This window comes from Oncorhynchus keta, chromosome 25 (assembly GCF_023373465.1).
Source record: "Oncorhynchus keta strain PuntledgeMale-10-30-2019 chromosome 25, Oket_V2, whole genome shotgun sequence".
Classification (NCBI taxonomy): domain Eukaryota; kingdom Metazoa; phylum Chordata; class Actinopteri; order Salmoniformes; family Salmonidae; genus Oncorhynchus; species Oncorhynchus keta.
This window is the reverse complement of record NC_068445.1, coordinates 15,727,379-15,799,467: the sequence shown is the minus strand read 5'-3', so window position 1 is coordinate 15,799,467 and position 72,089 is coordinate 15,727,379. Positions and strand designations below refer to the sequence as shown.

General features: G+C 41.2%; 1 protein-coding gene across 2 annotated transcripts; it reads left to right on the top strand.

Moving 5' to 3' along the window:
* The first annotated feature begins 18,683 nt into the window (after positions 1-18,683).
* Positions 18,684-58,278, top strand: LOC118358281 (multivesicular body subunit 12B-like). Of its 2 annotated transcripts, none has more exons than XM_035735907.2 (10): positions 18,684-18,841; positions 21,663-21,784; positions 31,364-31,459; positions 34,996-35,092; positions 35,995-36,124; positions 36,594-36,686; positions 42,530-42,618; positions 53,328-53,383; positions 53,813-53,872; positions 57,337-58,278. In XM_035735907.2, the coding sequence occupies exons 2-10, from the start codon at positions 21,671-21,673 to the stop codon at positions 57,409-57,411; spliced, it is 810 nt and encodes a 269-aa protein (XP_035591800.1). In that variant the 5' UTR covers positions 18,684-18,841; positions 21,663-21,670; the 3' UTR covers positions 57,412-58,278. The 2 variants fall into 2 exon arrangements, with proteins under 2 accessions (XP_035591800.1, XP_035591798.1); XM_035735905.2 differs by having other exon boundaries at positions 18,822-18,945.
* Positions 58,279-72,089: the final 13,811 nt, after the last annotated feature.

The window sequence follows — 72,089 nt, the reverse complement described above, 5'->3', positions numbered from 1 at the left end:
TTTTCTACCATCATCAACAAAACACCCAATGAGGGAATTTCCGTACTTGTTTTATGACAATCATTATTTTCCAATGACTTATTGGTTGGGCGAGCTAAGGGAAGTAGAAGGTTTGAATATGTCACTGATATTAATGGGAAATTCATACATTTATAATCCAAGGTAGACTGGCATCAGATTTGAACTTTGCTTTGTTAAAAAAAATCCCTGTTCAGCAAAACTGACACTAGACAATATTTGTCAGATCAATACTACTAATAAAACAGAAACCCTTGAAGGACAGAATGTCTCTGTGGGTCAAATGTCTGTTATAGTCTTTATTAATCACATAACAGGGCGTTATAACTTAACATAGCATTGCTATGTATGAGTGAACTGTTGTGTGTATGTACCTACCTTTTCATGTTGGCTGCATGATCATATTTCATAAACAGTACATTTGAATTTGTATGTACAGAGTCTACAATATTCATGATAACCTGAATATGTAAATATGTAACCTTTATTTATGAGCCCTGTACCAGGCTCTTACATTTAAGTATTAGTTTGGATGATAAGATGGATAGATACAAATGCTTTTTAGGAGGCCATTTGTGTGGGCTCTACATGATTGATAATTAACATCTTAATCTATACGCTGCAGAGGTAATAACTCTATGTCCTGCAGGTTTTTATTTTCACTGACAGAAATGTAGAAATTCTGTTTTCCAATGTGGCTGAAACCATACAGTATATCAATATGTTTGGTAAACTGAACATTGCAAATCCCCCTAAAATTTACACTCAGCCACTGCAGTCAAATGTGTGGTGCAAAAGGGAAATGACATGTACAGTAGGCTTTATATAGACAGGATCTTAATTTGAGTCCGTTCGCTACAGCAGGAGAATAACCCCGCAGCAACAGGAAATTGTTATGTGGTTTAAAATGATTGAAATATGAGAGGGAAAAAAATGACATTTTTGTAGGGGTTGACACTGTACATTTTTCGTAAGGAAAAGTGGACATTGCAATCTTCAGAAGCCTTTTTTAACCTCAAAATTTAATGTATTTGAGGTCTACAAAGGCTTTTCCGTAAGAAAAGTTCTCCTACAATAGGGTGATCAAACTAAAATCTGACATCTGTACTGCTCCTGGCCTGTCTCGGATATGCTACTACTGTGTAAGGCTATGGAAATCTGCACATGTACTCTAATGATTTAGTGGGGAAGGGGCCCAGAAGTAGTTAAGTCTGGATCTTTTAGTCACACATTTAATCCTAATGCTATATTCCGTTACATTCATTACATTTCTACCGCATAAGTGCAGATGAATGTCCAGTCTCATCCTGAAGCAGTCCTTTTTTGCTTATTGTTTAGAGAGTGATTAGCATGCCGGGGATGCTCCAAATACAATTTTACATCCACTTATGGAAATCTATTGTTCCTTGAACATTTCGCCCATACAAACCAATATATGCTTTTGTAAAAGGTCTAAGACCTCAATTACATCAAAGGCAGTTTGTCCCAGCGCTAGGCTGCAACCTAAAGGCCTTGAACAACTGTGTCAATGCTACCCCCTTGTGACCAGACGGCAGCAGAAACAGCTTGCGCTGCAACACAGAAGACAAGGGGATGGAAATAGAAGTACAGGGAGAATATAAGAATGACAAGCAGTCTTTGTCACTGTACAGGGGAATGGGAGAACCACTTGCTATTGGCAATGTGAATATTACAGTACAGTAGGTCTGTTTAGCATTATTTTCAAATCCATAATATTAAATAATGTGTAGCTCTGTGTGAGCATGCCAGTAATCACTGTAAAAAAAGAATAAATCATCCAACAACATATTTCAACATGAATATCCAAACATTGATTCACGGTCACTAGTCTTACTATCCTACGTTTACAATTCACTAAGGACATGCCATATTTCTATGAAAACAGAATTGCAAATATGGTTGTACTGTATCTTGTATTGTTCTCAAAGAAAATGACTAGAAATGCTCAAATGTGGCATACAGTTGAGGAGTAGAGATAAAAAGATGAAAGGAAAGAGAAAGAAAGAGACTTCATTTGCACTCTGCTATTGAAACACAACATCTCTTTCATTAAATCGTCGGATGTCTAGAAAGTTGCTATGTTGACATGCAGACAGATGTGCGGAAAATTTGGAGGGCACTTCTCCTTCCGTCCTAGTCCTTGCAAGTGGAAGGCATGCAGTATTGTATTGTCAGGAGTTGAAAAGAAATAATTAGACACACAGATATAATTCTGTGCAGCAGGAATAGCGCGATTGTCAGAGTGAAAAGCTGCAGAACTCTCTGAAGTACAGTATGCCCAAGGCTGCTGCTTTTACTTCCCAGGTTTTGTCTACCTTCAAAGCACCAGTGAGGGATTGAAAAGTTGCAGCACCTGGGTTCATTCTATTGTTACTGCAGTACATTGTACGGGTTGGGTTTGCTAGATATAGAAACAATTGAAAATTAAATACAATTAGACTGTTGAGCTACAAAGGAAATCTGAGGTTCATGTTTCCACACTGATGGAGAAGGAGATATGTAAAACAAGCCACAGTGTGAAGCTGGTCAGCAGATCTATGTCCATAACTCACACTGGCCCTGTATGGTGACGTCGCTGAAGGCCATACTAGGGGGCTGCACTATGTTGACACCCTAGAAAGCCCCTCAGGTTAAGACGTGTCAATCAAAAAGCATACAGTATGATTGCAGGAGCCCCCTGTCCGCCTTCTCATTGACACCTCCCATTGACTTTCCTTCAAGCGCATCAGTGGGCCTAAACCATTTCATTAAGAGGGTGACCTGCACAGCCCCCCGCAATGGACGGGTTGATTTGTGTCTCGTTGGCAGGTTTCAATACATCCATGACTTTTATCCACTTCAGTATGTATATTTTACGTGCCTGTCCAGTTTCATCTCTCATTAATAGGCTGTGTGCGTACCTCGATCACTCTGGAAGGTATGACTCCTTTCTACTATATTCTTCACACTCCACCCCAAATGGGAAGAAGTAGTGTGACTTTTCGCCATGGAAATATATGTAAACACGTGACCTAATGTCCTGCTACTGCACTTTTATTTATGTCCTATAATCATTCCAACCCCCTCTGGATGCAGCCTGCATACAAAAATGACCAAAATACATATTTAGATGTATCTGTCTGCAACTGTCCAATAAAACATATCCTTTGCATCTCCATCTCTGGGCCTCAGTCCCAGAGGGAGCAGGTGGCTGGAAAATGGTGTGCTTTCAAGCTTTAGGGAACAGAGACGTGAACAATGCTCAGTGTTGAAAAAAAGAGTGGTATATGCTGCCTAATAGAAGAAGTGAGTTTTCATATTCCAAAAGCCTCCGAGGGTTTTATCTCTAGTGCTACATATACTGTACGGAGCCAACATCATTGTATGCTTACTCGGTGGAGAATAGGGCTCTCACTCACTCACTCACTCACTCACTCACTCACTCACTCACTCACTCACTCACTCACTCACTCACTCACTCACTCACTCACTCACTCACTCACTCACTCTCTCTCTCTCTGTCTCACTCTTTTGTCTTTTCGTTTCCCACTAACTTTTTTGGGGTTTCACTAGCTTTTTATGGCTCTCTTTTCATCAGTGTCTCAACCGTCACTCCCGCTTTTACTGTGAGAAAAACAAAATACTCTTTTGACATTTGGATTGAGTGCACATGTTTAATAATAATAAAAAAAAAACATTTGAATGCCAAAATAGATCTGGTTTTATCATTCCAATAAAAGGTTTAAAGTACAACTTCCTAATGAAACAAGTTCATGATACGTGTGATTTCATAACTTTTATGATGTGCTTATGAAGAAAATAGAGCCAGAATGAATGAGAGCTGAGACCTTCCATGAGAATAAAACACAGCTTATTGTGGAATGTATCCTCATAACGAGCATGCACGTTGTAGGGTGTTAGTGGCTAGAGTGGCATCTCCTATGTGACCAAACTCATAAATGAATTTCTACAAAGAGGGTTACTCAAGGGTTTGATGGCTTTTACATTATTGTGTGATGAAAGGGGGTAAGGATCTCCTCATAAGGTTTTAATAAATTGTGCATTTTCTCAATGACTTGTTGGCAGGGCTGAAGTAGTGAAACTGGACGAGGAGTAAGAGCAAGTGCTGGCAAAAGTAATGCCCACCACAAGCTTCCTTTGGAAATTCCCAACGGTGACAGACAGACGACGAGATAAAAAGACAATACAACCATGTCAACTTTTCCTCACCAATATCAATGAAACTGAAATTTCATAAGAAGTCAAACAAGGACAAAGTCCTGCTAGTGTTTAATCTCTTGCAGTTGTTGTTGTAAAGCATGTACCTAAAGTCGAATTGAAGACAGTCAATTCAGGAAGTGTTTTTACATTTTTTTTAAATGTTTTAAATAAATATCTTCAACTCCTCAGTTTATTTAGAAGTCACTGAAAATATAATGTTTTTTGACATTTTGAATTGTTATTTAAGTTTACTTCCTGAATTGACTGCCTTTAATCCAAATGTTCTAAATCAATAATGACCGTAAAAATAATGAAAGGAACATTGAAACAACCAGACCTTGAATTAAAATTACTAACATGTATTTTCTTCACATGAGCATGCTCAACATAGATGGTGATTTCCCTTTGACAGAAACTCAAAACCTCCCCATAGAGAGACAACCAGAACCTGTTTTAAAATGGAGCAGGCGAAGTGGTGTTCATACAAAAACAGAAGTCAGGTTGACAAGACACTGTCACAATCTCACAACAACTCTAAGAAACATCATGCTTCTTCAGTTTCTATTTCAAGTTGTCGAATTTTATGTCACTTTACAAACCGTCTCATTTCCTTCGTAGACTATCCTACCTCGCCATCATCTCAATTGGCTGGCTTCTTCCTACCATCAGTGTAGTGCCGGGATATTGGTTTCTCCCACTATGCGTAATTAGCAATGATCAAGAGGGATTATAAGCAGTGGATAACGACAGTGGACTCCTCAATGACCCTGATAGATGGTCAATTATAATGATCAGGTCGTGGCGTTTATGGGATTTAAAGCAGCAGTGATGGGCCCTTTTGGCCTAGCCCTGGTAATTATCACATTCATGCATGATTTAAGGCGACAGCGTGCAACGGGAAAGCCTTTAATTTAATAATTTTGTTATCTATGTATTTATGCAAGAGTTAACAATGGATGTCCAGAGTGTAATAAAGAAATGAGACTAGGATTAGTGTGACAAACATGTGTACGGTCTGCACAGGCGCTATGCCAAGCATGTCATATCCAACACAGGATAGGACTGAATCTGTGGCAGCACTGTTCCCATCACAATGTACAGGATTAGGTCAAATCAGCCCACAACTATAATAGAAGTAAGTGGGATTGATGCATGCTGGGAGGAAAAACTGAAAGATAAATATTATTGTTGCTGCAGCATGCACAATAATGAAATACAATATGTAGTGTTTGCTATATCTATTTCTGTTTGCATGGGAACCATGCCAATAGAGAGTTGATCCGTTGATCAAAGTTGTCAATACATTCATAACTTCCTCCCCTTCATCCATGATTCTGCTTCTACACTACTGGAGACGTTTCCTCTTAGCTAGCCTGTCTTCCAGGTCCTCACAGTTGATTTCCACAATGCAGACACCTGAATGTGATCAATTCAAAGGCTGCTCAGCTCCTCTGGTGACAGAGAGAATATATCAGTGCTGTGTTTGTTTACTTTTTCTGCATGCCAGAAAAGGTCAGAGTGGGAAGATTATGCTGCACGTCCCCAGTAGAACCTAATAAAACCCAACAATGACCACAATATCATCCATATTTTAAACAGCTGCTGCCTAACAGAGGGAGCCTTACACTGGGGTGCCAATTATTCAACTTCTCAGGGCTTCGGAGCAAACCGAACCACAGCACAGCAGCTCAGGTATTGTTCTTTTAAATAAGGCTCTTTTTCCATTGCTATTGCAGCAGATGACACCTGAAAAGAGTGGTGAGAAATTACCTCGATCAAGAACATTTAGAATAGTATTTTTTTTACCATACTCAATTAATAGCTTATTCTTTCTATGAAGAAAAACACAGAAACAGCTCTGGGTTGGGTCCCACAGAGCCCGCGTGCCCCCCCTAGCACTGCGGGGGCTGTGGGGGTGTGTGCTATGCCAATGCTAAGTGCATGTTCCTGGTCTGGTGTTGTTTTCCCTCCATGGGCTTATTAAAGTCGGAACTGCACAGTCTGTGCTCTATAATCCTGTTGTATTATTAATCATGTCTTCCTATGCTCCTCGGCACAACTCCTAAAAACTTACCTCTTGATTTTTAACCAGAAAATACACTAAATTTGAAGGAACCAAGTCTAGTGGGACAGCCATCTTTCTTTACTTTCAAAAGCAAAATACTGTGTAAAATGGGTTTATAACATAAGATGTTTGGACTAACTTCCAATAGTCATGTTTATACAAGTCAAATGGCTCTACAAGCCAGCAGTTGAAAGGTCCTCACAATTAGTAAAATACTGGCATGACATGACTGGCATAATGTATCAAATGTGATTTTGACAGTGATAAGTAGATTTCATCCAGAAATGGATTTCTCCACAACCTATTCTTTTGAGTGACATTGATTTTGTTGAGAGAAGAAAATACATTTAATTAACAGGATACCTGCAAAAACAATGCTTGGTTGTCATACCCGAGCTCTGACAAACTCTTTATCTTTTCACAACCCCATACCCATTCCTTGTCTATCCCGTAAAGTGGTCCAAAGATGTGGATTGTCTAGCATGTTACTTGTAATTTCATGTTACAGTATAATGCTTTGGGAGGATTTTAAACATCATTCAAATTCACATAGGCTTAATAATACTTTGTAGTATTGCAGAAATATAAGATGCAGCTGTGATTCAAATGGTATAACCTACATCATCAACAGTCCCACCAACATGTGTGTCTCTATGCCATCACCACATTATAACAGGTGCTCATGGTATTTTCTCCTCTCTTTGCCTCGGTTGGGGAAAATGATAACCCAAGCCTAGCCCACTGACAGACTGCAACATGATTCACTTGGACAGTGACTGACTGCATATCCAATTTGTATCAACTCCGGAGCAGCGGCTTATTATCTGAAATGCATGAGATGTCTGTGCGTGAGAGGCGTGATCAGCTGACGCATGCGCCAGGTCTGCTGGGAAAGTAATCAATAAGGGATTGTCTCTTGCAGTTTAGGCCGCCACATTATGACAGAGTCGAAAATTAAAAAGGCAGATATTAATGGGAATGAGAGACTGTGTGTGTGTGTGTGTGTGTGTGTGTGTGTGTGTGTGTGTGTGTGTGTGTGTGTGTGTGTGTGTGTGTGTGTGTGTGTGTGTGCGTGTGCGTGTGTGTGTGTGTGTGTGTGTGTGTGTGTGTGGATAATATTTTGACACAACGCAAGTAGATATATATCACCTCTTGTATTCCAACGTCCCACTGTTATCCATGATGACTACCAGATAAACAAAAGCAATGGTTTAATTTAAGTGCATCAAACCTAATTTACAACACAAAGTGCAACATTAAAATAATTTCAGCTGAATTCCTGGTGATTTACAGTCTTCTTTTTACCAACAACTGAAAAATCCCTCACGTGTTTTGGTTCGTGGGCCACCTGTTGCCGACCCCTGTTTAGATCTTGTTTTTTAAAATTGAGACGTGTTCCCACTTGTCAAACCTCTTGCTTGATAGGACAGTGCTGATGTGGGAAAGTCACATGTCTCAAAGTAAAAAAAATACATAAATTACACTCAATCAGAAAATAATGCAAATTATAATCCAATATAGCTGAATGTAAAATAGCTGACATTGTCAAAATTTGAAGAGCAGGAGAGGCAATAACAGAAATGAAAGGCAAAGTGAAAGATATCTCTCCTTTCAGTCACTAGTGAATATCTCTTTCTATTGTTTGTACTGCGAACAACATACCATTCTGGTGGGAGGTTAAACAAACAGCATTACAGGCCAATTACAGATGCAGTGTCATTGATTATTTATACCCTTATAAAACAGTGGGCACCCCAGTGGAGTTTGTGTGCCTGAGCTCTGATAAAAGGTTCATGCTAAATCACCCGACCAGGGCCAACAGCACATGCAAATACATGAGAGAGTTGAGTGACAAAGTCCTGGGTGTATTTCATAGCTATGTATATCAGTGAATCAAAACATGACAGGGGAGGCAACTCTGGCTTTGTGATACTATTGTGGTTTCTTATTAAACTAATAACTCTTTATATTCACCCTTTACTCTTTGTTTCTGTTCCTATGAGTGATTATGATAATTCACTATTCCAATTCCACAGAGAAAGCTGTGAATGGACTGGATGGATGATCAGAGAGTTCCGAGAGAGGGAGGGGAGCCATGTGATTTCTAAGATTTTCAAGATGTTAAAGGTAGACTCCGCAAAATAACGTTGCCATGAGCAACCCCGCCCATATTGAGATGAGCGAGATGCAAGACGTCGCTCTCACACACAGTATCTGAACACGTGCACGAGTTTGCTTCGCGCTGTTACAGCGTGGTAGCCACGGGACCAAAACAGTGGAGAAGTTGAGCCTCATGCTTTAACGCTCTTAGTTGTCAGTGATGTAAGGTACTTAAGTAAAAATACTAGTACTACTTAAGTAGTTTTTTGAGTTATCAGTACTTTACTTTACTATTCATATTTTGGGCAACTTGTACTTCACTACATTCCTAAAGCAAATAATGTACTTTTTACTCCATACATTTTCCCTGACACCCAAAAGTACCCGTCACATTTAGAAAGCTTAGCAGGACAGGAAAATGGTCCAATTCACACACTTATCAAGAGAACATCATTGGTCATCCCTACTGCCTCTGATCTGGCGGACTTACTAAACACAAATGTAAGTCTACCTTTAAAGTTATAGCTATTACAAGCTACAGCTAACAGCCAATTATAAGTTACAATTGTAAGACAGATATCTTAAGTGAGGATCCATCAAGCTGTAGGCAGTACAACTACTAAATAATCCTCTTAGATGTAAATTCCCTTGTTTTGGGGACCTGCATGGTTCTGGAACTGGTTCTGACCGACACTTTCTTTTATAAAGTGATATGTGGACACCATAGATCGAAATGGCTTGCAGTGAGCGGAAGCCCTGATTCTCACTGAGACAGGAGTTTGTCTTTTCTGCCTGTGTGAAGAAGGATGTGAAATCTGACCGCTTAATGCTGGGATGTGCCAACTCTTGCCAACAACTTTGCACCCCCCGTAGCTACTTGCCTGAGCCGCCCCAGCTTCTCCTTCACCCAAATCCAGATAGCAGATGTTCTGAAAGAGCTGCAAAATCTGGACTCGTACAAATCAGCTGGGCTAGACAATCTGGACGCTCTCTTTCTAAAATTACCCACCCGCATTGTTGCAACCCATATTACCAGTCTTTTCGACTTCTCTTTCGTATTGTCCGAGATCCCTGAAGATTGGAAAGCAGCCACAGTCATCCCCCTCTTCAAAGGGGGTGACACTCTAGACGCAAACTGTTATAGACCTATATCCATCCTGCCCTACCTTTCTAAAGTCTTCGAAAGCCAAGTTAATAAACAGATCACTGACCATTTCGAATCCCACCGCACCTTCTCTGCTGTGCAATCCGGTTTCCGAGCTGGTCATGGGTGCACCTCAGCCACGCTCAAGGTACTAAACGATATCATAACCGTCATCAATAAAAGACTGTACTGTGCAGCCGTCTTCATCGACCTGGCCAAGGCTTTCGACTCTGTCAATCACCGTATTCTTATCGGCAGACTCAACAGCCTTGGTTTCTCAAATGAGTACCTCGCCTGGTTCACCAACTACTTCGCAGACAGAGTTCAGTGTGTCAAATCGGAGGGCCTGCTGTCCAGACCTCTGGCAGTCTCTATGGGGGTACCACAGGGTTAAATTCTCGGGCCGACTCTTTTCTCTGTATACATCAATGATGTCGCTCTTGCTGCTGGTGATTCTCTGATCCACCTCTACGCAGACGACACCATTCTGTATACATCTGGCCCTTCTTTGGACACTGTGTTAACTAACCTCCAAATGAGCTTCAATGCCATACAACACTCCTTCCGTGGCCTCCAAATGCTCTTAAACACTAGTAAAACTGAATGCATGCTTTTCAACTATTCGCTGCCTGCACCCACCCGCCCGACTAGCAACACTACTTTGGACAGTTCTGACCTAGAATATGTGGACAACTACAAATACCTAGGTGTCTGGCTAGACTGTAAACTCTCCTTCCAGACTCATATCAAACATCTCCAATCCAAAATCAAATCTAGAATCGGCTTTCTATTTTGTAACAAAGCCTCCTTCTCTCACGCCGCCAAACTTACCCTTGTAAAACGGACTATCCTACTGATCCTCGACTTCGGCGATGTCATCTACAAAATAGCTTCCAATACTCTTCTCAGCAAACTGTATGCAGTCTATCACAGTGCCATCTGTTTTGTTACCAAAGCCCCTTATACCACCCACCATTGCGACCTGTATGCTCTAGTCGGCTGGCCCTCGCTACGTATTCGTTGCCAGACCCACTGGCTCCAGGTCATCTATAAGTCTATGCTAGGTAAAGTTCCGCCTTTTCTCAGCTCACTGGTCACGATAACAACACCCACCCCACATGCGCTCCAGCAGGTATATCTCACTGGTCATCCCCAAAGCCAACACCTACCTTGGCTGCCTTTCCTTCCAGTTCTCTGCTGCCAGTGACTGGAACAAACTGCAAAAATCGCTGAAGCTGGAGACTTTCCTCACTGACTATTAACATCAGCTATCTGAGCAGCTAACCAATTGCTGCAGCTGTACATAGTCCAGCTGTAAATACCCCACCCAATCTACCTACCTCATCCCCATATTGTTTTTCTTTTCTTTTCTGTATCTGCTCATCTATCTCATCTATCACTCCAGTGTTAATCTGCTAAATTGTAATTACTTCACAACTATGGCCTATTTATTGCCTTACCCCCTCACGCCATTTGCACACACTGTATATAGACTTTCTTTTTTTTCTATTGTGTTATTGACTGTACGCTTGTTTTTTCCATGTGTAACTCTGTGTTGTTGTTTGTGTCGCACTGCTTTGCTTTATCTTGGCCAGGTCGCAGTTGTAAATGAGAACTTGTTCTCAACTAGTTTACCTGGTTAAATAAAGGTGAAATAAAAAGAAAAAAATGTCCCTCCTACCATTTCATTCACTCTTCCAACTGTCCATCAACTCCTGGCTGAACCCTATGTCATAGCCACTAAGAACGCATATGCCTGGAATTGTTACAACGTAACGCAGCAGGACAGAGTGGTTTTGTTGCTGTAGCACATTCAGATATCGATTTATATGGGATGAAAGGAGAGTTTCTAATGAGTTCAGGAAGCCAAACCAGAGCTCTGTGAGACATTCACAGCGATGGGGGCAGATGTTTTGATCAAGAGAGACCTTTTGAAAATATGCACATTTTCTCTAACACTAAATATACAAATATGTATTTGACAGTTATAAGGAAGGTGAAATCTTATAGTCAGTCATTTTATAATTTGATTATACTACATTTAGAAAGCACATAAGTCATTTCAAGCCTTATTCATACTGTTCTGTTGAATAGGAAATACATTATTTAAAATATTTCATATTTTTATATTTGTAACATATTCATACTGTGTACTTGAGATTGTGTCCCCAAAAATGACTACACCTCAGAAATGTGTAACTATTCTTACCAGAAAGGTGAGATTTGAACCTTTCTTGGAGTATGCAGTGTTACCAGTTATTGTTTATGGCCCTCTCATGATAAATAATAACTTTGGGGGATTATGTAGATTGCATATTCGATTATATTTAGTTACATTTAAGAGTTAACATTAATCAAATGCCGTTGTCCAATGATGTGTGCTGTGTGTTTTCTTCACTGTGATTTAAAAAAAATACTAAATATGCTTAACAACACACATAGACTAAAGTAGAGAGAGAGCAGATGGTTGGGTCCATCCAGGTTTATGAGTAAGTCAGCTCTTTTTTGAACTTTGTGCTCATAGGTGTCGATGCTACACTGCAGAGCGGGACCTTTTCCTACGAGTCACCTCACCATGGGAATATAACCACTGAGATATTAATGGCTGCCCTTGTGGAGCAGGCCACCTCAGCAGAATGCCCACCAGGCATCGCAAATGCCACACCCTTCAAAGTCTCACTCCTTAATGACCACCTACAGTAGGCAACATTGTAGCTTCATAGACACAACCTCCAACGGTACTGCCTTTTTACATATTCTTGTGTGAGTTTAAAAACAGCTTCTAATGTTATGGCTTCAATGAATATGAAACTGGGAAGTTCTATTCACACTTAAAAAAGTCACTGCAAGTTGCCTTCTCCGAACAAGACAAACTCAAGGTCTGTGTCAGCTATAGACACACGAATATGCATTTGCATTAATATCCTACAGGGTTGGGGAAATTACATTTCACCGAGACAGTCAATTCAGAAAGTAAACCAAGAAGAAATGCGTAATTGTAATTACAGTGTACTTCCTGAATTGACTGGAATTAAAATGGTATTGACCCCAACCTAGCCCAAAGGCTGGCAGATGGCGATATTGAGTTGTTTTATCTTACCGGCCAAAAGGAGTCCATGCAGCCGGTTATACACTCGTATCGCCCAGTGGACCGGTTCGTACATAAAACATTCCCCACTCAGGCTGCCAAGGCATCAATTTCCTCCTTAACTTGATTTAATAGTGACAAGGCACAAAAGAACGGGGAAAATATGAATAATGTTTTTATGAAACACCATTTTCCACCACCATTCTAGTGACTAAATGCTAGTCCAGGACGTTTTTGCCTATCACATTCAGCCAATCAGGATGCAGCAGTCGGTTGTTTACCCTTTGTCTGAATGCTGTACACAATGTCCAGAAGTAGCATTAGTCACTGTTTCCTAAAGAAACCATTAAATCACGTTAAGGAAGAAATCAACACCTTCGTAGCCTGAATGGAGACTGTACGAACCGGTCCACGGGGAGACAAGTCTATAGCCGGCTGCATGGTTTCCCTTTGGACGGTATAATGAAATGACTCAATATCGCCATCTGCCAGCCTTTGGACTAACCCCAACCCTGATATCCTAGTATTGACAAGTCACAAATATTTCTTATTTGGTTGCATAGGCCACCAAGTGAAAATCTTACTCTGAAAAGTAGAAGTAAAAATATATATATATGTAAAAACAGACTGAAGTGCAAACATTGTTACGAAACACATACTAGAGAATAGTAAAATAGTAAAACAATTCCCTATTCGGACACACTCACAGAGCAGAGAGAGTGTGAAAGACAAGACAACATCTTGTGTCATCTATCTTCCTTAAATACGGAAACTGCGACAAAGTGGATGGAGAAATTATGATAAATGATAAGATATTTACCTGTAATTATCTTTTTTCAACTCACTCTGTTTTATTCTCACAAGGGTTGGCTTAAATAGAAACAAATTAAATGACACCTTTTCATTGAAATAAAGTTCATTGAAGGCCATGTTATGATAAAACGATAATGGACATCTGATAGGTCAATATCAATAACTCTTTCAAGGAGACAAATCACCAAAGGGGTCTTTTTTGCAAATGTTGTATCTCATTTACATGTTTAAGAAACCCCATCTAGAAATCACAGTCTGCTCTAGTGCCTGTTTATAAACACAGGGGCATCATTTATTTTACTGCCTCATTTGAATATGATGAATGCCGCAGCCGTTTACGTTTTCAAAACAACCAAATGATTGCGACTCTGAAGACTCGGATACAATGAATGACTCTATTCATTGTCTCAGTTTTAGTTTTCAGTAAAGGTTACATTTAAGTAACTGGGGATTTACATACATTATTATTTCTTTATTGATCCCATCCACACAGTCAAATGGAACTATATGCAATAATATAGTTTGAATCGGTGAGCAACTATTGAAATTTGGGGATTCAAACTATGTAGTTAATTTATGGTCTAACACAAAAAGAATGTCACTGTCATTGTGTGGTCATTTGGAGATATGGATCCGCTCTGGGGTGACAATGGACTTTGTGAGATATGTTTCGCTATGAGCTGTCCCCAGGACAGGGGAGATGGCTGGAAGACGAGTGAGAGGTGTTTCGCTATGAGCTGTCCCCAGGACAGGGGAGATGGCTGGAAGACGAGTGAGAGGTGTTTCGCTATGAGCTGTCCCCAGGACAGGGGAGATGGCTGGAAGACGAGTGAGAGGTGTTTCGCTATGAGCTGTTCCCAGGACAGGGGAGATGGCTGGAAGACGAGTGAGAGGTGTTTCGCTATGAGCTGTTCCCAGGACAGGGGAGATGGCTGGAAGTCGAGTGAGAGGTGTTTTGCTATGAGCTGTCCCCAGGACAAGGGAGATGGCTGGAAGACGAGTGAGAGGTGTTTTGCTATGAGCTGTCCCCAGGACAGGGGAGATGGCTGGAAGACGAGTGAGAGGTGCTATCTGACACAACCAACGTTCCCTTCAATGCAACCAGAGACATGATAGCATTAGCTAATAATGTGCACAGCCCATTCAATTTCAACACAGACAGACACCCACATAAACAGACAGGCCAGCCTCACACACTAACTAGATAATAATAAACACAACCATTTATAATCATGCATTTCCAGAGCAAACGATTCAAGAATGAATGGAGCGAGGGATCAAAAGGCTTTGAAAGGGACTGTGAGACCAAACGTGTGCGTCACAGACTTTGGGCACTGTGCTATTCAATATTGAAGAGAACTACTGCAGCAACAGGTACGGCAGTGTGAATGGATACTAAACACTCCTTGGGTTTTATCACACAGAGGCAGGCTCGCCAACACCCCATGACTAAATAGAGATGAGCAGAGCAAAGGGTAAAAAGATGACACTGTCCAAAAAACATTTGCAGAGACGATATTGAACACTGTTGTCGAGGTTACTATTTATCTCATGCCAGCCAAGTTGGCACGCACATCTGGTGCCGGGTACTTAGTGCAATTATTTATGATTTCCTCCAAGATTTAAAAGCTCTTCGCCCGGCCTTGTAATGCAGTAACTGATTGCGCTGCTAATGTAATTAAGGAGAGATTATGATGTCCACGTGGCACACCAGATGGTGGCATTCACAGCGATGGGGGAAGGCACAACTGGCACACCACTGCACGAGGGCAGTGAGGCGCAGTCAGTCGGAGCAGGCCAGACTCCCCACCAGACGGGAGTAAGAGTCTGAGTGTGTGTGTGTGTGTGTGTGTGTGTGTGTGTGTGTATGTTTTGTGTGTGTGTGGTGTAGGGAGATGAAGTATAAGGTGATGGTGAATCATAAGTGAGGCACCCAGTATGTCCCCTAAGGGTTTTGTTGAGTTTGACAACTCTGCAATGGGATGAGAACACAGCCAGTGTGGATTGAGTTGGTCAAGAGATGTCATGACAATGAGATGAGAGTTGATCTAATCCCCAATGGAAACATCATCTGAAAAATGTACTCACAGTGAAAGTCTTCTGTCAGACCTCAACATGTAAACAAACAAAATACTACTCGGCCTCCAAAACATGTAATTGGTGAATTTCATTCATCTTCTATTGTACCTCTGAATAGCTACTGTGAACAACCACATTACTGATGAGACATGTTAGTGTACTGGTAAGAGGTATACTTTCTTTTTATGCATTTTAGTGCCAAGAAAACAGATGGCGCCAAAAGAGATTTAAGCGCATTTGGCAAAGGCAATGGAGGAGAATGAAAGCATGGGAGATTTGTTATTCAGGGCAACACAGGGATAGCCCACACAAACCTTTACACTATTAGAAAAGCAAGGATATTATACAGTACAGCAAACAGTTAAGTGCAATTCTGGATTCTTTGGGGGCACTAAGGGTGGTCTTCTTTAAACATAAGCTATTCAAGAGACATGGGGGTTCTTTATGGGCAGACTGAAGATGGGGAAATGTAATTATATTTGATATGAGACCTGCAGATTTCAACACATCAGTCAGTAATGGGTTCAAACGGGTGATGAGGGCATTGGGGCACTGTAGATTTCCCAGGTCAAAATAGGGATATTATTACCCTTCGTGGTAACAAAGGAATCTCCATCTTTAAAGTCCCCAGACTAGTGCCACCAAATTAGAAAACACAGCAGATGACCTTTACACACAAGGAGGAAAAGCAGTGAAACTACGAGGGCGGTTTAACAAAGGACATACTTTTGGCTTTGCCATTTTTTTCACTGACCAATTACAGTTCACAGAGTAGTACTTCATAACCATTGAGCGATTTAGCTGATTTAAAGAGATAGCTATCAATAGTGGTGATATCTTAATGCGAAGGCATTGTTGATCACTCAATCCCAGCTACTGCCAAAATGGGGACCAAGAGGACAGTTTGATTTGGCAATGAAATTATATTTAGCATGGACCAGAGGAATAGTAGTGCCTTAAATAAAGATCATGAACAAAGGGGCCTGGGTTTAACCCCTGCCTCATGCCATCTGTAAGGCTCTGCATACTTTCTATTTGTGCACTGCTCCCCCACAGAATCAGCCATAGCCATTATTCATCTTATCCCACAATCCTCAGCGTGTGACGTGGCGCACACCAAAAACACAGTAACAGCTGATGGCTTTCACAGTTAGCTTGTGTTGCTGATATCTTGAGACTTTCGCACTGAGCATTTCATCACCTTTTCCATAACTAGACCATCACTTTAACAGGTGCACCTCTCTTCCTCAGACTGCAAATGCATTTTTCTCTAATACCTGAGATTTTATTTGAGAAAATTAGTCTGGCTGCAAAATCTAGCTGAAATGAGAATGCCTGTTTCTTGGGGGCTGTCGAAGCTTCCTGGTGTGAGATTGGTTGGGAAAAGCTGACAGAACAATGCTGGCATAAAGCTGTACATAACGTATAAGGACAGGGATATGTGTGTGATCATTGGTATGATCTAGCTAGCACAATCATTTAGATTTCTCTGTCAGCTTCCCGTATTTGGGACATAGAGAGAGGAGGACAAAAGGGGTTACTTGTCTGGGAGCTGAACCGGTGTATGTTGTCTGACATGTGTATCTTGGGGCTTTTTAGTGCTGGTGTTCTGCCAACCTGACACAGTCATGCTCAGTCTCAACGACGACTGCCATTACTCTCTCAGTGACGCACTCTGCTCCTGTGAGCTATTGGCATTGACTCATTGTCAGTTTGTCATGAATAATGATGAGCATAAGAGGTCTCATTACCTTATTATGTTCATTAAATCTTGTTTAGTTCCTGTGTGCTTGATCTCATTGTGCGTTATTAACTCAAATAGGATGTTCGGTCTGTAACAGATGCTTTTACCGTATTTCTTGCTCACAACCACATTGCTCTCTGTACAGTTCTTAACTTGTTCCTAGAAATGACAGGCCTGAATCAATCAGTGTTATGGCCCTGTGTGCACGCCATTACAATATGCTGATAGATGTATTCTTATACCACTCAATTGGCTGCAACACAATTTGTTCCATCTCACTGTGTTCCAGTATGGCTGTTTCAACTTCTATCGTTAAGGTTTCATCGTAGAAAGTGCTTGGGTGGGATTACAGCCTGTTTATTTCTATGCTTGACTTGGCTGAATGGTTTTCATCATATGAATGGTGAAACGGGATCAATGTGGCCATAAGAATAAATTAAAACCTGTTAACTCTGCCCAAAGCACAAATACAGTACATGACAGGAAGACACTAGAGACCACTGGAGAAGCAGGAAATCATTAGGCCTAAACCTTGACAAGAAAATATTAACATAGAGCACACCCCCAATTATGTGCAGGCCCTATTTGATGTAATTATTATCCACAACACGATGGGAATGGGGAACAGAATCTCTGAATTTTGACTTAAGGTAGGCCTACAACAATTCTAGGATTCTTACCTGCTTACATGCTGTTTCGACAAGCTTTTCTACTTAGATCGTTAAAAATTCTGGAATATGTTATTCCATCATCATCAGATGAATGCCTGAAATGGGTATTCCCGAGGTCCTTCCAAAAGCATGGGACAAGATTATGTGTGGTAAGGTTAGATCGACCTATAGAGACAGGCCGAGCCTATAAACTACACCAGGGATGGGCAACTTTGATGGAGGTGGGGCCACAAAAAAACCTGAACTCATCATGAGGGCCTGCAATTGCTTGCAGGTCTACGTTACAGAGTTCATTTCGTTCAATTCTACACATTTTTCCATGAGGCGTAGAGAAAATGTTGCAGTTTTAAAGCAAGTTTGCTTCAATTCTACACGTTTTGCCATGATTACTAAATTGAGATAGCTGGTCGCTAGACTAACTAATTGAGTGACTATCAGTGACTGACATATAGAAAACCCCTGCTGATACACAACCAGGCTGCCAGTTGCCCATGCCCGACCTGCACTGACTAAACTGATTGCAAATGGCTATTGCAGGTGGGATTGTGACACCAAACCATACTGTCAACTCACGAAACAAGTCCGATTCTAACATGTCAATGAGACTAGACTAGACTAGACTAGACTAGACTAGACTAGACTAGACTAGACTAGACTAGTGAATGGCTTTGCTAGATGCCTGCATACATTATCAATGGAAAATTGGCACACAACTTTGAGTTATGTAGTTGAGGAAATTTGAGTTACGTAGTGAGGCAAAAAAGTTGAACCGTCTCTTGGTTGTAGTTAATTATTTCTTAACCATGATAAGAACATTGACACTGGCTCTGTAGTAAAAGACACAAGCAGCACCCTCTAAGGATCCACAGCAGGACGACGTTTAAAACAATTGACCACGGTAAGGATTACAGGCCTACCTGTCTAGCACCATGTGTCCCTCTCTTGTCCTATTCCATACGGCAGGAACACTTTACATTTTTTTACAGGCGGTCAAATTCTGTGGTAAGAATCCTAGTTGCTGGCTGGTCCATTCTTGAAAATTGACACACGCTTGAGAAATCTGTAAATCGCCATCCATCTGGGTAATCATGCTCTGCAAATGGAAATTAGTATGTTTGAAAGGAATATTACTCACCGATAATAGGCTACGTAGAATACACAGATAATGAATCCTATAGTTGATCTATCAGATTTGTCTTACTTTTTAAAAACTCTGCATTGTTGGTTTAGGGCTCATAAGGAAGCATTTCACGGTAAGGTCAACACCTGTTGTATTCGGCGCTGGGACAAATAAAATATGATTTGATGAATGTAATGTTGCTCTCATAAAATGTCTTTAAGCACGTTGGAGACGTTGGCAAAAAAAATTGTGTCTACACACGTGAAAACAGTGCACTTCTATGATCTGTGGGTACAAAGATAAAACGTTTTTAAAAATGCTTCTCTGTGACAACACAGGGTAGAATTGAAAGTCAATAAACAGTTATTTCCAAAACCTGTAATGAGTCTCTAGGGGGGTCTTTTCTAGCTCCCCACGCAACCGCGAATATCACAGTGTTTGAAAATCACGGTTTTAAAATGTTACAAATTTTGATGACGTCATCAGGTTGAACTTTTTAACTGTATCATTCTTTCTACAAAATGTAGAAATGTCGGGACAACTTCAGCATTTTAGCTAAGCCTCTAAATTGAACGCACTTCACCTAACGTTTGTCGTTTTAGATCCCCTAACCTTTCACATAAATGATCCTAACGTTTGTTGTTAACTCACCTAACCACCAATGTAAATTCTCCCCATAATTTCCCATTGTTGTTAGGATGCAACAAACAACCTGGTCACTCAGAGGAAGACATAGCACTATACGTCCTCCAAACTTTTGTCAAATTCAACCACAGACCATGTACTTGTTTCTGTTTCTCTAATATGGCAATTCAGAGGGAATACGCATTTGCCAATGGAATCTCAGATTACATCATGTAATCTACGTTTTAGAGCCATTTTAGAGTAACAGAAAAGAGGAAACGGTCAGTGGTTGTATTTAACGAAAGATTCATAAAAAAATATGGATTTCATCAAACATATATAAGCCTGACTTTACACGGGACAAACATACTGTAGGTACATGGTAAGGGTTTAACATTTTACAGCGACTCGATGTAGTCACAGCTCCAGTCTGTCCACACTCATCGTTACTCAACTCCCTTGTACTTGTATATGGAGAGTTTAGATTTTCTCAGCTAGCCCTAGTTCTAACCCAGACCGTCTCCATCACACAATAGCATTTCTCAGCTAGCCCTAGTTCTAACCCAGACCGTCTCCATCACACAATAGCATTTCTCAGCTCGCCCTAGTTCTAACCCAGACCGTCTCCATCACACAATAGCATTTCTCAGCTAGCGCTAGTTCTAACCCAGACCGTCTCCATCACACAATAGCATTTCTCAGCTAGCGCTAGTTCTAACCCAGACCGTCTCCATCACACAATAGCATTTCTCAGCTAGCGCTAGTTCTAACCCAGACCGTCTCCATCACACAATAGCATTTCTCAGCTAGCCCTAGTTCTAACCCAGACCGTCTCCATCACACAATAGCATTTCTCAGCTAGCGCTAGTTCTAACCCAGACCGTCTCCATCACACAATAGCATTTCTCAGCTAGCGCTAGTTCTAACCCAGACCGTCTCCATCACACAAGTCTCCATCACACAAGTACATTTGCATGTGGCAATTTGATGGGATGCAGTATTGAATTTTCTCTATTGTTTACAGTTTTGTTGGTGGCCGACTCTTTGATATGTGCACATTTTACAGAGTGTGGCTTAATGGCAGTTTGCCTCCAACTACTACACTGCAGTTAGGAAAAGCTATAATGATTAGTCCACAAATTAACATTCTCCCTCCCTAAACTAATTTGCTATCCTGGATCTCTTTCATGAATAAGAACATCCAACTAACATTTCTTAAATAAATAGCTATTCCTGTATTAAATCTACCAAATTCAATAGACTTAATTACAATAAATTCAGTAAACATTTAGATGGAATGCAGTATCTGTGTCACTTACCCCACTAGGATGCTTTAAACATAATTTAATAAAATGGCAAAGGAACCTCTGCAAAGCCACTTAACCTTGTAAAAGCCTTGCATACACATTACACTATAGCTTCTTTAGACAGGAATAGATAACAATTGATCTGGATTTTCTTGCAAATATGTGATCACTCCATCTAAGCTGTTATTGGGTGACTTCACTGGGTCACCCTTAATTGCTTTTTGTCATGCTGGTCTCACTAGTCATTCGATGCAGAGCTCAGAGGCCACTTTTTCTTTTGGATCCCCAGAAGCTGACAGAAGTCAATATTGGGCGACAGTTATCATTCTGGCCAAGATGAACATCTTTATGGGTTTAGTCATGATGTAGTATGCTTTACTCCAAAATATATGAGCTGTGCTGTTGCTCAAAATCTTCTGTCCAGAAAGTACAGCATTAGACTACATGCAGCCCTATGGGAAAGATCCATATAAGAGAGAGAAAAGTGTTTTTGAAATAGTTCAATACATGGAAATTAAGATTATTGACTCAGAAGCTAAGATTCTAATCCTCTTCCCCCAGATGTTCACTTATGTTGAAAAGGTATTTTGTGAGGGAGTGAAGGCACTATTACTTCTATTACTAGTATCCCAGTAAGGCTCTGAAGTAAACTTTGCTGTCTTTCCAAGGGTCCAGCATGATGCCTGAGGTACAGGAACTGTTTGAGGCTCTCCCAGAGCTGACCTCAGAGCCCATCACCGGAGTTGCTGTGGTGGCATGCCGAAGCAAGGCACCTGCTGAATACTCTGTTGTGAGTAACTTCTCAGAGCTTTTTTCATCATTCACTCTTTTGGACTGAGGATACATTATTAAATAAAAGCATATAGTTTATCATGGAATATAAATGGATTTGACCATACTTCGCTCAACATTTTCCACTTACTTTGAATTCTACCTCATTTGTAGGCAAATCAATTGCATTATGCATATGTTGTGAAGCAGATGCAGTATGACTTATGCATAATGATTTATGTATAAATTCAATATTTTTTGTAATCAGTGATTAATCAAAACCATGCAGGTCTTTATTAATATTACATTTTTGGGGAACTCAGTCTTACTGTTTTGAGTTAGAATAGTAGAATACACAAGGTGTCATTTTAACATTTGGTTGTGCAACAGCAATTTGTCTCTTGTTATGTCAGTCACTGACAGTCCCTCAATTAGCCTATGTAAGATAAACATTTTTAGATTGGAAAATTAATCTAGCCAGCTATCTAAACTGGTTGTAATCATGGTGGAATTACCGACCGGGCATGCAGGGCACGTGCCCAGGGGCCCTGAACTCCAGGGGGTCCCCATTGATTTTGTTAGTTAAAAAAATAGATATATTTCACTTTTATTTAATCAGGTAGGCTAGTTGAGAACAAGTTCTCATTTGCAACTGCGACCTGGCCAAGATAAAGCAAAGCAGTGCGACACAAACAACAACACAGAGTTACACATGGAATAAACAAACATACAGTCAATAACACAATAGAAAAGTCTATATACAGTGTGTGCAAATTGGGTAAGATAAGGGAGGTAAGGCAATAAATAGGCTATAGTGGCAAAATAATTACAATTTAGCAATTAAACACTGGAGTGATAGATGTGCAGAAGATGAATGTGCAAGTAGAGATACTAGGGTGCAAAGGAGAAGAAAAAAACAGTATGGGGATGAGGTAGTTGGATTGGCTATTTACAGATGGGCTATGTACAGGTGCAGTGATCTGTCTGCTCTGACAACTGGTGCTTAAAGTTAGAGAGGGAGATATGAGTCTCCAGCTTCAGTGATCTTTGCAATTCGTTCCAGTCATTGGCAGCAGAGAACTGGAAGGAAAGGCGGCCAAAGGAGGAATTGGCTTTGGGGGTGACCAGTGAAATATACCTGCTGGAGCGCGTGCTATGGGTGGGTGTTGCTATGGTGACCAGTGAGCTGAGATAAGGCGGGGATTTACCTAGCAAAGACTTATAGATGACCTGGAGCCAGTGGATTTGGCGACGAATATGAAGTGAGGATCAGCCAACGAGAGCATATATGTCGCGGTGGTGGGTAGTATATGGGGTTTTGGTGATAAAACGGATGGCACTGTGATAGACTGCATCCAATTTGCTGAGTAGAGTGTTGGAGGCTGGTTTGTAAATGACATCGCCGAAGTCAAGGATCGGTAGGATAGTCAGTTTTACGAGGGTATGTTTGGCAGCATGAGTGAAGGATTTTTTGTTGTGAAATTGGAAGCCCATTCTAGATTTAATTTTGGATTGGAGATGCTTAATGTGAGTCTGGAAGGAGAGTATACAATCTAACCAGACACCTAGGTATTTGTAGTTGTCCACATATTCTAATTCAGAATCGTCCAGAGTAGTGATGCTGGACGGGCGGGAAGGTGCGGGCAGCTATCGGGTGAAGAGCATGCATTTAGTTTTACTTGCATTTAAGAGCAGTTGGAGGCCACGGAAGGAGAGTTGTATGGTATTGAAGCCCTTCTGGAGGTTAGTTAACACAGTGTCCAAAGAAGGCCAGATGTAAATAGAATGGTGTCGTCTGCGTAGCTGTGGATCAGAGAATCACCCGTAGCAAGAGCGACATCATTGATGGATACAGAGAAAATAGTCAGCTTGAGAATTGAACCCTGTTGCACCCCCATAGAGACTGTCAGAGGTCCGGACAACAGGCCCTCCGATTTGGCACACTGAACTCTGTCTGAGAAGTAGTTGGTGAACCAGGTGAACCAGTCATTTGAGAAACCAAGGCTGTTGAGTCTGCAGTTGTGTAACTCTGTGTCGTTGTATCTGTCGAACTGCTTTGCTTTATCTTGGCCAGGTCGCAATTGTAAATGAGAACTTGTTCTCAACTTGCCTACCTGGTTAAATAAAGGTGAAAAAAATAAAATAAAATAAAGATAAGAATGCGGTGATTGACAGAGTCGAAAGCCTTGGCCAGGTCGATGAATACAGCTGCACAGTATTGTCTCTTATTAATGGCGGTTATGATATCGTTTAGGACCTTGAGCGTGGCTGAGGTGCACCCATGACCAGCTCAGATACCAGATTGCATAGCGGTGAAGGTACGGTGGGATTCGAAATAGTCCTTGATCTATTTGTTAACTTGGCTTTCGAAGACCTTAGAAAGGCAGGGTAGGATAGATATAGGTCTTTAACAGTTTGAGTCTAGAGTGTCTCCCTCTTTGAAGAGGGGGATGACCGCAGCAGCTTTCCAATCTTGGTGGATCTCAGACGATATGAAAGAGAGGTGAACAGGCTAGTAATAGGGGTTGCAACAATTACGGCAGATATTTTTAGAAAGAGAGGGTCCAGATTTTGCAGCTCTTTCAGAACAAATGGGGAGGCTTGGGCAAGTTGCTGAGGGGGTTGCAGGGCTGTTGACCGGGGTAGGGATAGACAGGTGGAAAGCATGGCCAGCCGTAGAAAAATTCTTATTGAAATTCTCAATTATCGTGGATTTATTGGTGGTGACAGTATTTCCTAGCCTCAGTGCAGTGGGCAGGTGGGAGGAGGTGCTCTTATTCTCCATGGACTTTACAGTGTCCCAGAACTTTTTGGAGTTTGTGCTACAGGATGCACATTTCTGTTTGAAAAAGCTAGCCTTTGCTTTCCTAACTGCCTGTGTATATTAGTTCCTAACTTCCCTGAAAAGTTGCATATCGTAGGGGCTATTCCATGCTAATGCAGTACGCCTCAACGTGTTTTTGTGCTGGTCAAGGGCAGTCAGGTCTGGAGTGAACCAAGGGCTATATCTGTTCCTGGTTCTACATTTTTTGAATGGGGCATGTTTATTTAATATGGCGAGGAAAGCACTTTTAAAGATTAACCAGGCAGCCTCTACTGACAGAATGAGATCAATATCCTTCCAGGATACCCGGGCCAGGTTGATTAGAAAGTGTTTTAGGGAGCGTTTGACCGTGATAATTAGTCATTCTCACTCCGATATCATATTAACATGGCATTAGGCATGACAAAATGTATAGAATTGATGGAAATTAGCTTAAGAACTGCTAAAACTTGTCAATGTAAAACATTGCTTTGAAACAGTAAAACTTTCTCTGCGTCCCATGGCAAAATGTATAGAATTGCAGGAAATTAACTCAAATGTTTTTCTCTCCACCGTCAAGAGGGCGGCCACTCAAATGTTTTTCTTTCCACCGCCAAGAGGGCGGCCACTCAAATGTTTTTCTCTCCACCATTAAGAGGGCGGCCACTCAAATGTTTTTCTCTCCACCGTTAAGAGGGCGGCCACTCAAATGTTTTTCTATAAACCGTCAAGATGGCGGCCACTCAAATGTTTTTCTTTCCACCGTTAAGAGGGCGGCCACTCAAATGTTTTTCTCTCCACCGTCAAGAGGGCGGCCACTCAAATGTTTTTCTTTCCACCGTTAAGAGGGCGGCCACTCAAATGTTTTTCTCTCCACCGTCAAGAGGGCGGCCACTCAAATGTTTTTCTCTCCACCGTTAAGAGGGCGGCCACTCAAATGTTTTTCTCTCCACCGTCAAGAGGGCGGCCACTCAAATGTTTTTCTCTCCACCGTCAAGAGGGCGGCCACTCAAATGTTTTTCTCTCCACCTTCAAGAGGGCGGCCACTCAAATGTTTTTCTCTCCACCTTCAAGAGGGCGGCCACTCAAATGTTTTTCTCTCCACCTTCAAGAGGGCGGACACTCAAATGTTTTTCTCTCCACCGTTAAGAGGGCGACCACTCAAATGTTTTTCTTTCCACCGTCAAGAGGGCGGCCACTCAAATGTTTTTCTTTCCACCGTCAAGAGGGCGGACACTCAAATGTTTTTCTCTCCACCGTCAAGAGGGCGGCCACTCAAATGTTTTTCTCTCCACCGTCAAGAGGGCGGCCACTCAAATGTTTTTCTCTCCACCGTCAAGAGGGCGGCCACTCAAATGTTTTTCTCTCCACCATCAAGAGGGCGGCCACTCAAATGTTTTTCTCTCCACCGTCAAGAGGGCGACCACTCAAATGTTTTTCTCTCCACCATCAAGAGGGCGGCCACTCAAATGTTTTTCTCTCCACCGTCAAGAGGGCGGCCACTCAAATGTTTTTCTCTCCACCGTCAAGAGGGCGGCCACTCAAATGTTTTTCTCTCCACCGTCAAGAGGGCGGCCACTCAAATGTTTTTCTCTCCACCGTCAAGAGGGCGACCACTCAAATGTTTTTCTCTCCACCGTCAAGAGGGCGGCCACTCAAATGTTTTTCTCTCCACCGTCAAGAGGGCGGCCACTCAAATGTTTTTCTCTCCACCGTCAAGAGGGCGGCCACTCAAATGTTTTTCTCTCCACCGTCAAGAGGGCGGCCACTCAAATGTTTTTCTCTCCACCTTCAAGAGGGCGGCCACTCAAATGTTTTTCTCTCCACCTTCAAGAGGGCGGCCACTCAAATGTTTTTCTCTCCACCTTCAAGAGGGCGGCCACTCAAATGTTTTTCTCTCCACCTTCAAGAGGGCGGACACTCAAATGTTTTTCTCTCCACCTTCAAGAGGGCGGCCACTCAAATGTTTTTCTCTCCACCGTCAAGAGGGCGGCCACTCAAATGTTTTTCTCTCCACCATCAAGAGGGCGGCCACTCAAATGTTTTTCTCTCCACCGTTAAGAGGGCGGCCACTCAAATGTTTTTCTCTCCACCGTCAAGAGGGCGGCCACTCAAATGTTTTTCTCTCCACCGTCAAGAGGGCGGCCACTCAAATGTTTTTCTCTCCACCATTAAGAGGGCGACCACTCAAATGTTTTTCTCTCCACCATCAAGAGGGCGGCCACTCAAATGTTTTTCTCTCCACCATTAAGAGGGCGGCCACTCAAATGTTTTTCTATAAACCGTCAAGTGGGCGGCCACTCAAATGTTTTTCTCTCCACCGTCAAGAGGGCGGCCACTCAAATGTTTTTCTCTCCACCATTAAGAGGGCGGCCACTCAAATGTTTTTCTATAAACCGTCAAGTGGGCGGCCACTCAAATGTTTTTCTCTCCACCGTCAAGAGGGCGGCCACTCAAATGTTTTTCTATAAACCGTCAAGAGGGCGGCCACTCAAATGTTTTTCTATAAACCGTCAAGAGGGCGGCCACTCAAATGTTTTTCTCTCCACCGTCAAGAGGGCGGCCACTCAAATGTTTTTCTATAAACCGTCAAGAGGGCGGCCACTCAAATGTTTTTCTATAAACCGTCAAGAGGGCGGCCACTCAAATGTTTTTCTCTCCACCGTCAAGAGGGCGGCCACTCAAATGTTTTTCTCTCCACCGTCAAGAGGGCGGCCACTCAAATGTTTTTCTCTCCACCGTTAAGAGGGCGGCCACTCAAATGTTTTTCTCTCCACCGTTAAGAGGGCGGCCACTCAAATGTTTTTCTCTCCACCGTTAAGAGGGCGACCACTCAAATGTTTTTCTCTCCACCGTTAAGAGGGCGACCACTCAAATGTTTTTCTCTCCACCGTTAAGAGGGCGGCCACTCAAATGTTTTTCTCTCCACCGTCAAGAGGGCGGCCACTCAAATGTTTTGCCACCTCTTAGGGCCCCCAAAACGCTAGGGAAGGCCACGAAACCATGTTCTTAATAACATTGTTGTATTGTTGTGGATTCTACAATACTGTCTTTGGAGGGTAGCCATGAAGCACTTGGGCATGTACTTGACTAGCACTTGGGCATGTACTTGACTAGCACTTGGGCATGTACTTGACTAGCACTTGGGCATGTACTTGACTAGCACTTGGGCATGTACTTGACTAGCACTTGGGCATGTACTTGACTAGCACTTGGGCATGTACTTGACTAGCACTTGGGCATGTACTTGACTAGCACTTGGGCATGTACTTGACTAGCACTTGGGCATGTACTTGACTAGCACTTGGGCATGTACTTGACTAGCACTTGGGCATGTACTTGACTAGCACTTGGGCATGTACTTGACTAGCACTTGGGCATGTACTTGACTAGCACTTGGGCATGTACTTGACTAGCACTTGGGCATGTACTTGACTAGCACTTGGGCATGTACTTGACTAGCACTTGGGCATGTACTTGACTAGCACTTGGGCATGTACTTGGCTAGCACTTGTGAGTAGTGTTAAGTTTTTTGTGAGAAGAATTGAATAACTAACTAATTCATGCAGTTTACTTTGATGATGGAGATGATTACTGCAGGCTTATTTGTTGCCATTAGTCCTTCAGCCGTACCAGAGGCTATGGTTTAACAACCCTTGGTGGATGCCCCCCACAGTTCTGGCACTGTGTCCCCATGTTTGTTGAACACTCTCACAGTAAAGAGGGGTTGCCGGCTGTTTGGCACCCCAGCGAGTTTGAACAATCTGGTTGTGAGAGAGAGGAAAGTGGGACAGCGATATCACTGGCCCGTGGGAGCCATGTTTGTATTTGTGAAAGAGTGAGAAGTGAGAGAGCGAGAGAGAGAGATGGAGAGAGGAATGTGTTTTGTGAATTTAACAAAGCACAAAGCAAACACAGTGATATAGCCTGAAGTGGGCTCAAGGGCAGATCTCTGTTCCTTTTCTTTCTCTACCCTCTCTCTTTTCTTCTTCCTTCCTCTCATCCCCTTCTCTCTCTTCCTGCCCCACCCCACACAGCCCAACTGTTGTAATCTCTGGTGGGTGTTGGTGGGTTGGCATTGTGACTGTGCTTTGCATACTGGCATTGGGACTCCATGCAAGCCACATGACAGTGAATGAGAATGAGACTTCCTGCTTGGTTTCTTCAGTAGGACAGATCCCTATGTTGTTACAGAAGGGAGTGGAGGTGTCTGCTTACGTCAATTTTTAGTCATGTTCTTTTACTGTTCATGTTACATTCTAGGCCTACTTTTGTTGTTTCCTTTTTCTGAATTCATCTTCAACGATGACTGCTTTTAAGAAATACATTTTATGCCGTAGATCAATGAGCTGATGAACTCTTTTGCTCTCCACTACGGTGCACTCACATCTCTGAACTTGAACAGGTTGTTCCTACGCAAGAGAGCAGGCCCAGATCAAACACTGTTCCACAGGAATCAGGAGCATTGCTCAAGCTGCAGCAGCCGCCCCACATCAAACAGCTTAAGCAGGCAGTGACACAGACACTTAGGGCCGCAAAGGGAAGCTGTGTGTAATTCAAATTTGCCTGAGCCTATAACATGCTACCCTCATGAACACATTAACATACGTTTATTTGAAGGCGTGTGGTGCTAGCCTGAGATCTGAGCCCACTGTAATTGGCTAGGGCCTCCACTGAATGGGTTTAACAACCTCAGATGGGTACGGTTAATCGTTTAATCAAATATTCGAACGGACGTTAGTATTTGATAACCAGAGTGAGTTTTCTTTTTATCAAAAATGTTTGGGTCTATATTAAGAATCAAAAAGCTTTGTCCAAATGTAATTTAAATGATCCTTGTGACATTGTCACCTACAAGGATATATCATGACATTTGATATTCTTAATTTAATAAAACAACAACTTTTGAATGTAGTTTTTGGAACACTTTATTGAGCAGTCTGTCCGCTGTTTATCTCTGCCATGTGCATTTGCGTCATTTTGATTGGTCAAGAAAGTCAAGAGTGCTTTCTTTAATGTATTTGGACTATCCGGATATCCTAAAATGTCACTATATTATTTGAATATGAAAATCATTTCAAATGTCCATCCCTAGTAGCAGTAGCCTTTCATCTGCTTCTTAGTGCTCTCTCTCATTATAACCTCAATGATGTTCTCTGTCTTTTGAGATCTGTCATAGGAAATACCAGTACTCCCAATAGACTTACCTATTCCATGACAGTTTTGAATTATTTTCATTTGTACAGATTTTGGGAATCGGCAGTTGGATATATCAGTTAATCAGCCGACTTGATATGTGTACATGAACATCTAAATGACAAGATCAGATTTCAAAGATTGATTTAAAGTCAGATCCTGTGTGATTCATCTGATCTTCAGAATTTTCGTGCAGCGGAAACACTTCCAGCAATGATCTCTGTTGGAAGATGGGAGCCACATTACAGTAGATAGTAAAAAGAAAATAGAGAGTAAGTCCACCAAAACTTTACCCCTTTACCTCTCCCTCTGCGGCTCTGCGGGTGGCAATTCACATTCTGGGCGCGTCGCCCCCTGCTGCCGGAGCTGTGGCAGGATGACGCCTGAGGTGCCTCCTAGGAGCGCTGTGCCCTCGTTACTCCCTTGCTTGACTTTGGGTTTCACACAGCCAGCCCTTTGTTTACGCTGACAGGATGCACTGGCTACTGACCTGGAAAAAGTGGCCAAGACGGGTTGTCTTGTAAGGAGGTGGGGGCTTCTGGTGATGTATGGGCTCCTCATGGGACTGCGCCCGCTTGAGATGCCTGCATCTCTCTCTTTTTCTCTCTCTCTGCCTCTCACTTTCTCTCTTTCTTTTTCTATTTTTTTTCTCTATCTCTCTCTCTCTCTCTCTCTCTCTCTCTCTCTCTCTCTCTCTCTCTCTCTCTCTCTCTCTCTCTCTCTCTCTCTCTCTCTCTCTCTCTCTCTCTCTCTCTCTCTCTCTCTCTCTCTCTCTCTCTCTCTCTCTCTCTCTCTCTCTCTCTCTCTCTCTCTCTCTCTCTCTCTCCTCCCTCTAGTCACTGGTGGTTTTGCATAAGTCTCTCCCTGCCATGTTTTCCACAGCCAATTGCTAGGGTCATTCATCATTATTGTCAGGATGGTAATTTGTGTGGGTGGGGGCAGAGATCCAGAACTTCTTTGTTTGAATGAACCTCATTAAATTGAATCGTCTTTGTAAAGGATCCTCTCTGAGAATAAGTCTGGCAGTCATTTTGGTGATTTACCGACGATGGCCAATGTAACATGACGTTTCAGCCAAGCTTGTTTGCTGGTAGCTATGGAGAAATGTCTGACTCACTCATGTGAGGGAAGTCTTGGCTTTATCATTGTTGAGTGCATGCACACTTATAGATATGCTGCCCACACTGTCCTTCATAGCCTTTTCTATGATGTGCCTGGGCTCTTGTGCATTATGTTGCCATATTCAGGCACTTATTTTATTTTTCCTCCAAATAATATCTCCCCATCCCCATCAGGATATTTTAGGAGCACAGTGAACTTTGGTTTTTCTTATTAGAGCAGATCTTTGTCAGGTTTTATTTAATCAGCCCCATTCCAGGGGATGATCTTTTCAGCCACCTATTTGGAGGCTAAGGCTCCATCTTTACCCACACAGGGCACTAATGAGATGGAGCGCTGGAGCAGGCGATGGTTAATTAAGGGAAGTATGCAAGAGAAGAGGCAAAAAGCAACACGCTCACAGCGTACATACATTAACTTTATCCCACCTCATGCATGTTCTTCTCTCCTTGTTGTTTTTTTCTTCCTTTTTTCACCTAGGTTGCACAAACAACAGATGGTTCCGACGCCGACCTGTGGAAGGACGGCTTATTCAAATCCAAGGTCACCCGCTACCTCTGTTTCACCAGAGATAATGTAAGTGGTAATGTAAACTTCTCAATTTCCCTAGGCATCATGCAATAACACCTCATCCCTAACACCTTTTTTGGCACTGGTTTGCTTGATTTGCCCTCTCTAGCGTTCTCCTGTGCAGCACTTTGATAATTGAAAGTGCCATAATGTTCAATGAATTTTAAAAGTCTGTTTTTGTTGTTGTATGAATGTAAATACCAATATGAACTTTTGATTATATGATTGCATGTATATTATTGATGTGGATATCCAGGGTTATATCGTTGACGTTCTTGTGTCCTCCAGAGAGGGAGATTTATGATTATTCATAGTATTTCAATGAGCTTTTATTCCCTTTTTCCAATGAACCTTGTCCCTGCAGAGAATCTGGATACCTCCCAGTGATTCTTCAAAGATGATGCACACATCAAAAATGTTGTTCCCTTTATAATAAATGACACTTCAAAAGGGGTTGGAAATGGGGCACCTATTTAAAATAACAGTAAAAACTTTTCTGTTAATTGAGCTCTCTTTGAACGTTCTCTACATATCAATTGGTAGGCAAATTTGCATGGTCTTTTTTTACACTTCAAATTTGAGAATAGAGAACACCAATTATCCTGCTCTAAAGCCTACAGTAGATTTGATCAATTACCATGAAATAAAAAAACACTGTATCATCAATATTCACCCCCCCCCCCATCTTGCGTTACAAAGTGGGATTGAAATGTGTTTAATTCTTTCTTTTTTTCATCATTGATCTACACAAAATACTCCATAATGTCAAAGCTAAAAATGTTATTCTGCAAATATTTACAAATGAATACAAATGAAATAACTAAAACATAGTTGTTGCATAAGTATTCACCGCCTTTGTTCAGGCCTAAATTAGTTCAGGAGTAACATGTTGCGTAACAAATCACGTAATTAGTTACATGGACTCACTCTGTGTGAAATAATAGGGGTTGACATGATTTTTCAATGATTAACCCTTCAAGTATTGAATTTCAGGCACAGATTAAACTACAAAGACTGGGGAGCTTTCCGAAAGCCACCCGAAGAAAGGCAGTGATTGGTAGATAGGTAACAAATCAGACATTACATATCACTTTAAGCATGGTCAAGTTAATAACTATGCTGTGGATGACCTCCCAGACACATCAAAGATACAGTCATCCTTCTGAATTGAGCTGCAGGACAGGAAGGAAACTGCTCGGGGATGTCACCATGAGGCCAATGGTGATTTTAAAACAGCTACAGAGTTCAATGGCTGTGAAGGGAGAAAACTGAGGATGAATCAACAACATTGTAGTTAGTCCACAATAGTGACCTAAATTACAAATCGAAAAGAACAATATAATATACAGAAAAAAAGGCACTGAAATTATACTGCAAGAAAACATGGCAAAGGAATAAACTTGTTGGCCTAAATGTGAAGCTTTGTTGGGGGCAAATCCAACACAACACGTCACTGAGTACTACTCTTCATATTTTCAAGCATGATGTTGGCTGCATCATGTTATGGGTATGCTTGACATTGGCAAAGACTGGGAAGTTTTTCAGGATAAAAATAAACGGGATGGAGCTAAATACAGGCAACATACTAGAGGAAAAACTTCTTCAGTCTGCTTTCCAACAGACCCTGGGAGAGGAATTAACATTCCAGCAGGACAATAACCTAAAACACAAGGCCAAATCTACACTGGAGTTGCTTACCAAGAAGACAATGTTCCCGAGTGAGCAAGTTACAGCTTTGACTTAAATCTGCTTGAAATTATATGGCAAGACTTGAAAATGGCTGTCTAGCCCATGATCCCCAACACCTTGGCAAAGCGTTAAGAATTTGAAAAGTAAAATGGGCAAATATTGCGCAATACAGGTGTGCAAATCTCTTAGAGAGAGAAGACTCAACGCCCTAATTGCTGCCAAAGGTGTTTCCAACGTTAACTCAGGAGGGTGAATGCTTATCTAATCAAGGCATATTAGTTACATAAAATGTAACCGTGTTTAACTATGCTTACTATGCTATAATTTTTTATTTAAACTTAAACGTAAAGAATTTGAACAAATTCAGATAAATATATGACATGGGTTTACTCCATTCATCTGACTGATCAAGTTAATGGTCCTGGGACCTATACAGTACATGTACATACTTCAGCCCAAAAGACTGATAATATGTCAACAGGATTGTAATGATTAGACTGACATTTCAACCTTTGTTCCTTCCACAGTTTCTGTCAGTGTCTCAGTTTACAGCCTTGTGGTTGGAGTTAGAGGAGGTCACAAAATCAGTTGAATGAATGCCCCATTGAACAGTCCTCGACTCCACCCTTAGAACATTTTATACTGTCAAACTCACACTTTTCTTTAATAAAACTATGATTTTTACCTCATGCCCACATTTGTAGAAATAATAGCATTTTTGCAAGCAATGAATTATTTCTCTGTGTTCACTCTGACATATCCTTGTGACAAGTCAATAATGTGTGGTTGGACACTACTACTAATTCTGAAAATAGTTCCATTAGAATCCTTGTGAGAGTGGTTGAAGCCAGCTCTTGTAAATGCACCTCTTAACGGCTGCCTGCCTGCCTACCTGCCTGCCTGCCTGCCTGCCTGGGACGGAGCTCAGTCTAGTCCACAGTTTAGTATGTGTCACACAAATAGCCTTGCCCGTGTTCCTGTGTATTATCTTAAAATGTGTGTCCACACTGTTTTAAAGACTTTGGCACAAATAAAACATGACAGAGCCATCAACAAAGGCTATTTTGTCTGCCAGTCAATGTAGCCCCCTCAGTATCTGTCGTGGACAAAAACAGATTCTGCAAAATTAGCCACCGAATTGCGTTGGAAGGAAGTAAATACTTAGTGATTTATACTCTAGGTTGGAGGTAGATGGCCCTTTTGTCAGGTCCTGATGGGGGAAAAAACAGCTGAAGAAAGGGTTTCATGCATAGTAATAACATTCATCCATATTCCACCCTAAGTCAGAATGAAAACAATCAGTACAACATTTCTCTAACGGTGGTGACTGCTGGGCAACAGTGGCAGTGGAATCCAGATTTTCGGACGGGCCAAGTAACGACTCGGTCGCCCCCCTCTCCACTGCCGCTGTGTATGATTGCAATTTACTACGGCGAAAAATTGAAATATAATGACTGGAGGCTGGGAGGCTGAGTAGAGTCATGCTTGAAAATGTCAACTAAACAGTCCCTGATTGTTTTTAACCAAATTCTGATGAACAGGCAATCCGGCCTGCCTCACATACAACCCCGCTGTTTCCCTCCAAGGGTTGAGAATGATTGCAAGTTCACAGATGCATTCTCATTTTTAAGAGAAGCTATTACAGAGTAATTACTTTCACCAACGTGTCAACTCCTCTCTTTAGAGACTTCCCAAGCTTTTAGGAAATCATTGATTCAGTTGTCTTTGTAATTTCTTTTCAGACCATGACAAAAACAGAATAACCCTTACACTTTTGTAATAAGAGGTGGTTCTTACAATCTATTACATCTGAAACGTGCATATGTCATTTTGAATGTTTTCCTGTACATTAGAGCCAGTCGTCAGATGTGCTCCTTGACATGAGGTTGATTGATTTGAAGGACGCTCTACCAGAGGGCTTCATACCCATCCAAGAAACAATAGACACCAGTAAGTAAGCATTTCCCCCTAAACCACAACCGTACCTCTGAAGGTTTTTCGGGCCCCTCACTAGCTTTGACTTTGCTTTAATCAGCCTCTGCGGAAGTCCTCTGGGGCAGCTTAGCTTTGAGATAGTGAATGTTTTATGGGTGCAGGTTAGCTTAATTTATGATAGTCTGTGGGAATAAAAGAAACATTTTGCCCTCGAGGTACACGGGAAGAGAATCATGAGTCATTGTTTATCTCAGCTGGAGCTGTGCTTTTCTTTATGAGGGGCTTATTTATTTATGTATTTATTTGGGGAGAGGACGAGTGGATGGGGGTTATCTAATATTAATGAAATGCATTCCCCAATGCTTTAGTGCTCTTTGAGTGCTATGTATTCCCCCTCACTATCCAGGCCTTGAAAATGTAATAATATTGTGGTGTGGTGAGTGAGGACAGATGTTTATTCTTTTTTATTATCATCACATTTACTCTACACTTTCTATCGGTGGTTGGAAATAAATGGAGGAGGCACAGAAGTAATATGGGCACGCATGGTTATGTTTTCTAGCTGGAATGAACAACAGAAAGAGTATGTGTTGTTGGGCTATGGTTTAATGTAATGTTTTACTACTTTATGTGAATCCATGTTTAGTGTATACATCTAATGTGATGTATGGAACGTTATCCTGAACATCCAGTAGAACAAAATACATTCATATTTGGCAGCATATATTGTGGCTACTGTAGGGATTAGCATTTGTCTTTCGGTTTCCAGTTATCATTATTGGATTTTGTCAGTGCTTAGCAGTATTCTGTGTGTTTATAGTTCATATCATTATTTTATGCATAGCCGTGACCAAGAGATGAATTTGGCCTCTTGTTCATGATCCCTAATATGGTCTGTCTCTCTCCTTGTCCGTCAGAGGAGCCTGCCTTGAGGAAGAAGAGGCTGTGTGTTAGGCTCGGCCTACGCCTAGCCACAGAGACTGCTGTGTGTGACATCCAGATCCAGGGGAAGTCCAAGCACACCTGTCCACACTACACGTGTATTGGGTGAGTGGACGGACCTGTAAAAGCAGAAGGAATGTCGTACTTAACACCTGACACTCATGGCATTGTGTTTTGACATGCAGCTCTGTGGCAACGTGCGCAGTAGGTTTTCATTGATTTTGCATAGTCTCCAATGAGCAGGATCCCTATTTCCCTTCTCAAAACATACTTTGCCTGCAGCCTGCTAGAGGCACCTGCCTGGACATAAACAGTGCGCAGTCTGTCAGTAGTACCTCATTTCACCACAGGTATGCAAGAGAAACGAAGGGCTCACTCAGTCTTCTGCTCTGATCACCCACATGTCTGCTGTTTTATCAGTCATATATGAGCTGTACCCTCATCAATTATGTCATTGAATTTGAATAATGGATTTGGTCTTGGAATCTTTTTGGAATGTCCCTGTGACAGTGTTGCTCATGAATTTAAGAGTTGAATTTCCCATTTGACTGGTGTGTGACTCTTGTTTCTACAGAGAGCTAAACAATATGGACATTTTGTATCGAACGGGAAATGTCCATCCAGCCACCAAAACCGCTATCTACAACTCAATGCCCAACACCACAAGGTACATACCAAGTTCCTAATGATACTTTTATAACCAAGCATCAACACCCTCTCTCTAAACTTTTAGTTCAAAAGGACCATGCCATTGTTTTGTGTTTTTAGTATTTGTCCCATGTTCAGATTTGTCCGTTTTGTGTTCCTTTAGGTATGTTTGTGATCCATTAGTCAGTCAATACCTCTTGAGTGATGTAGTTTATTACACACAAGTAATTGACAGTTCATACTCATACAGTACATGTCCTGATAGCTGTGCCTGGTCAGAGAAAGAAGTGAAGGAGTGCTGGAGAGAAAGGGAAACTAGACAGGATCCCCTGAATGGGAACATAAGTTCAACGAGGGCCGAACTCCTGCTTTTTGGTCTCTGTCTCAAGTTGGAGAGCCGGGTCGCTCTCTTACTGTGGTGACATTAGTGCTGTTGTACTGTGCAGACAAAGGGGAAGAAACGTAGCCTGGAGAGAGAAAGAGAGAAACAGCTGCTGAGGAAGGGAGGGGAAGACAGAGGCAGGTAGTGCAGAGAACTCCACCATGCCATACTGTTGCTGTACCGTACCCCCATCCTCAGCTGCTCTGTCTGCTCTGCCTGGGGCCCACAGAGAAGGAGCAGGCCTTTGTACTGCGGCCAGATCCAACAGCCTAATTATTTATCGCAATGAAGTACTTGGGATTTCCAGAGCAAATTGTAAGTAAACAATCAAGATTCCTTTTGAATGGCGGTGGGGAGGGGGGCATGGCAGGGGTATCGATGGGCTCGCCGGCTTGGAGTGCTGCTCCTGGAATGTTCGAGGCTCAATGTGGAGAGCAGTATGAAGACTACTCCACTCCACAGCAGAGGTCAGAGTGAAGGTGGCCAGACTGATGGAGTGATATTCAAAGGTGAGACTGTTCATATGGCTACTGGTGATGAGAGAAAGCTGTTTGATTTAAAGGTATGAAGTGTGCAAACTATGATTTGAGAGGCGAGACGCACAAATCAGAGTTGTGTGAATCGCGAATATTTGGGGAGCAGATAGTTAATAATGTTTGATGTCTCGAAACGATGGAGAAAGCATAGGCCGTGTACCCTCTCAACTGTTACCAGTAATCCTTAGCTCTTTTGAAGCCCACTTTCAAGTCGCTGGGGCGTTGGGGGTAAGAATAAATTGCACCTCGAAGCAACAAACCCCGTCCTGATGCCTGCTGAGATCACAGGCTCATGTTTTTGTATTAACATTTACAAATTCATGCCACATCCTGAGAGCCTTCCCTTTCCTTCCCTTTAGTTCATTTCCATCCACAATGCACAGACACATAGGAGCAAGATGATGTACTGAATAAGAAACTCTCGCCAGCCAAAGTAGACAATGCCATTTTATGAAGTGAATATTGCCGGCATGTTCTTTGTTGGCTGCTCCAGACCCCTCATTATAGACAGATAAACAACCAACGCATGGAAAGGCCACACTTTCATTATACTGAGTACCTTGTACTACAATACATTGCAATATTTCTGTGTGTTTATGAGCCATCCCACTGGGCACAGATGTCAATTCAACGTCTATTCCATGTTAGATCAACGTAACTTAATTGAAATGACGTGTTAACAACTTTGATTTCACTGTAAGGTCTACACCTGTTGTAACATCATATGATTTTATTCAACCAGTGTGTGCTCAGTGTCATATGAGCTATGTTTGGTTAAATCAGCCAAAATAAGTATGTCCATGTTTTCGAACTACTCAGGCAGTTAGTATCTGGTAACTGTCATTTCTGAAAACTTGTTTGCATCACTTGAACTCTTCCCTCATCCATGTTCAGCGTCTGAGAATTCCCTCCTGTACACTGTGCTGTCTTGGGGCTATCTATAACAACTTTATGGCCTTTTGAGAACGGCACCCCTTAAATGTAAGTGCCTTTCACAGTCAGTGGAAAATATGTTTTAAACGCAGTCAATATTGTGTACATTTTTTATGACCCTTGTAATTTTGAATGCTGGTGATCCCTTACAAATGTTAGGTTGCCCCAGGCAATGTGAGCTTGTTAGAGTTGTGCTCTGACTTAAACCACTAAGCCACTTAAACTTTTGTCAGCATTTAAAGCTGTCAGCATCTAGGTTAAAGTTACTGTACTTTGGTACTGAATTCTGAGTGGTTTTCCTCCTTTTTCATTTGATTTGTACAACCAATTTATTTGTTTAGAAGAGTAAAATTGTATGACCATCCCCTGCACGTGGTTGGCCTCCACTTCGGTGAGTGCCATAATAGCATCCAAGAACAAGCAGACAGGCCTTGTTTTGAATAACCTGAGCCTTTAGCTAAACTGAAGAGAGCTGTTATGTACTTTTTCTGATCAGTTTTGTCTGGAACATCCTTACTTGCTGCCATGTCCCGTTTTAAATGATTGCTTTGGCCTGGTGTCAACCACTTCAGCTTTCTTTCCATCTTGAGAGAGGCCAGTCAGCCACTTCCTGACTCCCTTATGTGGAAAAGCTGTGCCGTCCTGTCAGGCTTTTAATGCATCCACTACAGCAGCCCCCTCTCCTTTCATCTACGCTGCTCCTTTCCAACGCTGCTATTTGTTCTCCTGATAAATCTGTCATTGCTAAGGCTGATATCTGACCTCTAGATGGACTGGTGGCATAAATTAGCCTTGTGCTAATATTGCAATGTCTTTTTTTCCCTGCATAATCAAGTTTTTTTTTTTACATTTCTCGTGGAATAATAGCCTGATGTACTGTATACCTGGACACTTTTTAAATCAAATGGCCCAACGATAAAAATGTTAAGGCCAATCATCTTTTCCACACCGTAACATGACCATAGTTGTATGATTTGCGGTTTAAAACATTATTCATAAGGTAACTGTCTGACGGGGGTCAGGAAATATAATTGAATGCCACGATTGACATGCATGCAGTCTCCTCTAGCTTTTATATTGTCCTTTCCTCTGCTTTTGACACTTTCCACAGTGTCCCAGCTGCTATGCGGTGGCATTGTACCTGTCCCCATTCCTCGCTGCCTAACCAGCACTGTACCTGATTCTTGAGGGAGGCCATCTGTGAGTGTGCTGTTTTGACAGAGCCCCCAGCCATAACGCCACAGTCAAACTTACTGAAATCACTCTTTTTCTTTACTTTGTGGAATCCTAAAAAAGTTGGCAAATGTATATCTCAAATCAAGCAAATGGATGCAGAACGGTGCCACAAACGAGAGAATCATCAAGTGAAATCTGATGCGCTCTGTGTGCTCAGAGATTTTCCTGTGAATTCATGCAGCTATTCTTTCCAGCACCTGACACAAACCTTAAAGGAAGATAATGATGGGTGAGAAAGCAGCCCCTGCAAAGCAGGACTGTCTGCATATTGAGGAAGGTGTGGAGATGTTGTCATGGAAGAGGCTGGATGAGTGTCAAAACAAGCGCTCCCAACTCCCTCTATGGCAGCTCAGGCTCTTCACTGATATTATTTTTTATCCTTGTCTTGCCTCTCTGCAGACTACTACTTGTCTGTCCACTGTCTAACAGATGTTCTCCTCTTCTTTTCAGATAGACAGCTTCATTTTCTTTTACCTCATTTCTATCTCACCGACCACACCGAACAAATATATAAAACCATAAATTGATATTAGGATTTAGACAGCTAATTGATCTTATCAAGCAATCAGCAGTACACTTGTTTTACTTAGAACATTTTGACTTGAAGATGTGAGCCAGCTCAAAGTGGATCAGGTTGTTATTTATGCTTATGGCTTTTATGCATATGTGTTTGTGATTACATTCCGCATCGATTTCATTGGGGCAATGGGCTCCTGAGTGAAGTTGTAATTGTTTAAATCTGTCAGGCTATGTTCCCAGTTTTAGAGTAATTTAATGAGGAATTACATTGTAATTAAATATTAAAATTGGGAACAAGTGTCAATATGGCTCACGTTGCCTAGAATGATGATTCATTGTAGTCAAAACTCCAGTGGCCAACTGGAGCCCAACTGCTACCGTTGATTACATAGCAATACACTTGCCATGTTTTTATTTTAAGAATTAGACTTGATTTGCCACATGGTACCCTATATCCAGTACACCCAAATCATGCCCAGAAAGCCCAGAATTTGGAATAAGACAGTTCTTTGTGGTTTAAGTTTAATATGAAAATGGAAACTATTAGACCCCTTACTTTATACTATAACAAGGAGATGCACTTTATGTGAGCCAAAAAATGTCATTCAATTACAGTTCTTCGGTAGATTTTATGTTTGCTGATCATTTCATTGGTCCATGAAGGTTTGTTGGTGTGGGAGGTTCAACCATGCTCTATTCTATGGCAGTGTCTAATCTTCCCTTGATTTCATTTGGCGGCAACCCATCATTTCATTATAAAGTGCTTTGTTTTTGTACCAGGAAAGATGCAATATTGAGTACAATAGTTTTCAAAGGCCAGCTAAACATATCTCCATTTTGACCTTATCAAATTGGTGATATTTGAGCAAATGGATGTTTCAAAGTAGGTCTTCTCTGAATGCTTTATTTACATTTGTGTTTCTCAATGGATCGGTTCATTGTTCTATGCAATATCATGAACCAAACCGCTCAAGCGCATTTCTTCAAAAGAGCATCTAAACAATCTCCCTTCAGTTTATCAGTGTTTGTGAAATGTCTCACTGCTTGGAGAGGCATGTCCCTTCCCTTTTCAGCATTGGAGTCAACCTTTGCAAGGTAAGGGAAGTCTTCATTAAATGTGGCAATCGGTTCCACAAGATTGATGCCAACCTTTTAAAAATTCACCATTGGCCTGGATTTAAGATGGCCAAATGCTGATGTAAATGAACAGGGGAAAAGTTGACCCTATCATGGCAAATAAATCTGAGTTGCAAGCCTTAGCTCATAAATACCACAACCTGTCAGGGAGTTTGTTTTATTGTTTTTGATAGAAATTATAGCATTTATTAATCTAATCAAAAGAGATAGAAATGTAGAATGGCCACAACTCATGCAGTGTTGCCATCAGAATATGCGGATGTGCAGATATGTCGCTAGTCTTTTGGACATTTCTTTTTTAGCCCCCTGAAGATGATTTGTCCTAACTGCAAATGGGCAAATACATGTAAACATACACACAATACACAACTACGGTATTTGAGTTATTTGTTTGAATCCTTGTGACCCTAGCTACGGGTATTTAAAGTTCCCATATTACATGAACACCTTGCTCAGCATTACCCTACATTTGGACACACTGTAGCCTATCGCTATATCAGAGTTCTGGAGGAACTCATTTTAACTTCAATACATGTTCAAAGTCACATTATGCAGCTCTCTTGAAGCTGAGAAATAATTTGCGCTTGCTGTGGATTTATCGATCAGTAGGGCTTAGTCACAGGGTGTAATTCATGATAGCTTGATTGATGAGGATTGCAATCTTATATGGTTTGTTAGCTCCAACTGCCCATGAAGTGCATTGCATGCTGTTTATTTTGTAATGCAAGCCTGTAGTATGGTAAAACAGACTTCCCTTGAGTCATATCATTTATATTCCTTTAGCACTAACCAGGCCCTAATCCCAGACCCAAACCATTAAAGACCTACTAAAGCCCCCTGGGCAGCTCACGTACAGGTTGGCTTTTATTTCATGTCTCCATATCCAGACCCTTTTCTGTCAGGTGTTTCTCGTCCTGATCAACGCGCTGACTTGAAGAGGGTGGGGGTGTCGTCATGGGGATGATGGGGTTGGAATCGGAAGATCCTGCCCCAGTGAACCCCTTTTCCTCCCGACACTGAATCCACGCCTTGGCGTTCTTCTCCAGATCTCAGAGAACATGTCACCTTCAATGTTGTGGTACACTTGTCTGACGTGACATGGTGCTTTGTCTCCTCCAGGCAAATACCTGCAGCGCTCCCCACCAGCCCCTACAGGAGGAGCACAAGCAGGCCTGACTCAGAGAACTCCAGTCTCTATACCATATCAGGTAAACTGTATCTTTACTGCACCAAACTCAACTACACATAGGGAGTCTCACTGTGTATGATATGGATTGTGCAAATTATACAGTATGGTAAGGTGTCTTGCAAATCATCGGAACTGTATTCTAAATCAGTTTAGCTCTCTCACTGTGCCCCAACCTGACCCCCAGTGAGCTGACTTCAATTCCTATCACTTCTATTCATTGCAGAATCAAGGATTTTTAAATATTTCTAGCCATATGTTGTTATAAAAGTGTTTAATCTCCACCAACATGTAGATTGCTCCTTTGGTAATTGATCTATGCACACATTTCATGTCTTTTATCACAGACGTGTAAAGAGCTGTGCTTATCTGTAAGAATGAACACTGCTTCCCAGAGGAGCTCAGCATTACACTCAAGAGAACGTTTAACAGCTGTCAAATATGATTCATCACATGCCACGCTCACATTTACCCGCAGTTTTCTGCTGTAGGAGAAATGCAAACTGAATGCTCTTTTAGTAATAATAGAGTGGAAAGTGGAATGAAATTGATCTGGACTTGGAACTTAAACTTGGCTTAGTCTATGGAGTCAGAACTTGCTGAAACACCGTAGTGTGGGATGGTGCTTCTCCAGACGAGGAGTGTGGAGAGTAGAGCAGGTTTTATCCAGCTGGAGAGAGACACCATGTGGTGAGGATTCCTCTTGTTCCACAGTGGCGAGATAGCGGGGCTGTGGCATGCACTTATCATCCCAGTTATCCCTGTCACACACTGACCGTGTCCTTACAAGTTTTTGAAGATAGTCAAGTCTACCAGTCCACTATTATATGATCTCACACAAAGTTCATAACATATAATTACTGATTTAGGGATCATTTTTGTTCTATGTTATTTAGAATGATAACGTTACTGTTTGTAATACCTAACTGCAGTACCTGCTACCTACATTGGTCTGGTCTGTGGCCTTCCATGTGTTATACATCTGTTAGGACAGTATTTGAGTGACAATAAGAACCGTAGCGATTCAGTACACTGCCAGCAATCATCGTTTATCAATAGAGGCTGTGCTCTATAATCATATGAATGTCGTTGGTATCTGCTCTTTTATCACCATGTCACAAATCCTCCAGCCCTGCTCTCTCTTTGAATCACTTTGTGGGGGTTGAAGAGAGGAGTTCATCTTCCCAGTCATACTGTACAAAGACTTTCTCTTTCAGCTTCATTTGTCTTGAAAAGAGAGCCTTCCAGCCACACATTTAGATTGTGAGAGGCAGTATCTTTCCTCCTTCGTTAACAGTGTGACGACCTGCAGACCAAGTGTGGGGTCGGAGCAGACGACAGGTTTGTGTTAATTGTGAGCTGCGCGGTGTGTGTGGTGTGTTGACAGCTGGCCAGGTTCACGTTGGTCTAAAACCATGTGCGCTCTGTCAGGGTTGTACAGGCGCCTTCTTTAGGATTGATGAATTGCCTGCTTTCTTGATTAAACCCTCCGTCACTTCCCAACAAAACAAAAACCCAACACAAAAAAAAAAGAATGAGAGGGGAGGAGAGGCAACATGTCTGGGAAATCTGTCATCTTCAGTCACTTTATGTGGAGATGTGATGTGCAGGCGCTTTGACATTTATAACCAGATTATTAAAAACTAATTCATATAGATTTTTCAAGCTTCTCTCACTTGACAGTTCAAGCTCATTTTGACAGAGATGAAGTTTTCACAACAGCCCCAACCTTTTGTTTATTTCACCTGTATCTCTTTGATCCAAGGCAAGTTTCTTTGCCAATTATATCCTATACTTTTGACAGGGGACCAAGTTATTCCTGGTGCATGTAATTATAATGAAATGTGCATTTATAAAATGTATTGGATTGTAACAAAATGCATCTTCAAAGGTATTTAGCCTTCAAAGTCAACTCTGGACCTCGAAGCCAGTTCCACTGCATTTTGTTTCATTGTTCCCCTCTAATCAGGGACTGATTTAGACCTGGGACACCTGGTGTGTGCAATTAATTATCAGGTAGAACAGAAAACCAGCAGGCCCCGGACCTCGTAGTGTAAGAGTTGAATACCCCTGGTATATAGTATTCTATTAATTTACATAATTAGAAGTACTGTTTTCTTTCCCTTTACTTCACTATTTAGCATAAAAAGATGGTGTTTTGAATGGAGTTCATATACTATTTGCTTTATTGTGTATCCATTGAACAGCATGTCATATTTAGCAGACATCCTAGTGATAAAAAGTCATACATTAACATATCTATTGCATTAATCAAAAAATCCTGACATTGGCCCAGATATAACGTAATATGGAGTGCAATTATTTCCCAATCCATTAAAAGAAGTTCAATTAACAGACGGGAGACAGTTCATCCATTGGAAGAGAAAAAAAAGGAAGATTCAAAATTAACTTGGGTTTGCAAAATACCATGGCAGAAGGATGACAATGATTTTTGATTTTCCGGAACGATATTAGAATCCTTATTAAACTTTGTGCATCTGGAAAATGCAATGGGGCTTTCCAATTAAAGCGCCACTTTACGCTGTTTAATAATACCCTCATAATATTTTAGCTTATGAAATGACAGGTGAGTTGGTGTATGAATAAAACATAAAGCCCCATAATAAGAGACAGAAAAAAAGGAGACAGTTGTTGGGGGGCTTTTAAATGCTCGACGTAATTTGCATATATTAATCTCCTCTTTTCAGCCTTATCAAGCATTCCACTGTATTTGAAGTTAAAATAGTCGTGACAGGCAGGGGTCTACGCTTAGTTTTTCCAAGGATTTATTACTTGTATAATTCCGGATCTTTAATAAGCCAATATGACTGATCCTATGGGTTTTGTGGAATTCAGTTAATTGTTCCAGATGGTGCTCACTGATTATACAAAATTACTTTCTTTCTCCTCTTTTTCTCCAACTACACCATTTTTTTGATTGACTAACATTGAGAAAAAAGATTATTTTTGGCCCAGCACTTTCATTAAGAGGCTTCTCATAAGGTTTCAAACAAAAGTTCCATCTTATCTCTCTCTGTGGCGCTGGGCTTGCAGGCTAGCCTCTGCAGAGGGAGGAGTTCAGCTCTGCTAATCTCCGACTGTAATCTCAACACACTATGATGTATCTCCACAGCCTCTGCACCAGTGTGGTTATATTTTATAATAACAACGTTCTTTAGGCTGAGGGATTAAAAAACAACCTCCGCCTAGTGACACAAATGTCATCGGCATGTTTTTATTATTCAATGGCCTTGTGGCACCTCTGGTGGGTCATTAAAACACGAACCAGAGTGGTGTTTTCCTCTCCTGTAAGGCATCCATCCAAAGGTTCCTGGATCAAGTAAATTGAGCCAAATGAATCTTGCATGGATATTTAATGGGGGGAGGTATTGGGCAGATTTACTGCTGTGTTTTAATTTAGATGGTACAAGATTTAAAGTATGCAATTCCTGTACGATAAAACAATTCTAAATGTCTGAAACAAAGCCAAAGGGTTCGGCTTGCATCAAGGCATGAAAAACTGTGAAGTTTCTTCTCTAAAAACCCATTAATGATTTATTCTTATGGTCAGTGTGGAGAGAGAAGCAAGAGAGTGCTTAAGCATGCTTACGCACAGAGTGAACATCCCCAAAAGATGGTGATAATTTTACCATTTTGGTTATCAGTATCTTGAATGTTACAAATATTTTATTCTGTCAACACATTTTACCTAGATAGTTAATACAAATGGTTTCCGTTTTGATAATCTGCTAATTTCAAAAGGCCATAAATTGAAGCATATTGAAATATATTTACAAACAAAATATATGAATGCAATCTTTCAGAACCCCATTAATAAGTGACTTTGAATAGCTTTGCATTTGCAGACCAGACTGGACTCACATCCCTCATTGCTCTCTATTCTTCCCTGGAATAAAAGCAGGGCTCCATTATTCTCAGTGGCCAGACATGGAGACCATCAATGGATGGCCTGTCACAGCTCCCTCATTCCCTCCATGTACAGCAGGGTTTGTTATCACACATCTAATTAGAACTTGATAAAAAATATTTCCCCCAAATCCAGTCATTAAATATAGTTTAAGGAGATTTATGGACAAATATGCCTTAAAGATCTTTTAATGGCTCTGCTGACTTGTTAAGTTTGTAATTAATGATCTCATAATACATACCGTAGTGTGATGTAAAAAGCACATTGAGATTCTGGAAATGAAGTAGTTTTGGAAAAGGGCATCTGGGGCTCCCAGAAGCTATATTAAATAGTTCTGCTCAGACTGGTTCTCTAAGAGGACCTATGAAGTATGCTTTAGAAATGTTAAAACAATCGCCCTTTTTACAAAGATGGAGTCATTATGTTTGTGAGCATAGCAAAGAGCCTGATTAAGAAATTGTTCCCATATGATTGGATGAAAATCAGTAAGTCTCTTTTTAGGTGAACCATACACTCACTTATTGTAACATTTCAACTGAATCAATTGTTTTGTCTCTCCAACTTGAAACACCATAGGCCTACACACTCACATACAGTTTACTGACCTACAGTCTTAGAAAAAAGGGTTCTAAAAGGGATCTTCAGCTGTCCCCATAAGAGAACCATTTTTGGTTCCAGGTAGAACTCTTTTTTGGTTCCAGGTAGAACTCTTTTTGGTTCCAGGTAGAACCCTTTTTGGTTCTTTTTGGTTCCGGGTATAATCATTTTGAGTTCCATATAGATCCCTCTGTGGAAAAGGATTCTACATGAAACCAAAAGGGGTTCTTCAAAGGGTTCTCCTATGGGGACAGCTGTAGAATGCTTTTATGTTCTAGACATCACCTTTTTTCTAAGGGTGTACACGTTGATGTGTACAAACATGCCTCAATGTGTCAACCTATCCGAAAGGCCTTAACTAATAACCGTTGCTTGTTTCACCAGGAGAGTAATGGTGTGTTTATTAGCATAATTAATGACAAATGGCGTCGCGGCATTGGTGGATTGGTTTAGGCGGATGATGAATTGGTTGAGGCCCAGCTTAGTGGCTGCCAAGGAAGCCTCTCTGGCTGTCATCCCTCCTGCTTCCGCCCTGGCACAGCTCATTACTCACCATGTGAGGTGCCACTTTACATTGCTTGGTACTGTGAGCATCGAAAACTTAATAACGCCACCCACAACCTCGCAGGACTTGCTGCTCTGTCCACAGTCCAGAGGGCAAGGAGCTCCGAGAGTGCTATTAGCTGGGGGGAGCAGGGCAGCATGGGGACCATCCCTTACCATAGTGTACAGCTGCTTTGATCACAACGGATCACACGTTACTCTCTGATCCTCTTCAGAAGGCACATGGCCATGTGACACTCTCACCAGTATTCTGGAGTGTTCCTAGTTAGTTTTTTTGGGCTCACCACATCCCTTGCATCATTACAGGTTAGTTTGCCCACAGAACCGCTAATTAAGAGGGGATTTGTGTAATTGTGCCTTCTGCTGTGTCCCATCCTGCGCATGCAATTTACTGTCAGCCCTCTGCCAGATTTAACACTTGTCCAGAGAGGCGTACCCCATTCATACACAGATTCTGCTGCACATTTACCAGCAACCACAGCTGGGGCTCAATGTTGGTGCCACTGTTAAGTCTTTAAAGACAATGTACTGCTTATCAAGTTCTGATGTTTATTCAATTCCCAGACTTGTGCTAAGTGATCATCGTGGTTAGCCTACATTGGAGTTTTGAAACTTTGAAAGGGATGTTTGACTATGTTTACTTTGCAATTACAGAGCACAATACAAATAGCATATTCTTTCTTTAACTAGGCAAGTCAGTTAAGAATAAATTCTTAGCACAATATGTAGCACAATACAAATAGCATGTAGCACAATGCAAATAGCATGTAGCACAATACAAATAGCATGTAGCACAATGCAAATAGCATGTAGCACAATGCAAATAGCATGTAGCACAATACAAATAGCATGTAGCACAATGCAAATAGCATGTAGCACAATACAAATAGCATGTAGCACAATACAAATAGCATGTAGCACAATACAGTAGCATGTAGCACAATACAAATAGCATGTAGCACAATACAAATAGCATGTAGCACAATACAATAGCATGTAGCACAATACAAATAGCATGTAGCTCAATACAATATCATGTAGCACAATACAAATAGCATTTTACAAATAGAATGTGCAACCAGATAAGTTCTCTATGCATGATTGATCATTATGCTATTGTAGGTGTCTGTTGTATCATCATATGCATTTAATGCCTATAACAGAGAGACAAAAATATGGGCCCTCAAATAGAAGAAATTATGTGAAATTAGACTGTGGAGCTCCAAATATCCACTGCTGTGCCGTACTCCACTGTTGTGCCTACTCACTGTAGGTGTGCCCACTTTCTGGAAGACTGATGGACCAGCGCCCGACTGGGACTGCCTCCTGGCTCCCAACCCAGAACTGGATTTCAAGGGCTGCTTGTCACACAGATGGAAAAAATAACTCTACTCCCTCCTTGCTAAATACTCCTCCACTTTCCCTCCTCTCTTTCTCTGTGTAAACCTGGGTGTTTAGCAGCCCCACTACTGCCCCTGAGGAGTCTACAGAGACACCCATATAATCCACCGGTACAAATGATTAGCTGCACTGAGAATCATGCCCTCCAAGATATCTGGGACTAGTAGTGTGTCTAAAAACCATTTAAATCACTCTTTTCAGTATAGGTGTTGGCATTTTACAATTGTCTCCATTTCATAAATATTGTTTTGGTATCTATTTTTGGTGACTGCATCAATCTAACTAGGGTTACCGTGCTACATTAGTAAGTGTATAGAGCCCAATGTCCAAAATGAACCTGTTGTAAAATATATCCTGAATATCATATGAATAACGTCTCAATTGTAATGCTTGTGAAAAAGGATATGAATAAAGATAATATATACAGTTGTCATCCCCAGCAACCCTTTTTTCATTTGCTGTAGTCATTAAAAGTAACACTTCTTTGCTTTTCTATGGGACATTTTCAGAATCTTCATGGGCCCCCCCCAAACTCCCATTCTGTCTGGAGAATTTTTTTTAAAGATAGGGGGAAACGAATGGAAATCATAGAGCCACAGTCATTAAAATAATCTGAAAATAGCAACGCGCGATCATCTGTTCTCATAGCACGGGTCAGGAGCTCTGACACCTCCTGTCAGGGTAGGGGGCAATTTGTATTCTCTCTCATTAGGCAATTTGACTAATGACCTGCCGCGGCTGCAGAGCTACTGAGGGACCCTGTGCCTCGTGCCCTCTCTCCTACAGCAGCCTGAGAAAACAGCCTCTATTGGAATGGCACAGATGGTATGCCCGGGCGACAAAATAAACTACAATCTGTCTCAGAGATGCTGTCAGGACTGGCCACTATTTCTCATGTCAGTGTCTAGTCGGGGTGAGGGCTGTGAATGGGCAGAAGAGGTCCTCCTCTTCTTGATCTATGTGGATCCAAACTCCGTTTACCTTAAATGAGGCAGATACACTGGCAAGGAACCTAGAATAAAGTATTTGGAGTTGGACACTGGTGTGGTTGTGCACAAAGTTTATATTGTAAAAAAATATATATATAGTAGATGCATCAATCCTCAAGGCGCAATAAACAGTTAATATCATGTCTTTACAGTGAAGTGCTTAGATGGAAACTGGAAACTCCCGTAATAACTTTTCAAAACTGAGTCTGTGATAGATTTTGGCCAACGGGAACTGTTCAGTCTGGTTCTTTTTTTTATCTTCCGATTTCTCATACTCGGCTCCCACTGTCCCCTCACTGTATCTCAGTAGAAGTGCCACAGTCTTAGTCACAGTAACCCAAACATTACTGATTCATATGGCCACTTTAAAAATAGATAGGCATGTAAGACTGTATAGTAAATAGAGTAAATATTCAGTACTTTCCCAGCTGATCCTGGAGTCAGTTTGATTCACCTGAGTAATTATAGTGGACACAGATCAGTGCAGGTATGTTGAATTAGTGAAGCATGAAAGAAAAGTTATTTAACATTCTTTAATTGTTAATTAAGAGTTGTGGTTCAGGTAATGGGAGGTATGTTCGATCACCCACACAGTCCTCAATCAGTCAATGTCTGAGCATAACCCTGTATAAGTGTGTGTGTGTGTGTGTGCGTGTGTGTGTGTGTGTGTGTGTGTGTGTGTGTGTGTGTGTGTGTGTGTGTGTGTGTGTGTGTGTGTGTGTGTGTGTGTGTGTGTGTGTGTGTGTGTGTGTGTGTGTGTGTGTGTGTGTGTGTGTGTGTGTGTGTGTGTGTGTGTGTGTGCGTGTCTGTGTGCGTTATAGTCCTGTGTACGGGTCATAGCGGGACTGAAGCTGTAGTCCACAGTGACAGCGCGTCCAACTACAGAACTGTGAGGGATTGGTGCTCTGCGCAGCAGATGAGGGAGCCCATCCCGTCCTGAAACAGCCATTCGTCTGCGCCCAGGGGCTGGAGATGACAATGCAGCCATTTCTCATCTCACCTGATAGAGCCATTAATAAGCCAGTGATCCACTCTGGGCCTGTGCTGACTCCGTTCTTTACACTACCATCAGTCAGGCCACAGGGCCCTTACTCGCTAACACCACCATCATCATCATTGTTGTTATCGTCATGATCACCATCATAACCATCATCATATTCATTAGGGAGTCATAATTAGAGCACATGTATGGACTCTGATTTGATAGAAAATGTCATCATACCAAATACACAATCACTCTACAACGCGCACATTTTTACTACACCATTTACACACATATAGATTGGACCACATGACCAATGGTCAAATATTTGTTTTCCTTACACAAATTGCTGGAACTTGATTCATTGCTCAGACAGACTCTAGCCCTGGCCATTTGAGTAGGTAGTGAATGCTTTAGACTGGGAGTGTTTCAACCAGGAGATTGGACTAACATTACTTCAGCACTTTCCACTACTGTATGTACGTGTGCCTGGTAAAGTAGCAATTTCTCGCCCAGTAAAATCGGCTCCAAGTTCCTCCGTTGGTCTGGGTGTCAGATGGACCCTCCAGTATGGATGGTGGGGGGATACTCAGTGAGATCTGATTTAAAATGTAATCCTTGAACAACAAAGAAGCACCCCAGCCTTCAGCTCTAGATTAATCTGTCTGTTACACACAGATCCATCAACAGGGTGCAATCTGCACTTCCCATTGCTGGGTATTGATTCTAATATATTCCCCCGCCCGCCTACCTCTTTGCTCCCGGTGACACAGTAGCACATGTTTATTCACTTGTTTTTATGGGCTTAAACAAGCCATCATATCCACCCAATCACCCAGCCCTGCTGCTACAGATAGCCCTTCAGCTAGCACTGCTGCTAAATAGTCCTCCTCTGAGCGGGTTGAAGCACACATGCCAGGGCTGGCTTTCTGAATGGCTTTAGGGTGATGGTAAATGGAGGCCAAAGGCTATTCTCTCATCCGCCCTAACTCATAGTGTAGATTTACAGTAGTGGTTTGTAATGGTGATGGTGGGTTTTAGGTAGGGGTGATATTCAATGTATTACCCTCAGAGCTCTGTAGTCATTACATTATGTGAGGTAGATTACAAAGACCTCATTGTAGCAGTAAAAATCACATTTATGGGTGGAAAGTACAGTATAATGGATCCCTACTGTTGAGGTACACAAAAAGGCAGTCATAAGTGTCAGAATGAAGGAATGTTCAAATGCCATTGTTTGAAATACTGTTATTAAGTTATATTCTCCACAGACTAATATCAGATCCAAAACAGTGACTCATGAAAAGCATTTGGTTACATTTATTTCTGAGTTCCTTTTCCTGTGCCAGCAGGCTGATGGACTATGGGTAAAATAACACCAGTTGGAAGGTTGGCCTCTTGATATTTGTGGCCCTTCAGAGAGAAAGAGAGAGAGGGGAGCTAGAAGTTGTGTGCTTCGTGATTTGGTGTAGCCGAGCAGCGGCAGTTAGTCACCACCTCTCGTCTGGAAAGGAACGAGAGCCTTTTGTGTCCCCTGTCACCCTGCGTTAATTTGGGCCCTAATGTATTTTATAAACAAAGGGCTGCTCTCTAGCCTGACAGTAGTGACACTCTGATTCCTTTGCAGGCTGTGTACAGTATGGGGTTGCACCATTAATAATCAACTGGCAGCCATCACACCATTTTAACCATGATCATTATGATAAAGGGCATACACTTAATTACAGGCCTGCTTAATTATAGCTCTGTTGAAGCTCGTTTGTTTGGTCAAATGCTAATTACACTACCACGCTCTTGGCAAGTCCTCATTTCAATCCACTTTTTGCCTGCCAAACACTGTGGCTTATTTTCATGCAAATCAGTATCCGGTGAATGTTTTGTCTCACTTCTTTCCCCTTTTCCTTTGCGAGTGTCTTTGTTTTGGAGTGGAACATCTCTCTGACAAGACAGAATCAGGAATAATCAAGAGTAATTAAAGAGGAGTCGGGCTGGTGAGGGTTTTGGGGGAAGGAGGGAAGGGGGTGGGTGGAGGTACTCAAGTACAGTGGAGAATAAAAAACCTTTCATCTTCAAGCTATTGAGGAAGGGTTGGATGGGAGGGAGCTTGTGGGAGGCTGGTCTTCAATTCTTTCTTTTTTTTACACTTAGCCAGGATGAGATACTCAGTATGAAGATTATGGAATGATTGGTTTTGTATGAAATGTATGAAACGTGTTGTCATGTTTTTATTCTTTAATGTTTCCACTCAACATTTTATTTTCTCTTTTCAGCAATGGATGATGTGCCCTTCACAATCTCTGAGAAATTTCCAAGAACCCCTGAAGAAGTGAGTGTTTACACAAAGCTTTTGAATTATGCCAACTAAAAAGCATTTTTCTTTTCATCGCCTCTAATTTGTTCAATTGTGAGGTACAAAGTGCTCTCTACACGTAGCTTTTATCCATCCACTTTTCAATTGAGGACATACTGTATGTAGCCTGTATTCTTCCTTCTCCAGGATCTGATCCCCAGTCAGTTATACACAGCTTCCTGCACTCTCCTCTCTTCTCTTCCAGTGTAGACTGAGTGATGAATGCATGCAGCCAGACAGAGCTGGCTCAATGCAGTCCATTTGGCTGGCTGGCGGCGGCTGTCACTATATCACCTTTTGTATTGAAACAGAGAGGGAGAGGATTAAAGATTTTAAGCATGCTTACTTAGCCATGTGCCTAACGCCGTGTTTCTTGTTTTCTTCTCTCTCTGCTTTTGATTTCAGATGCAGCGAGTCAATTTAATGGGCATTACGATCAAATCCTTGGCAGAGATCGAGGAGGAAGTGAGTAGGGGCTGCAACGCTCGGCTGCCACTGACACCGTTGGCCCAGAATGCAAAGCAAACATTCTTGGGGGTTGTAATTAAGTGTCTGAGACGGGCAAGGCCCTTTTGGCTCCACTAAACCCAGATTGAATTAAAGCCCGCCCAGACTGGGCCTGGTCAGCCACTCTCTCTGAGAACTGACTATTCTCACTTTGTCCTGCACAAAAACCCTCTGGATTCCATTTGGCGGTCTTTTCTTTTTTTGGTGGTCTTCTCACTATTGAAACTGATTGCCAGTATGATGCACATACTGCATGTGTTTGGTTTCAATTAGCCTTACTTGATCTTTCTTACCCAATGAGACAGCCAGCATACAGACAGTAGAGATACACGTTCATGCAGAGTAAATGAAAAGAATACAGACAGTGTATTATTACAGAGCAACTAGCTGCCCTACAGGCATTCCTGGTAAGAAAAAAAATGAGAAAAGTGTGTGTGTGTGTGTGTGTGTGTGTGTGTGTGTGTGTGTGTGTGTGTGTGTGTGTGTGTGTGTGTGTGTGTGTGTGTGTGTGTGTGTGTGTGTGTGTGTGTGTGTGTGTGTGTGTGTGTGTGTGTGTGTGTGTGTGTGTGTGTGTGTGTGTGTGTGTGTGTGTGTGTGTGTGTGTGTGTGTGTGTGTGTGTGTGTGTGTGTGTGTGTGTGTGTGTGCATGCATATGTTCTTGTGCTTGTGTGAGTGTGCATGTGTGTGTGTTCTCACACAGTTATTGTGTGTGTATGAAGGAGAGTGAACACCTCCCCCTCTCTCTCATTAGCACGATATCTGGGTATCAGAACTGCCAGGAAGTGACAGACCACTGTAAAAGAACAGGTGCTGTTGGGTTTGAGATGTGTTACAGAGCAAACACTCCCTCATCAAACTGGGTGTCTGTTCTGCTCCCTGGCTCTGTATACTGTCACATAGTATAGAAATCACACAGTCGCCATCTTGTCATCTGGTCTCTGAGAATGGAGCTCATTGTCATTGTCAGCTCAGGTACTAATATCATGTGTGTGTGTATGTGTGTGTGTGTGGCCACTGCGGTCTGCTGATGGAGACAGCCTGGCAGCTCGTCCCGTAGGCTAGCTCTCCTCTCCTCTCAGTTAGTGTGATTAGCAGCAGGACACATGGCGAGCTGAGCCGTGGAGGGGAAGGGAAGAGCGCTAGGAATCATTAATTACCGCAGCGGTAGCTGGAACTGATGAAGTAAATGTGAGATAGTGTAACACGCAGGATTTAGTGAAGTGGACGACAGCACAAGATTAATGGTGGGGCCAGGCTGATGGGGATGAAGTCACAGCTTAGCTTGATAATTAGTTTCCAAGAGGAAACATCCCTCACCATTGTGTTATTTTTACTTCTCTCCTCTCGCATTATTATCCCACTACAATATCTCTAGAGATGGGAAATGAATATCGTATTTTAGTTTGATATTATACATGTCAAATATATATTCAGGGCTTTTGGAGTGCTTCTTTTTTTGTAAAAAATAAAAAATAAAAATAATTGAATTTTAGGCTCTAAAATGTAGATACTGGTTTTCTGTTCTAGTTTGAAGGTTGAAGCCAAAATATGTAGTCACTGAGTTACTGAGTTACTGAGTTACCCCTAGTTACTACATAGTAACACCTGCTCATATATGTACAGATATTTACAGTTATCAAAAGCTAAGCAGTATTTGTAATATGCACTAGATCTTTTTTTTCAGTGTATCAAATCCAATAACACTATGAATAAATAGTGCAGTATTTAGTGCAGCCTTTAAAATATGCAGTCACACAAACAGGCCGTTCTTGTTCATGGTGAGTGGTGTTCAGTTGTCCAGCAGAGGTCACTGTCAGAGTTCATTTTCTCTCTTCAGGGCGAAGAAAGATTATTACTGTAAAGGACATTCTAACTGACTGATACATTTTTTAAAAGACATACATAAAAGAGAGGTGGTATTTGACATGTGCACATGTAATTGAGGAAAACTGTTGTAATCATATACAGTGTTACAGAAAAGAATGTTTCCTAACAGGCATCACTTAAGCCATACTTCTCAAATGATGTTGGTTCCAGCAATTAGGCATTCTTTTCATTTCCCAAATGATTCGCAAAACTTGTGGAGATTATAATTGCTTTTATCCACGCATATCTAATTTGTATCTTTTTAAGTGTTAATTAGTAAGCGATTTGAGCTGACGTCTTTATGTACTTTGCACTGCTAGAAAATGTTTGTTTTTGGCGGCTGGCTAATGATTTTCAGAGTTAGCTTGTGAGAGTGTGTCTGTTAGTGTGGATGTCTTTTCATATGTGTGTTTGAATCTGACAGACATTTTCATTTGCACCTATGGACGTGTGTGTGTTTCAGCAGTAAACTGTGTGTGTGACTGGGTGCATGTAGTGTGTAAGAGACAGAGAGAGAAGGAGAGAAGAGAGAGGAGAGAAAAGAGAGGGAGAGCTCCAAATAGAGGTGGAATTAATGAAGACAACATGTCACATATTTTTAGCAGTGGAGCAGGGACAGGATATGAAGCTCTGCTCATCTGGGTGATTGCCGCCCATGTTCTTGTGTGTCACTGTCCTGTCAGCCCGCGTGTAAAAGTGGCAGACAGTGATACATGCTCTCCCTGATAACACCCCATTCCCCCATCCATCATCCACACACAGGCTCACACTTACATATATTTGTTTATTTATTTTGCCAGGTGTCGTGGCTGAATTTCATTATAACTAACCGTCTTGTGGCGTGTGACTCGTAACTTATAGTTTCCTGAAAGACAGAGGGGTGTTGGTTGGAGATCCCCAATAAATCCATTGTGCTTATTTGGGATCTTTGAGTATAGATATAAAAACGCATTTGATGATCTTGCAGCATCACCTAGTGCAGTGGTTCAGTATTGCAGATCAGAGTGTATTGAAGTGATGAGTTGGTATGTGCTTGCTTTTTTTAGTAAAATTGCAATAGTAAAAGTTGATACATGGTACTACTCTTTCAACAATGACTTGAAATATATTTTGACCACAACATCACAATTGATTACTGGAGGGTTTTTTTCTCCAAATATATTCTAAACTGATTTGAATTGCTCTCCTTCATTGCAATGTATTTTTTATATTTGTTTGTGACCAAAGGATATATTATTTTATCAATTGAGAAAGCCAAGAAGAACTGTGCATTAGATGCATGTATCTGGGAGATGGATGGTGGGAAGAAAATTCATAAGCACTGTGATTTTAGAAACGTATTATACATTCTCAATTCATTCCACAAGGGGACAGTATTTGCACACATTTCTCCTTTCAGCTTTCTTCTTTCTTTCTTGAAGGCATAATGATCTGCTACTGAAAGAGCTACTTGTACAAACCTCAATGCTGTTGGTGAAGAAGTGTATTTCATACACAAACCGTTTGTACAGGATATACTGTATTTTAAATCCCTTTCTACTTCTATCCTGTGGCAGTATGAGTACAACTTCAGCACGGAGCACAGCATCGGCACTTCCCTGCCTCTCAGGCCCACCCAGAGCCAGTACTGAGAGAGCCTTTGAGTGAGGAACGCTCTAGAGGAACAGGGACAGAGAAAAAGACTACAGCACCTTCACGAATGGTCTCTCATTCCACAACAACGAAGCACTTACTGGAATGATGGCTCTGATGTCCAGTTTAGAGTCCACATTCACAGTGGTCCCTCATATCAGAAGTCAACAGGTTTCTAATCTATCTCAAATTAACGGCGAACAGAAATCTCACAAACAGGATGTGAAGTTAGTAACATACAATTCCAAGTATCATAATATTGGAGGTAACTATTCTAAATGTTGTTAAATGTGCATTTGTAATCTCTCCATAGCTCTGTATGTTTCAGAGTTATGGTCAAATGTTTGTATTTGTTATCATAACAATACTGTACAAACTCCGCTTAACGCTCATTTAATTGTTTGTGCTCACTTATTGCTTGCGTGATAAGATCCACAGTAACCAAACGACCTCATATGTTGCAAAGCTATCAGCAAATGTATTTTTAATTCTGTAGCACATCTCCAAATACGTTGATACCTTTTCATGTTGAGTTAGTACAGGGTTTCCCAAAACTCTGTCCAGGGGACCCCAAGGGGTGCACGTCTTGGTTTTTACCGTAGGACTACACAGCTGATTCAAATAATCAACTAATCATCAAGCTTTGATCATTTTAATGAGTTGTGTAGTGTTAGTGTTTCCCAGCACGTTTTGGTTTTTACCCTAAGGGGTCCTGGGAAACACTAAGTTTAGTTCAATCAAATAGGCTATACACATGTTAAATTGATATGATTGTTGAATTGTTTTAAATCTATTGTTATTGAGTATATTATTATATTATTCAGTTATGTAATGTATAAGAATGAATAAACACCTTTTAAATCTCATGACCACTGAATCTCATGTCTCAGAGTAACATGTAGGTTTGAGGCTGTGTAGCGGTGACTGAGACTTCAGAGAATACATGGGCGGCTGCCTCACTGCTGTGCTCTGCTCCCACTGACAGACAGACAGATTCAGTCAAGTAGTCAGTTCTCCTTGAAGGTGTATGAGGAACACTTGTTTCAGCAAGCACACACATCCATCACAGAGTCAGTTCATCATGAGCACTTTGCAGTAAGAATGAGCAAAGCTTCATGACATCAGAGCTACCACTTCAGAGCCCATAACATGTTCTGTCTCTTTACATTAATGTAATTTAACAACTACTGAAATGTGTCATTCTGTAGAAATTGAGATATCAGAATCTATTTGCTAATCTCTGCAGATTTAATTAGTTTCTGAAATTACATGAATCTAATGACTTGCTTCTTTAATTAGACTTGCTTGTTACCTTTATGAATTTATGATTTCTGTGTAAGCAGTGTTAATATAATTTCTACCTAAACTCCTAATGGATTTGAGTATTCCCAGGTGTTTAGCGGTGTGTGCAACAGATGACAATCCTCTGTGTTGTGGCTGTCTGTCTCCTGTTCGGCGGTTTGAACCTGACCAATAGAGGTGACTCAGGAACACTCTGCTGAGAACCGTTGTTACATCTTGTGGTTGTTGTTGTTCATGAAGGTGACACCCATCACCCTACATCAGTGAAGCCCTAAAGTACACTGACAGCCCGAGACAGAACCTTCACGCACCTCCCCAATGAACTACACACAACTACCCTTCATGTACACTCATATGTTTTACTCCAGAAGTAAGCAGGGGGTAATGCCACCACATTGCTCTCTTCACAGTTTGAGAAGCTCTCTATACAGTTTGGGAGAAGGCAGGATGAGCACTGTTATGTGACAATGGAGCAGCGGTAATGATAAGGGTATGTGCTCCCTTATAAAGGTTTGCTATAAGCCTGCCACGGTATCTGTTGTATCATACCCTGGTCAGCATTAAACCCATTTTAACCTGATCCATCAGGTTAAAACCCAGATTTTGGCAAACAACATGACTGTGGACACGTGACTGTGGACTTTTTTCTTGACACCTTTAAAAGAAGCCGATTGTTCTCTAATTGTTCATGGATGGAAAGGTAATAATTGTAACATAGATCCATGCAGACCAGAATAGAAACACAGCAGGTCATATGTGATATTTCCTGCTGAATTTGTACCCTTAGACTGTGGTTGCCCATGTCACTTGGGCAATTTTGTGGCGGCGTATTGCTGGTGAGCTTGGGAGTGTGGCTGGCCTAGCCCAGCAGATTGCCTCAGAATGGGCCCTCCATCAGAACCACAGCTCCTTCAAAAGCCATGCCCAGCGCCCTTTAAAAAAGCTGCATCATATGGTTTTACTTTTCGCTCGGCTCCACTTTATCATATTGAAAAATAATAATGATATGCAGAAACCACACTGTAAAATCAAAAAGGAATAGGCCTTCATTTTGTCCCTGTTTTGTGTAAACTCATGCTGTAATTAAAAGGGTAGAGGCTTGCACATGTGTCTTTAGTGGAGAGGTTTTGGGTTGTTGTGTATTTAAGCACATTTAAGCATATATTGTGGAGCTATTTCAAGGCATCTCTTTGTAACTCCCCTGCTATGCCTGTCACTGCTATATACCACAGTTGTCATGGTGATATCTTCTTTTCAGCTACAATACATGTGAGATTTGACTGATTAAACTAAACTCTGGATCAGCACTGCAAAGCTCCGCCCTCTGAGAGTCAGGCCAGATGCACCATAGTCATTTTTAACCTCACACCCAAGACTTTGGCACGGAATAGTGTGTAAGCTAGTAGACAGAGGAGGATCTGCCAGTTGGAAATTGGAAAAGGAAGTCTGTATTTATGAGGTGGTTTGAGGGGCTGTGTTAAGACTGGCTTAGCCTCTCGCTCTACCTCTGACAAGCCTGCTTCCCCTGTGCTGCGGTGACCAGGGAGAGGGAAGTCAAGAGAGTGACGGTGTGAGGCTTGTCAGGGGCGATCAGCCCTATAGAACCAGTGCAGGCAGGCAGGTGGCTAGGCATTCAGGTCTCCTGTGATACAGCAGCCCATTGGTAAACTCCACCTCCAATGTGAACAGAAGCATAGGGAGCCATTAATCCCAGAGCTGTTTTTATATTTGATGTGCTGCAGAGAATATGTCCATCCCACTGGAGGGACATGTAGCAACGGCATACACACAACTTCCACCAAAACACCACAAATCTGATTATAGCAACGGCACACACAAACACCCAACACACCCATCCTACACTCACAGACAAAAGAGTACGGTTAGGGTACAGTATTGTTCCCAGGTGTACAAAAAGATCAAAATACACAGGGGTTCCTTCAGGGGTACACATAAAATCTCACATGGTACTGTTCGGTACCTTTTAGGGTATAGGTGCGGATAATATAGTACAATGGTACATTTATGTACCCAATAATATAAAGGTACAATCATCACGCGCTCTTAAAAACCACACCCATTTTTAAAGTGGCTTGTGAAAGTATTCACCCCCCTTGGCATTTTTCCTATTTACAACCTGGAATGAAAATATATATATTTTTGGAGGGGGGGGTGTTTCATTCGGTTTACACAACATGCCTACCAATTTGACAATTATAAATATTTTTTATTGTGAAACAAACAAGAAATAAGACAAAAAAATGAAAACTTGAAAGAAAAAGCATGCATAACTATTCACCCCCCAAAGTCAATACTTTGGGGAGTCACCTTTTGCATAAATTACAGCTGCAAGTCTGTTTTTATAAGCTTGGCACATCTAGCCACTGGGATTGTTGCCCATTCTTCAAGGCAAACTGCTCCAACTCCTTCAAGGCGGATGTTTTCCGCTGGTGTACAGCAATCAAAGTCGTACCACAGATTCTCAATTGGATTGAGGTCTGGGCTTTGACTAGGCCATTCCAAGACATTTAAATGCTTTCCCTTAAACCACTCAAGTGTTGCTTTAGCAGTATGCTTAGGGTTATTGTCCTGCTGGAAGGTGAACCTACGTCTCAGCCTCAAATCTTGGGAAGACTGAAACAGGTTTCCCTCAAGAATTTCCCTGTATTTAGTGCCACCCATCATTCCTTCAATTCTGACCAGTTTCTCAGTCCCTGCCGATGATAAACATCCCCACATCACGATGCTGCCACCACCATGCTTCACTGTGGGGATGGTGTTCTCCAGGTGATGGGAGGTGTTGAGTTTGCGCCAGATATAGCATTTTTCTTGATGACCAAAAAGCTAAATTATTGTCTCATCTGACCAGAGTACCTTCTTCCATATGTTTGAGGAGTCTCCCACACGCCTTTTGGTGCTTATTTCTTTCCTTAAGCAATGGCTTTTTCTCTGTCCACTCTTCTGTAAAGCCCAAGTCTGTGGAGTGTACGGCTTAAAGTGGTCCTATGGACACATACTCCAATCTCCGCTGTGGAGCTTTGCAACTCCTTCAGGGTTATCTTTGGTCTCTTTGTTGCCTCTCTGATTAATGCCCTCCTTGACTGTTCCATGAGTTTTGGTTGGCGGCCCTCTTTTAGCAGGTTTGTTGTGGTGCTATATTCTTTCCATTGTTAATAATGGATTTAATGGTGCTCTGTGGGATGTTCAAAGTTCCGTCTTTTTTTATACCCCAATCTTGATCTGTACTTCTCCACAACTTTGTCCCTGACCTGTTTGTCGAACTCCTTGGTCTTCATGGTTCCGCTTGCTTGGTGGTGCACCTTGCTTAGCGGTGTTACAGACTCTGGGGCCTTTCAGAACAAGTGTATATATACTGAGATCATGTGACACTTAGATTGCACACAGGTGGACTTTATTTAACTAATTATGTGACTTCTGAAGGTAATTGGTTGCACCAGATCTTATTTAGGGGCTTCATAGCAAAGAATACATACGCACGCACCTCTTTTCAGTCTTTTTTTTCACTTCTCCAATTCGGACTATTTTATGTATGTCCATTACATGAAATCCAAATAAAAATATATTGAAATTACAGGTTGTAATGCAACAAAACAGGAAAAACGCCAAGGGGGGTGAATACTTTGCAAGGCACTGTATATTTCCCACCATGCTCTATTGCAGGTTGATTTTTAGAATTGTTTGTTTCAATATGTGTGTTTTTGCCTGCACATTGATTGGTTGATTGATCTTATGCCACACAAAGATAAATAACATATTTCTAAACTAATCCAATCTGTTAGTAGTTGGATTTATTGCACCCTTTACTGAGGTGGTTGTTCCCGTTTAGATGGATTATACATTTTCCCTACATTGGCAATCATTCTAAATGCAGGTTGTTTGCACTGGTCTAAAGCACTTAATTAAAAATACTTGAAAGTACTACTTAAGTAGTCTTTAGGGGTATCTTTACTTTACTATTTATATTTTTGAAAACTTTTACTTTCCTTTAGAAAAGTATGTACTTTTTACTCTGAAACCCATTTTGAATGCTTAGCATGACAGGAAAATGGTCTAATTCACACACTTATCAAGATAACATCCCTGGTCATCCCAAACTGCCTCTGATCTGGCGGACTCACTAAACACATTCTTCATTTGTAAATGATGTCTGAATGTTGAAGCGCACCCCTGGCTATGCAGAAATAAAAATAAAATGGTTGTCGTAATATATGGAATTTGAAATAATTTATACTTTTACTTTTGACACTTAAGTATATTTAAAACCAAATACTTTTAGGATTTTACTCAAGTAGTATTTTACTCAGTGACTTTCACTTTTACTTGAGTCATTTTCTATTAACGTATCTTTACTTTTAATCAAGGTTGACAATTAGTAGCTTTTTCCACCACTGGTTGACTGTGATTAAAAGTTTACATTTTTGGATATCCTAACTCTGGCTGGATTCCAACAGGAATTACATATCACTTTGCAAGCCAGCATAATGTATCCTGCAAGCCAGAGGTTTCAGGCCATTGTGTTGGGGTAAAACTAGGCTGTCAAAATACAGCCTTATGATATACAGTATGTAATGAATTGTGATAAAGCATTTCATATCAATGATCAAACATTCACGCAGACACTCACTTGGTGAAGGATACAGGACTGAGAGCTATTAAATGCAACAACCATCTCTCTGTCACTAGCAAACAAAGTCATGGGTGGTACTGGTTACTCTAAAATTCACCTGAAAGGCTCCCTGGGAAAATATGCAAATAAGGCTTTATTACGCAACAGTGTTAAGACAACACCCCAAAACTTTTTATAGGTACATTTTTGCCACTTTAAAGGAACAAAGAGCATTGTCACTGTTATGGTACCCTAAAAATGTTTTTTAATATTTATTTTCCAAAGGTACACTTTTGTACCTGTACTATCTTGTCCCCTAAGGCTAGATATGAATAAACAAGAAGTTTAGCTTAGTTTTTTTTATCATACTGTAGCTTTACACGTGTTCTATGAACTACTATGTTAGGTTAACAACACAGATATTATCTATAAATGTTTTCTGCTTTACCTGCAGCCACACTTTGACACTGTAGTTTATTGCACTAACTGGTACTTTAGGACTGGTTGAAGTCGACCTTGAGGCCTCTAGTCTCTTTGTTGTTTTGTGAGTGTCGTCAGGTAGTGGAACTGAGCCTTTTAGAGGGGAGCTTGAACGTGTGGTCCTCCCTGCACCTCTACCTTAACAAGCCCCAAAAGGACTCAGGGGGAGAGGGATATCAAAACCATCTTGGCCAAGTGCAGTGAGTGCTGTGGTGCAATGAGTGATCTCACAGAGGAGAGCAGGGCCTATCCTCGACCCCCACAGCTCTCCTCACTTCTCTGCCACGGCATCTGGGCCGTGTGAGCCACATTATTGTAATTGAGCAAGGATGTAGCTGGGTGTGATGTGATCTCTCTCTCATATTTCTCCATATGTGAGATGACCAGTCAGTCTTTTTTTCCCTCCTGGGAGAGTAGGTCTACAACACAAAGTGCCTGTAACACAGAGATCAATTAACTCCTTTCAAGTGAGATCAAAGGGCCAATGTGCTGTGTCCAGACCTCAGTAGAACCTGCAGCCTCATTAAGCCCTTGTGATTGGACGCATGAAGGGAGTTTGCTGCCATGTGTCTCATATGTGTGAGTTAGTCATAAACAAGGGTGATGTGATTGCCTAGGACAGATGTTTGCAAACAAACCAACTTGGCAATGACATTTTTTATATTTCAGATTATTTATATTTTTTGTCCAATTTTGCTCTGCCCACAAATACCAGAATAGGCAAATTCAGCAACCTTACTTGGGTATGAGTTACAGCTACTCCTCTCTATGGACCCGATTCCGACGTGGGGAATTATGCCGTTCTTACTCACGCCTTTTCTACGCACTTTTCAGTATTATGGGATTATAACGATGACAGACCTACTTGAGTTTGTATTTTGAATTTTGTGGTGGCAGGTTGAGATCTGTGGTTGCAAGTACGACTGTATCATGATGTAAGAAAAATGTAACATCTAACTTGACATTTGAATTAATTTTTTAAGAATGATTACAAATCCATTTACAAGTATGAATGATTCTGCTGTGAATAAAAAATACACTTGCCGTTTTTAAATCTACACACACTCGGAGTTCTGTCACTGTTGTCAACTTAAAAAGAGATTTGTAAGCTTGTACAAAGTTGTGTATGTTTGTAGAAAGAGATTTCCAAGTAAAAATCTGATTTGCGCTCTGTGGGCAGGACATTTTACTCCTGAACAATCAGTTCCCCAAAACCACAACCGTCGAACCATTAACTGGATTGTTCCTTGAATCAAATCTCAGGAAGTAGCTCCCCACATGAGCAAGATAGGATGAGGTAAATGAAAAGAAAACAATGTCCTTGAAAGTAATTGTCTCTTATCTGTATTCATCGATTTTTTTGTGTGTGAAAAGTCATGACAGTAGTTTGCTCATCATGTGAAACATAATGGTACATTTCAGACGAACTCCAGACCAGTCAGTGCATTGACAGCCGCTATTGCGTTAGCTAACTGGCCTCTGACATTCATCCTAGCTTTACTATCAACTAGCTAGCTTTATCAGGCAGCTTTAGATGTGAGGGGGAAACAAATATATGTGACCCGATTCAGGAAACTGGCCGTATGTCGAAAGTCACAACAACACAGGAGAGCCCGTTTGAACGTCTGCATTTAAAAAAAAATCTAAATGCGCTTTTTGGCAGAAATGCCTTCTCGAACAGGTAAACTTTCATGTGCTTTAATAACAAACTTTTATGCCATCTGTAAATACGAATGAAGCTGTTCATTTACGAGCCTATTTGGTTTAGCCAAAGAAAAAGTCAGGAACCTTCCTGCTAGTCATGATTGGCTAAGATAATGAGTGGGCTGAACATGCCAAGAGATGAGTTTCAGATTGGTCTGCAGTGTAGCCTCTTGTGTCTCAACCTTCACTTCCTGATCACAGGCCACACCAAGTTTGCTCCCGACTGGTGCTTCAGCCTCATCAAGCAGCGCTTCAGAAAGACCAGAGTGAACAATTTGTCTTAGATTGCTGGTGCTGTGAAGGACAGCACTGTGACAGGGGTTAACATCCCACAGCTGGTTAGTACCTTTCCACATCTGGATGTGGCTGGGGGTTTATAGCATTTCTTTCACATGATCCATCAATTGAGACAAATGTGTCTCAGTAAGCGTCATCTAATATTTATTAAATATTTTTATCTGGACACTTTCTGTTTACCTGGAATTGCTCCTTATTGTAGGCTACTAACACTTTTAGTCTTAATCTTTACTACACTACTCACTGTTTAGCACATTATCTCACATGTGAATCCTTAAAGAGATGGGTGGGGCTGGCTTAAGAGGGCGTGAACAATGCTGAATGGGTGTAGACAAAGGAGAGCTCTCCAGTAGGTGCCAAAACATTAAAAGACCATTTTCTCAAAAGTGAGTTTACAAGTTTATCAACTTTCAAAGCAGAATTACTTTCTCATTGTTCCTCAAAAATGGAGTGTGTGATATACCATGTTGTAGCTCTGAGTCTCTATTTTATCCAATGTAAAAAATAAAAATAGTTTTTTTTTTTGCTACATAACACCGATTTGGGCCGATCAGTCACATATTTGCTAGTTAGTTAACCACCTGATTGATGAAGTTGGTTATAAATGTCATGGACTAGCTCGCTAACTCTCACCATCATCACTGCTGTGTAGCTCATGTTAGATAGGTTTCTAGACAAAAATATAGACATATTTGAACTTATTTTAAAGAATTCTTACTGACTTTTGAAAACTTGTGAAACTACTTCGTTCCACTGTTTATTGATTAATTGGTGACTGAAAAAGTTGTCAAGAAAAATGCCCCTCCAAATTTCACTGCAAATAGACTATTAGGCTGGTTGGGTATCATTTGGCTGATGTGCACATTTACCTGAGTGTTTAATTAGCCTTGTTAGCCAAGTTACTGACTGACTAGTATTATTGTTGTTCAGGTTTTTGTTGTATTTCAGGTGGAGAGCGAGTAAGATTACTAGAAAGGAGCATGCTGCCAGACCACCAAAGGACCCTAGAGGTATCACAGTCAATGTTTAAGAACTGTATTTGAATTGCCAGTTTATATCAGTGACACTAACAAAATGGTTTGATCGTTCAGCAACGTGCAGTAAATGCTAACATGGCTTTGGTGGTGAAATGTACATAATGTATTTTTTGTCATCTCCCTATCAGGCCACTGTATGCTGTAACACATCTGCTACAAGCTGCCTGCCTGAATACTGGGGCCTTCAGTGGTTCTTTCCCTTTGATTACAGCAAGAGTCTCCTTATCTCTATCTCATAGCCATTTAACATGTACTGTATGTAACCACTCAAATTCATGGTAAATGCTGCAAATACAAGAACTGACTTATATTTACTTGTCCCTGGCTGTGTTTAGACAGGCAGCCCAATTCTGACCTTTTTTCCACTAATTGGTCTTTTGACCAATCACATCAGATCTTTTCACATCTGATTGATCAGAAGACCATTTACAGCAAAAACAACCTTACTTTGGCCTCCTATCTAAACGCAGCCTATTTGTAATAATATATAATAATATATGCCATTTAGCTGACGCTTTTATCCAAAGCGACTTACAGTCATGTGTGCATACATTCTACGTATGGGTGGTCCCGGGAATCGAACCCACTACCCTGGCGTTACAAGCACCATGCTCTACCAACTGAGCCACAGAAGGACTATTCTTAAGTCTTGTCTGGGATATATATTTCAGTTGGCACACCTGTGTGATGTCCTTTATACATAAAACATTTTTAGCAACCTGGATATGAGACTTAAACCTTTTTGAATTATACGCTCTAAGTGTTGTCTTGATGGATAAAGTCTGCATGTTGTCAGATGTTTAGGTTACCGTAGTAGTTCGTAAAAATGAGAACAGGCTAAGAAACAGTCATTGTTTTGTAACCTATAAAAAAATGAACGAGTAGTTTATACAAAACTTCAATGCATTTGGTGGTCATCCCCCAAATTTGAAGCCATGATAGTTGCATCCTTCCTCAAGGAACTGTTTATAGCTTACAACATGGTGGCAGGTTTCTTGATGTTCTGCTCTAGAGTTCCATGGCCCGGTAGACTCACCTGGGAACAGAGGGATGGAAGCGTTAGTTTTTATAAAGGTCTGGGAGACAGTAAATACAGTAAATCCAACCAGTGGCCCTGGATAATATGATAAGTGTCATCACACAGACGGACAACCATAGTGAAGAATGTTTACATGGTGCATCAAGTATATTACCCCCAGCGGAGCTTACTTCTCTGGAGAGATCACAGGTAGTTGATCTGAAGGCTCTGGAGGTCCTTGGAATATTCTAAATATTCTAAAAGGTGCAGGGGGTTTCAAGTTGTATCCTCATGTCTGTAACTTCACTCTCACTCCTAAGACCTCACCCCTGACCTCCCATTGGCCCAAAACTCTCTAATCAGTCTCTCGGACAAGGAGTTACTCCAGGAGTAGACAAGTGTATGAGGCGTAGGGCTTCTCACTCTGCATATGAGTGGAGTATTAGCTATATATACAGTATATAAACAATATGCATGATTTACTGACATGGAGTGTTCCATGTTCCTGGTGGTAGCAGGCCTCAACTTGGATGCAGGGAAATGTTCTGCCTTGTATTATGATTCTATACATCTTCACCAGGCTCGAGGAAATCATATGACAAATCTACATAGATTAACAAAATAAAATGGTAACTGTATTTGGTCAATTGAAGTCATGACAGCCATAGGTTCTTTACACAGAAGTGCTTTTTGTTCCAGCACTTCACTAATGCCTCATTCAACTAATTGTGGTCAAAATGTAACAAAAACGAGCAGAACGTGGGAATAAATGAACCTCACTGCTCGAATTTCAGTGCTGGTTCAAGTTACTGAGAACACCAACTACCTTTAATGTGTCATAATTTTTGTAAACAGTTTTACATATTCATAAGCTTGATCAAGTTTACCAGTTTACTTTTATTTAGCTAATATTTTTGCAGTGAAATTGAGAGGGGCATTTTTCTAGCCAACTTTTTCAGTCACCAATTAATCAGTAAACAGGCAGTGGAATGAAGTAGTTAGACAAGTGTTCAAAAGTCAGTTACAAGTCTTATTTTTTAGACACTTAGCTAACATTAGCTACACTTTAGTGATGATGGTGGGAGTTAGCTAGCTTTTCCCAGCAGTTTCAATGGCATTTATACTCAACTTCATCAATCAGATGGTTAATTAAATAGCAAATATATTTGTTTTCCTTGCATCTAAAGCTGCCTGATAAAGCTAGCCAGTTGATGGTGAAACTAGGATGAATGTCAGAGGCCAGCTAGCTAATGCAATAGCTGGTCTGGAGTTTGTCTGAAATGTACCATTATATTCTAAATGATAAACAAAGTACAGTCATGCCTTTTCACACAAAAAAATGTATGAATACAAATAAATAGACTATTGATTTCAAGTAGATTTCTGTTGTTTATTTTACCTCCTCTCTTGCTAAAAAAAACTTTAAACAACTTTTTTTTATCCTCTCTTGCTCACGTGGGTAGCTACTTCCTGACATTTGATTGATGGAACAATCCAGCCAATGGTTAGGTGGTTGTGGTTTTGACAGAAGGAACTGATTGGTCAAGAGTACAAGTTGCTGCCCCCAGCACGCAACCATATTTTGACTTGCAAATCTCTTTCAAAAAATGTACAGAACTTGGTGACAGTTTAAGAATATCTTGGTAATGTATCAACAGTGACAGAACTCGGAGTGTACACAGATTCAAAATCTGCAAGTGTTATTTTGATTCACAGTAGACTCGTAAATGAACTTGTAATAATTCTGAAAATAAATTATACTGGCAAATCTTATTGAATGTATTCAAATATCAAAATGCAAGTTTGCAAACGTTGTTAAATCTTTCACAAATCATGATACAAGCTTGCAAAATGAAATGACACATTTGCGAATCGTGCTGACAACCACGAATCTCAATGTGCGACCACAAAATTCAAAATACAAACCCACATAGGTCTGTCATCATTAGAATCCCATACGGTAGTTGGTATTCAGATTTATTTTAGGAAGGTGCATAACGGCTTTGCATAAAATACATGTCATTCAGCTGCTGAAGTCCCACTCACTTGCTGGCCAACATATGCGGTGTATGGTATACCTTTTAGTTAGGCTTTTGTTGACAGACTCAATAAAATATTGACTGGTTCAGCAGAATAATAAGGATCAATGAAAGAAAGCCATCTAAATATATGCAAATTCATCTCCGTTTTAGCTCCAATTAGTAGATGTAAATATACTCTGAGTTTGAAGATTATTTAGGTTTAGGAAAGTGAATCATAAAAAAACAGGGTTGGAGAGACTTTTACATATGAAAGAAAGAAAATGGTGGTTTGATTCATTCAGAAAATTGCCAAACTCAGTTTTTTAACCCATGCTAATGTTGGAAGATTAGTGTACATATAATTATAATAGGGAGAATGGTGTAGAACAGTAGGCTGTACCCTCGTCTATTGCCTGCGCTAACCATGGAAATGTGTGATGACACAGCCAAGTATTGCACCATGGGTCAAGTTCAAACTGTTATGGCTTAGTCTGTGCTCTGCTTCGTAACGATTTAATGAGCCAACATGTCTTTTTTTTATATTATCAAATGTTACTAAAGATCCTTAGGAATAACCACATGGCCATAACAGAGAAAACATAGGAAGCATAGGAAGCACATTTCACAGGAGCTCCTCAAGAGGAAGCTGACGATGCTGACGAAGAAAAGTACAAAAAGAAGCCAGAGCTCCCACCTCAGATGTTGAATACACGGAACATGCCAATCAATTCTTCTAAGTTTGTGTTCACGGCCGACACGTCCCTAGTGTGCTACGTGCCAAAGAAATGCAAAAATGTGGTACTCATGAGATGAGAGAATCTGTGACCAGGAACATCCAAAAACAGAAACCATAATGGATTACAATGCCACAGAAGGAGGGATGGACAATTTAGATAAGCTGGTGACTTGCTACAGGTGAAAAAGAAGAACCCTACGCTGGCCACTTGTGATATTCTTCAACATATTGGACATCTCAGCATACAACGCGTTTGTCATCTGGATGGCGTTGAACCCAGATTGGAACAGAGGGATGCTCCAGAGGAGACAGCTCTTTCTCGAGGAGCTCGGCAAGGCATTAGTAATAGCTCAAATACAGAGGAGGCAACACATAAGGACTCTTGGAAGATTAGTCCAAATGGGGACTAAAAGAGATCCTAATCGAATCAAATCAAATCAAATCCCAAGAACCCCTGCAGCCATTGTGAGGAGGATTCAGGAGGAGGATGCTGGTGCCCCAGCCGCCCGTCCCACAGAACCAAGAACTCCAATACCGGAAGTGAGTGTGAGTGATGTTGTTTGCATGTGTGTGTGTCTGACTCTCCTTACCTTGGCCTGTTGTAACTATGTATGTATGTATGTATGTATGTATGTATGTATGTATGTATGTATGTATGTATGTATGTATGTATGTATGTATGTATGTATGTATGTATGTATGTATGTATGTATGTATGTATGTATGTATGTATGTATGCATGTATGTATGTATGTATGTATGTATGTGAGTGAGATGTTAGAAAAAACCTGAACTAAGTGTTTTCAACGTTGTAGATTGCAGCCGCTAGCAACAAGAAGAAGCACTGCAATGTGACTGGCCTCAAGAAGGACAGGAAGACACAGTACACATGCATCAAGTGCAAGAAATACATTTTCAACACAAACAGTAAAACTATATCCCTCATGCTGTGTGTAGACCGGCCTTAATTTATGTGCAATAGGGCTCATTTATAATTTCCATAAATACTGTATGTAAGATTTGTCCTTCCAATTTGTTCTGTTCAAAGCAATAAACATCAATAGTGATGAAAACCTTGTTTCATTTATATTTGTTCAAGATAAACATGATTTATTCCACCCATGTCTTGATTATAATTGATTTTTGTTAACAAAAATCACATTTCATTAAATAAAACAATATTTATTGATAACTGTGATCTAGCAATGGTAAATGGCAAATATGAACCATGTATGCTGTCTATATTGCTTGTGATTGACATAAGTCAACATCTGCGTATTAAGTATTAGTATTTTTATGTAAACTGTTCTGGCTGTATTGTTTTAAAAACCCAATATGAATAACACAAATGTGAAAAACAAAAACATGAACACCACACAAATGCAGAATGTGCATAAAGAGAAAAGTGCATGAAAAGGAATGAAATGTTCCATGTATGCATGTTTAACTCGGGTT

Excerpts from the sequence above, each read along its gene's own strand:
- LOC118358281 (XM_035735905.2), top strand. The coding sequence starts at position 18,873 with ATGTGTCCCTCTCTTGTCCTATTCCATACGGCAGGAACACTTTACATT. Across the intron at positions 21,785-31,363 it reads CACCTGCTGAATACTCTGTT|GTTGCACAAACAACAGATGG; the intron begins GTGAGTAACTTC and ends TTTTTCACCTAG. Across the intron at positions 36,125-36,593 it reads CCACACTACACGTGTATTGG|AGAGCTAAACAATATGGACA; the intron begins GTGAGTGGACGG and ends TTGTTTCTACAG.